At 35.6% G+C, this 64,756-nt stretch overlaps 2 protein-coding genes across 2 annotated transcripts; both read left to right on the forward strand.

The window, feature by feature from the left end:
* The first annotated feature begins 19,079 nt into the window (after positions 1-19,079).
* On the forward strand, positions 19,080-58,126 carry LOC127880217 (uncharacterized). The gene is made up of 5 exons (XM_052427498.1): positions 19,080-19,146; positions 19,779-19,865; positions 20,076-20,162; positions 56,061-56,102; positions 56,376-58,126. The coding sequence occupies exons 2-5, from the start codon at positions 19,808-19,810 to the stop codon at positions 58,115-58,117; spliced, it is 1,929 nt and encodes a 642-aa protein (XP_052283458.1). The 5' UTR covers positions 19,080-19,146; positions 19,779-19,807; the 3' UTR covers positions 58,118-58,126.
* Positions 32,029-38,492, forward strand: LOC127880207 (uncharacterized). The gene is made up of 5 exons (XM_052427489.1): positions 32,029-32,122; positions 33,354-33,435; positions 33,693-33,779; positions 35,700-35,744; positions 36,398-38,492. Exons 1-5 carry the CDS (start codon positions 32,096-32,098, stop codon positions 38,371-38,373), a joined length of 2,217 nt encoding a protein of 738 aa, XP_052283449.1. The 5' UTR covers positions 32,029-32,095; the 3' UTR covers positions 38,374-38,492.
* Positions 58,127-64,756: the final 6,630 nt, after the last annotated feature.

Below are 64,756 nucleotides of genomic sequence, written 5' to 3' on the forward strand. Positions count from 1 at the left end.
TCCCGCGCCGCTCCTCTCAAATCCCTTACCCTACCACGCTTGGAACTGATGGCTGGCCTCATTTGGGCGCGACTAACCAAACACGTACACAAATAATTGGAGATTGAGAATGTGCAACTATGGTCTGATAGTCAAATAGTATTGCATTGGTTAGCTTCTACACGTGCTCTACCAAGATTTGTGGAAAAACCGTGTTGCTGAAATAAGTTCTCTTCTACCAAATCATGAGTGGCGATATTGTCCTACACAAGATAATCCCGCCGACCTGTTAACCCGCGGAATCTCAGCAGAGCAGTTCATACAAAGCGATCTTTGGGTCAAAGGACCGCGTTGGGTAACGAATCCCGGAAGTTGGCCGGCATGGGAATCCAAGAATACAGCTGTCTGCGTCGCAGAAACATGTTGCCATCCATCAATGCAAGCGGTTAATGAACCAGATCAACAGAAAGTTCATGGAGTTCAAGCGATGATCTGCATGGCGAAATACGGTAACTTACAGCAGTTACTGCGCGTGACAGCATATGCATTACAATTTATAAAGAAATGCAAGAACAAAAGCCTATCACCGTCTAGATCATTGACCGCATCTAAGCTACTTGATGCAGATAAAGTATGGATATCGAGTGTTCAACTCTCTTCATATAAAGAAGAAATTCAATGTCTTCGAGATGGCCATTCACGAGCGACACTGGTGAAACAACTGAAATTGTTTATTGCTGATAGGGGCTTACTGCGATGTAGAGGACGTATACATAATGCCCCGTTTTCAGAGATTGTGAAGTTTCCGTATATATTACCACAGAGACATAGATTCACTCGACTAGTGGTGCTGGGCGCTCATGAAAGAGTTCTACATTCTTGTACAAACTCGACATTGACTTTCATACGTCAGAAATGCTGGATTCCTGCAATTAGACGATGTGTACAGCATGTGCTTAAGAAATGCGTGCCATGTAGAAGAGTTGTAGGCAAGCCATACTCTGCACCGGATCCACAACCGTTACCCGCCATGAGAGTAGAAGAAGCGGACCCATTCACTGTGACTGGTGTTGACTTTTCCGGAGCGTTACATGTTCGTGGTACAGACGGTCAGGACACGAACGCATACATTTGCCTGTTTACATGTGCTTCCACCCTTGCAGTACATCTGGAGCTGGTACCCGATTTGTCCACAGACACGTTCTTACAAGCCTATCGCAGATTTTTTGTCGACGCTCAGTACCGCGGATGATGATTTCAGACATTGGAACAACATTTGTAGGTGCAGCGAACCAAATTAAGCTTCTTTTCGCGTCCGAGAGAATCCATACGGACCTTAGCAGAAGAGGAACAGAGTGGCGCTTCGTCATCAAACGTGGGAGCGTTTGATTGGGGTAACGAAAACGTCTATCAAGAAAGTGCTAGGACGCTCTTACGTTGACTACAATACGTCATCGACTGTGATCACGGAAATAGAAGCTGTTATAAATGATCGACCTCTGACCTACATCAGCACCGCGCAGAGTGACTTGCAGCCGCTGACTCCTTCTCATCTTATGTCTGGTCGCCGAATCACAGTGCTACCCTACAGCCGTGACGTGGATTTTGATTCTCAAAATATCATCACCAGAGAGAACATTTCCAAACGAGCGCGAATGCAGCAAACACTCATCGACTATTTCCGCTGCAGATAGAGAAGAGAATACCTCACAGCTTTACGTGAAAACCAGCGGATTTCAGGGCGTAATGCGCAGACGATTAAAGTCGGCGACATCGTCATGGTACACGATGAAGGTCTTCGGTCACGATGGAAATTGGCAAGGGTCGCTCATCCAAGGTAACGACGGACGAGTACGAGCCGCAAACATTGGGACTGACGGGGGAGGTCGGAGACATTGGAGGTCGGAGACGAAACAGTGTCATAAATTGACTGATAAATGAAGTAGCGAAAGACAATAATATTGCTAAGAACGTTTTTATTTAAATGCATATTCGTCATTGATTTAATATTAATGTTGAATTTATAAAATTATTGGTTTAATGCTTCGATATTTTAAGTGCATATTGTTGTATTTCTATGTGTTTATTCACATTTTGCGGCCTCGAGTAACGGCACGGAACGGTCACGGCACCAAAATGTCTTGTGATCGCATAAAAGGAAGAAAGCGTTGTGTCTAGTTCTGAATATATTTCAAATCTCAATGTATCAAAACAACGTACTCACAGATATGACGTTAACGTCACGTGACGTTCCGCGTAATGGCGCAAAAGCGTCGTAACATGCACAAATTCCCAACATTGACATTTAAGTTAATCTTGAACTTTGAGGTGGTGAGAACATATGTGCCAAGTTACTAAACAATCCATCAATATATTGCTCAGTTATGGCTGAGACAGACATTCAGCAAAGACGGACATCAAGACATCCACAAAGACACAAGCACTGATTCCCATAAGTCCCATAATTGTGACATTTTAGGTAAGGCAGCTAGACGCGCACTTGGTGGAATTATTTTAAAAAGTGCATCATCTTAAGGACTTGGATTTCAAAACGTTTGAAAAAATATACAGCTCTTGTGTCATACCGATTTTTGGCCTGGGGCGGAGCCCTAAGGCCATAGTAATGATACAAATTTCTGAGACAGTCAGAATTGGCTGGCTTCCAAAACAACTACGAATGAATGAATTCCTAAAAGTTCGATTTACCAATTGGCGGTCATTCATGCGCAATCAAAGAAGAGTGACCTATACAAACAAATAGGTCCCTGCAAAGAAGTTCTCAATAACCCGCATTGTAACTACAGAACATCACTATATAACATGACAGTGTCATTAAACGTGTAAAGAATATTATTAAAGCAAAATTGGTAAGCATTGGGTACGACATAGTTTTTATTATTGTTTGCATATTAATGCGAGAATAAGTTTCTCACTTGACGGTCTGGGCCGAAAATAACTGAGTGTAAACGGAGACAGTAAAAATAATTTTTTCTGATACATTTTTTAAGGTATTAGCACTCTAATGAACTTCGTGCAATATCGCCTTCTTTCGTACATATCCGTCACTCCGATCGTTATCCGGGAATGTGCGGAAAACTACGAATATTCTATAAATACGCTATGAAATACTAAATGAAGGACCCACTAAATACAATGACAACAAATATGGCCGACATTGTACCTGACAGATTGGGTCGTTTAAAGAAAAAGCAATTCGCTATATTAAAAGAGAAAGTTTGATAAAAGTGTTATTATTGTTCATATTAATGTGACTGGGGTTTATAATTAACGTAAACTAATGCATGGCAGTGTTGATATTTATGAAGAAAACGATTCCTGGAAATACGAATGTCAAACGCTAGCTAAAGAAACTTCAGCGTACAGTTTAGATAGTATTGACAGACCTGTACGCTGAAGCGAACCCCGTATCGAAAGTCAACCAGAGTAGTAACATATTTATGTCACGCTATAAATCAAAGAAAGCTCATTTTCTTGGATACATTTCTACATATATAAGTGAATGAATATAAATTACTGCATCTGGGAATATTTTAAGGTTCAACTATTTCAAATGCATCTTACAATAGATGAAAATAACTCTCATCAGTCTGAAATTCACAATTTTGACGCCACTGTCGCTTTGTCACGTGACGAGTTTTCATTTGGGTACTTTCGGATCGACCTTGACATTTTTTGCTGAAATTGTAAACATTACTTTCGTTTTCTGAAATCTATTAATTGTGATTAACAACTTACGTATGGTGGATTATAAGACTGTGTGAATCAGGTAGTTTTAAATAATATTTACTTTGAGTTTGTATGAACACTACAATTTGTTTACAAAACATGCCAGAATAATCTAAAATACCGGGAAATGTCATTCTGAATTTGAAAACACTTGAGCACATGGTATGTTACTAAAAATAGAAATAACGTCATATGAGCGTGAAATCTCGGGAGATTTGCATTTCAAGAAAGTCTGTCACATCGCTGTTTTTCTCGATACGTAAGAGTAGACTAGATAAATTTTATATATTTAAGATAGTATTTTGTGAAAGAATATATCAGTTAAATGTGAAAAATGGTATTCTTTCCGATCAAGTGATTGATTTGGGTTAATAACTGCATATCAAAGCTGTTTTGGACCGGTCTTTTTTAACTGTCAACTTTTCGGGAATTTCTGGTTGACTTTCCTAATGGGATTGGTCCATAACTATAAAGTCGCGCCAGTCAAAAATCATAACAAGCGACATTTAAAGTTATGGTAGCCAGAACTAGCTAGTCAAACGCTTGAAAATTTTGACCACTGTGAAGAATAACGTTTAGAACCCGTGTCACAAAATTTAATATTGTTGGTGAGCAGTAAAAGGGGATAAAGTGAATTTATGCTTGTGTGATGACTGTAGCCATGTGAACGGGTTATCGTACGGCAAAACCCATCACGTAAAGAAGAGTCTTCAACGGGTACCAGTGCCTACCAGTCTTCAACTTTTCAAGAAAGGAATGCCTTGTTTTGCTATCAACACAAAGCTCGGACCAGAATGGTACATGGATTATGCAATATTTTTTTTTTCAAGTATAACAGTTTCATTATTCATAATTGGAGTAAAGTAGATTTTGTAGGAAAAGTGCACTCTGTCAGTGATTTTTACCACATAATCAGTCTCATATTTGCTTTCATTTTGAAAAAGAAAATATGCCATGTAAGGAAAAAGTTGTGTTGTAAATGCATGAAATCAAGGACAGCATATTTGAATTTTATGACCAAGCAATGATGTTTTCCTCAAACAAACAACATTTATGTCCCAAATACTAAAATTACTATTCTGAAAATGATATGCCAATGACTGCTACTTGTGTGATCACCTAAATTATGTATTATGGTTATTCAAACTAAAATGCTGCATATTTATTATCTTTTCAGCAATGACCAACAGCATTGGTGGTCCAGGAACGGTTAATTACTTTTTGTCAACGGTTAATTACTTTTTGTGAACAATGTATGTTCCAATGATCAATTGAACTTAAAGAAAATGGAAATCCATGCGGGAAGGACGTACATTCATCAAATTTCAACTATCTCCTTTATAGCAGACAGGCTTATAAGATAGAAACGAAGTAGGTATTTCACTGATTTATGTGATTGTTAATGTTTTTCAGTAATAAATAAAATGTTACGTTAATAGCCAGTTTCATATCCAGTAGGCCAGGGATAATACATGTATTTGGTATTAACATTTGGATGAAGAATGTATATATGTGGTGTTTATACTTACTTATTAATCCAGTTTAAAAGGGTGTATTTTATAAAATACTAGTAATGACATGCTATGTCGTGAATGTCTGAATGAATAAAAACGATGACGCATATCATAATGGATTATGTCACACTTCTCATGAAACACTAATGTCAGTTCTTACTCCTATACAAGTGCTTGTGTATTTAACATCTGTATATGATTGTTTTGTTAAATAACATGAAGAAAATGTTGTCAATTTATAGAAACAACTTTGAGAAGGCTTATTGAAGCAAAATAAATAAGAAAAGACCAAATATTTTTATTTTAATCAATGAAAATGGTTAAAATTATTCATACACAATTTGCAATTTATGCATAATTTTGTTCGACTGAAAACTTATTGAAGTACTTATGAATCTGCCTGAATATAACTACATGTACTAGTCAAATATCAACTTCAAAGGAACAATGGTGTTATCTTTTCAGTGATACATTGTATGCTGATTACCTGTGCAGGAGGAAAATGAAACCAGACAGATTATGGACTCAAATTCAACCCGTAAAAAAGCTAGGAATCTGCAGTCACTGAGTGTTCTTGTTTACAGTCATGTGTTTAATGCTACAACAACATAAATATAATAGCTGGCTCTGAACTCAACCGTATGCATATTATAATGATCTGGTCAGCCCAGTGTCACCAATGCCAAGCGTCTTTTGGAGACACTTATTCCAACCTGTCGAAGTTCTTCAAAGAACTACCATGACAATCATGTATTTGTTTTGTTTGTCTTAATAAGTTTAATGTCACTAGTATCACTAGTCATTGATAAATTGATAAATCTATTTTCCTTCAACGTGTTTGATTGAATGATTAAATGTGCCTTGTTACTTAATAATTAATGTTCTTATTTCCCTGTAACATTTTCAAGTCTTATTTATAGAAGAACGCAATTCACGTGCAGTTTCAAACTACCGGTAGGTAAGCAAATCTTACTGCACTGAGTAGGTTCCATCTCACACATGATATATGAGATATATGTATGTTTATATGTTTATGAGTTTATTATAGGCCTTTCCTCTTTTTTTTTATCTTTTTATAATAATTTTTGAACATTTAGCTTATCTTTATGCTCACAAATAAAAATCTCAAATTCAGTATGGCGTTTCTGGATAAGGGGGTAATAAACCTTGATTGTAAAGCGGGAACTTTTCGTTTTCACTGGTGACCCCCATTTTAGCTTATTATTATAAAGCCTTTTATATATGTGAAATATATCTAGTGGAACTATCCTACTCGCCCCGGGGTCGGTTTAAGTTTGCGTGCCACCCCCATTATTAACTATGTGCCTTGCTTAAATATTTTGCATACTTCTTTACAAACATTACCCCAACTTATAAACAAGAGCAGACAACTGTATCAAACATTTTGTAAGAAGTATGGCCCTTTGTCTACTTAGAATATGCATATTATTAATGTTAAAGTTTGCGTACCACCCCAAATATTTCCTATGTCCCTTGACATATTGCTTTAATGTTTTGCATACTTCTTTACCAACATGACCCCAACCTTTAAACAAAAGCAGACAACTGTATCAAGCATTAGTATTGAATTATGGCCCTTCTTTCACTTAGAATATGCATATTATTAATGTTAAAGTTTGCGTATCACCACAAATATTCCCTATGTCCCTTGACATATTGCTTTAATATTTTGCATACTTCTTTACCAACATGACCCCAACCTTTAAACAAGAGCAGACAACTGTATCAAGCATTTTGTAAGAATTATGGCCCTTTTTTCACTTAGAATATGCATATTATTGATAAATCTATATTAAAGTTTGCGTACCACCTAAAATATTTTCAATATCCCTTGACATATTGCTTTAATATTTTGCAAACTTTTTTACCAACATGACCTCAATCTATTGGGAAGAGCAGACAACTGTATCAAGCATTTTGTAAGAATTATGGCCCTTTTTTGTCTTAGTAACTGAATATCTTCTTAAATTTTGTGTTCAGATCCACTTTACTTCTAAAGTATCAAAGCTATTGCTTTCAAACTTCAAATATTTTCTTACTACCATGAGGGTTCTGTACCTGGCAAGTTAAATTGTACTTTGACCTTTGAATGACCTTTACTCTCAATGTCACAATAATAAATTTTAGTTAAATTGCCATAACTTCTTTATGTATGATAAGATTTTATTCATAATTTGTCAAAACAGCACTTACCTGAATACCACAATGGACTCCACCCAAACAAAACAATACCCTACGCCCCAAACCAGAATCCCTGCACCCCCCCCCCCCCCCAATTTTTTTAAATATATTTTTTTCCTTTTATATTTTTGAAAGATTGTCTAGTAAATGACCACACCCAACATTATACCCCCGCTAAACCCCCCTACCCAACCCCATTTTTTTCTTTGAAACATGGTTAAAAAAAACAACGACAAATATTAATTTACTTTATTTTTTAAGGTCCATCCAAACATCCCACCCAAGCTATTGCTATCAAACTTGAAAAAAATCTTATTAGTTTGTTTTATGTGTTTGCAGATTTTCAATAGATTGTTGAAAATATACCTGAACTATTTATTACCTTGACCTTATTGGATAATTTGAACAATTTCCCCATGATGGCTTATATGTTATACTGTCAAGCACTCGAATATTTGAGCTCGCTGTCCTCTGACAGCTCTTGTTTTCTTTATATTTCATTCAAGCATACATTGTAGATGATTTCTATGTTCGAAGATTGTAATTTCCTTTTGCCATGTTTGTATGCCCCCTTTCGAAGAAAAGGGGGAATATAGTGATCGGACAGTCCGTCTGTCCGTCTTTCCGTAACACTTTGCGTTTAGGTTTTGAAAAAATGCTCATAACTTCCATGTCCCTTGAGATAAAGCCTTCATATTTGGTATGCATGTGTATATGGACAAGGCCTTTCCATACGCACACAAAATTTGACCCCTGTGACCTTGGCCTTGAACTAAGGGTCTGCGTTTAGGTTTCAAAATCTGCGTTTAGGTTTCGAAAAATGCTCATAACGTCTATGTTCCTTGAGATATAACCTTCATATTTGGTATGCATGTTCTTATTGACGAGGCCTTATCCTACGCACAAACATTTCGACCCCTGTGAACTTCACCTTGAACTATGGGTCCGCGTTTAGGTTTCGAAATCTGCGTTTAGGTTTCAAAAAATGCTATAACTTGTATCAAAGCGTTTATAGGGGCATATGCTATCCTATGGTGACAGCTCTTGTTTGACAATTTATTTAAAAAAAAAGACTCGTGACAAGAGATTGCAATTTTTCTCGTATTCGAAGGATGATGACACCACTTGTTTGTTAATTTTTATGCCCCCCCCCCTTCGAAGAAGAGGGGGTATATTGTTTTGCACATGTCTGTCGGTCCGACGGTCGGTCTGTCCACCAGATGGTTTCCGGATGATAACTCAAGAACGCTTAGGCCTAGGATCATGAAACTTCATAGCTACATTGATCATGACTGGCAGATGACCCATATTGATTCTCAGGTCACTAGGGCAAAGGTCAAAGTCACAGTGACTCGAAATAGTAAAATGGTTTCCGGATGATTACTCAAGAATGCTTGGCCTAGGATCATGAAACTTTATAGGAACATTGATCATGACTGGCAGATGATCCCTATTGATTTTCAGGTCACTAAGTCAAAGGTCAAGGTCACAGTGACTCGAAACAGTAAAATGTTTCAGGATGATAACTCAATAATGCTTACGCTTAGGATCATGAAACTTCATAGGCACATTGATCATGACTGGCAGATGACCCCTATTGATTTTCAGGTCACTAGGTCGAAGGTCAAGGTCACAGTGACTCGAAACAGTAAAATGGTTTCCGAATGATAACTCAAGAATGCTTACGCCTAGGGCCATGAAACTTCATAGGAACATTGATCATGACTGGCAGATGATCCCTATTGATTTTGTGGTCACTAGGTCAAAGGTCAAGGTCACAGCGACTCAAAACAGTAAAATGGTTTCCAGATGATAACTCAAGAATGCTTAGACCTAGAATCATGAAACTTCATAGTTACATCGGTAATGACTGGCAGATGACCCCATTTGATTTTCAGGATACTAGGTCAAAGGTCAAGGTCACAGTGACTCGAAATAGTAAAATAGTTTCCGGATGATAACTCAAGAATGCTTACGCCTATGATAATGAAACTTCATTGGTACATTGATCATGACTGGCAGATGACCCCTATTAATGTTCAGGTCACTAGGTTAAAGGACAAGGTCACAGTGACAAAAAACGTATTCACACAATGGCTGCTACTACAACTGACAGCCCATATGGGGGGCATGCATGTTTTACAAACAGCCCTTGTTTCTTAATTCCTTTTGTCACATGTTATAAACTATCATATTTATAAATAGTATGCATTTATCTATTAATACATACTAAAAATGTGTTGGTTGTTCAACATTTGGATGAATGAGAGTGAATTTTGTAAATAAATGGTTCACAAAAAATGAAGGAAAATTTTTTGGAGGGTTCAATGCTGAAAATGTCGACAAAAAAATATTGTACGGTGAATTGTATTGAAATTCTGACAAAACATCCTAAATGCATTTTACGCCACACTAAACCTAGCCCCAGGTCTTCAGCGCCTACAGCGCTTTGATTAATTACTGCTCTTCAGTTATAGGTTATAAACAGTGTCAACCAATTGACAACGACCAACACAGAGCCATGCGATATTTTCTCGGCGTTAACCGTTTCACGCCAGTTCTCGGAATGATCGGAGACACCAGATGGATTCCAAGTGTATACCGACGTTGGCTTTCAATGCTACGGTACTGGAACACGCTCGAGCAAATAGACGATCACAGAATCACCAAGAAAATGTGTATTGCTGATTATAATAGTCACTTGGAAAACATAACTGAACCAAAGATTTGAAAGAGATACTCAGTACGATTGGTCTCTCAAACAATTTCGATAATAAAACAGTGGTAAATCTTTCACACTCAAAATATCAGATTCATCTTATTCAATAGATGGAGCCAGGATATCCAGCATGTTTCCAAATTAAGGACTTACAGACTTTTTAAGTACATTCAAGACAGAGGAATACATTGAACTTAACTTAAAAAGATTGAACGATCAATGTTGTGTCAATTAAGAATGAGTATATTGTCATTAAGGGTTGACACTGGACGATTTGTAGGAGATCCTTTAGAGGACTTGTAGATTGTAGATTGTGCCACGGTGATCGTATAAATGATGAAGTACACTTTTTGTTTGAATATGATACACTGATTTATGGCGAATGCACTTGGCAGATATATCATCTTAGCTGACAAACAACAATTCTATTAGTAAACTAAATATACTAATGTCTTTATGGCCACGAATACTGGCTAAATTTATTGTTAACTCATATTTAAAACGACGAACCGTTATCTTTGCATAGTTCTGAATTACTTTTTTCATATTCATATTCGTTATATATTATTCACATGTATCAGTGTATGTGGTACCAGGGGCGTAGCGAGCCCTCCAAGGATGTACAGGCACATTTAAGGGGGTCCGGATACACCCACCGGGAAGAATAGGCCAGACGCAGACGTGATTTTTCTCATTTTTATGGGTTTTAAAAATAAACTATTCGTTTCGTTGAAAACATTTTTAACATATATACAGTTTAGCAACATATGGCATTTCACTTGCACAGCTGACGTTTGTTTAGAGGAACTGCATGTTTCGACTCTTGGCAGAGGCAAAAGTGTTGTATTTTTTTAATGTCCACTACACTTTCCCGGTGGATGTGGAGCCCTGCAAGCGCTTTAAAGCGACCCTTGCCCATGGCAGAGCGAATTTATGTTTTAATACGCTTCGTAAAGCTAAAGACCGCTTGCAGGATGCTGATGTTGCAGGAATGGTGAGCAATTATGTGCGTTCAGCTGAATAAGTAGGTAACCGCTTCCACAAGCGTTCAATGCATAAAGCAGGGCTTTTGGCCGTTTGTCTGCATCCATAAGACTCTATCGGACCTTCCATCGATTGACGTCTCGATCCAACTGTTGACGTCCACACTGTAGGTCCGCTGCATAGTATTTTCTACACGGCTGATATGTCTTTATTTATGACAGACTGTACCCTCGATGGAAAAGGATACGACGCCGGTCATCATCTGACAACGTTTCAACCGAACAACATGGATCTGGATATGACGGTGGAATATTACAGGAATTCATTGGTTGAAATACTCGCGCTACAGTTTACAGCTATGTGCATGCACATGAAACTCTCAGTCACTCGATCAGACGGTCTTAACAATATCATGATTTTTAACCATATACGCTCGAGAGGTTAAATAATACTATTTTATTTTATGCTTTGCGGTGGTTTATAGAGAAATATCAGTGAATTAAAACTGATCATTTCACTGTTCAAACAGTGAAAATAATCAGTGAAAATTATCGATAATTTTCACTGTTTTACCGGAACTATTTTTTTTACCCCATTGTGACCCCCACGCAGTCTTTCACCAAGAAAGAGAACTCTTTAATTTATATTTATATAAACTTACGGAGTAACATCCCTTGAACATACATGTACACACTGTCGTCTGCTTCTTAAGCCTTTACTCTGAAACTTAACAATGAATGAAATGGAAAACGAAGAAATTAATTTTATGTTCTCGGATATTTTTGATTTTGAAAATTATTTTAATGAAAATACAGAAAATCTTAATGAGACATCAAGTTTAGCAGAAGAAACAACAGCAACAGTATCAGCAGCAACAAAAGTATCAGCAACACTGTTATCCATAACAGAAACAAACCAAACTTATGGAAGGGCTTCAGAAACAATTTCTGCTGGGATACAGTCATCAACAGCCACTGCAGCAAAAACGGCCACAGCAACAACAATGAAACGGCAGTTTCGAGAAGTCAATATTGACAATTTCCTAAATGAAAATGAAAATATGAACACCAAAAGAAAACAGTTAGTGACATGAAACTCTTCAACCAATTTCTTCTTCACAAACAAGACTCAAGAAATGTTGAAAATATTCCTGCGCATGATTTGAACAATCTGATTTGTGAATTATTGTTGGGTGTCACCAAAAAAGATGGAAGTGAGTACGAGCCCACAACACTGCGAGGCATCATCGGCTCAATTGACCGCTATTTAAAACACAAAAACAGTAACATATCACTCATGAATGACAAAGAATTTGCCAAAGTCTGGGAAGTGATGAAAATCAAACAAAAGGCATTGAAAAAACAAGGCTATGGGAATAAACCCAGAGAGGCTGTGGCACTAACAAAAGAGCACATCGAGGCAATGTATTCAGCCCAGACACTAGGAGATTCTAGTCCCAGAGCCTTGATTCATTCGTTGTGGATGATCTGCACAACCCATTTCGGCATGAGGACGGGAAATGAAATACATAAACTCTGCTGGGGGGACGTTACACTTGGTGTCAAATCATGAATTGCCTTTTAATTCAAGTATTTAATTTAATAGTCATAATTATAAGTGGCTTATAAAATTGACATGGCAAAATTAATGTAAATGTAACATGCTTATATTTATAAATTATTTTAAATCAACAAAATGGTTAACTTATTAATGATATAATAATTTTTTATGTATTTAAAAAATTATGGCCGACTCATTAGTAACAGAAGATCAATAAATTAATGATTAATAAATGAACTTAATGATTAATTGCCAAACAAAAGCCATTGACATCATGTTTTATATGGTTTAAAGCAACTTCGTGGAAACTTTTGAATTCAGTATTGCTATTTTATACACAAATAAAGTTTAATTTTGTTAGGTCAGTCAAACCAAGGGCTTATGCAGTCCCCGAAGGGCCCAACAGAGACCCAGTTCATCTGTATAAGCTGTATGCAGACAAACGGCCGGTGGAAATGAGAGGAGATGACAGTCCGTTCTTCCTTACACCATGCAACAGCACACAGCTTGGCTGGTTCAGGAAGTCAGCAATTGGTATAAACAAGCTGTACGGCATCATGGCAGAGATAAAGGCGGACGCTGGGATAACAGAGCCCAGAATCACCCCATACAGGTAGAATTAATTAACATTTAACTCATTTGCATATGTATGGTGGCACTAAGCCAGGTGACATCAAAGCTAAAATCAAAGTACTGGCAGTACTGGTGTGACGATGCTTTTGAAGAGGATGGATATAAAACATCAATTTAAGTTTATCTATATCACCACAATTGTGTATGTTGATACGAACATTTAGGTACGATACAAAAATTGCGTACGAAAATTTTGGGTACGAAAATGAATTTAGGGGTACGGGGAAGTAGTACCCGTGGGTAACTTGACCCATTCAGCGAAACTGGGATGGCGGGTCACATTCTTGTTCATTAAGTATGGCAATACATTCATGATGATTCTCGAAAGTAGGTATGAGCACATAGCCGGACCATGTGAGCTCAATCGTATGAGCACTTGACTATCCGAGTTCGCCCACGAACATATGGATAAGTTAACTAATAGCGAAATGACCTTATACATGTATATGCTGAAATCTAACAATCGAACGAAATATCAAAGATGGTATGTTCACTTAGGTGGTTGTGTAATTTCTGTTAGAATATCGTATTCAATATGTAAATCTTAAATGATTGTGCCCGCACTTGAGTTTGCTGCCTTGTTTGAGTCTATACGCGCCTAGGCTGCACCCAGTGTGTGTATTTGTGTTTTTCCCAGGTAATGAGTTACATCCGCGCTGAGGCTGCATAATGTTGGGACCCGGAGTGTGTCCAGCACTCCTACCTAATAAGATTAGATTGACGACAGTTGGGACGAATTTTGAATGATAGCTGCAATTTCCAGCTATTTGTTTTGTACTAAAATACTTTTTAATTTTTTATATGGTCAAATGCTGCGCTATAAATAGACTCCGCATATTAATACACCAACATGTCATAATAAACAAATTGTGTCATCATATGATTATTTATTTTTTAAATGATGTTATCGGTGTTTTTTATCTTTTCACTTGATATGTGTTGCATTGTAAATACAAAAAAGTTATTGTTTAACGTTGGTTTTTTTGTGAACTATTTGCAACGCTTATTGTAAAAGCGGTAATGATATTTTGGGGCGCCCAATGGGAAATTGGTTGAACGGATTGGCAAATGTATAAAAATATTAATTTGTGAGCATAAAATAAAAAGAAAATTTGTTGGATTGGGTGGAATATCGATTTTAATTCACTCGTGATCATGATCACTGGTGAATTAAAATCGATATTCCACCCAATCCAACATAAAATCGATATTCCACCCAATCCAACAAATATCCTCTATAAAATGCGCAATATATTCTTAATTTGGGTGCATTTGAGAAAAAGGCTTCGCTCGCTTTCTTTGTTTTGAATATGAACTCGTCGAACACGGTTAAAGGCGCCTTTTCACAGATTTTGGCACGTATTGAAGTTTATAATTAAATGCTTTATATTGACAATTGTAAACTTTGGATCCAAAAAACTTCAGTAAAAAAACAAGAATAAAATTTTAAAAAAGTAACCGTCAACAGGCTCGGACCACTGACCCCTGAAGTCCTGGAGTAAAAGTCTACCGCTTATATCACTCGGCCATCCGTGCTCATATAATTAGCGATGCATTTTATACTTTATATAAGCAATCGTCGTAGTTTCACAAAATATAACGACAACAACAAAACTCTCCGAATTATTCAACCGTTTCGCGTTGCAACGCTTTATAATTTTCAAGTTTTTTAAATTGTCAAAAGATGCATACGCGCCTGGGAGCTATTGTATATAATTTGAAATATTCTGTTTTGGTGACTTATAGGCCCACTGGGTCGGTGCAAAATAATGTGTTCATGTATTAATTTGATGTTTTGTTATATTGTACATGTCACGATAATAATTAATTTACTTACTTACTTACTTGCTAGCACTGGCGCTCAATGCGCCTTCTCCGTAGGTAGGTGGGAACAAACAAAAACAAGCCTTTACCAAGAAATCAGCGAAATCAATTTAGCTCCAAGCGGCTTTTCATCAGGCTTGGCATATATCATCCACATACTCAAGTTGAGTGCTGTGACTCATTACAAATATTTTTCGTGATGAAAGGATATCTTATATGAGCATGCTTTTACAGGCTCAACCAAGCTGAACAGTTATTTGCCACTAGCTAGTTATCAGAGAATGTCGCAAATATTTACATGACTTGACGTAAACAATAACAACACTGGTTAATGGTTTCTAAATAAATGTTTTTGTTTTTGTTTTAATTGGTTAAAATATTATCAAGTGTGTTCGAAAAAATGGGCCTTCATCTACAGACCATTCAGTATTTAATATTATAATTTTGTGTTTAATTAGGAGCTTGATTTAAAACTTGCAAACAAATGACAATCATCTGTGAATACCCAAAAGAACCATACATCTAGAAATGCATAGCATTACACGGAACATTACCAATATCAGGACTATACATTTAGGAATGAACTGATCTACAATAAGGGCATTATTCTGCTAAATTGCAGGTCAAACTATGGGCCAACATCTGTGACCTCGAATGATGACCCAGACGGCATGTGTAGCAGTTTTGACTTTTTTATGAAGTAAACGAGTCACGTAATTTGCGCCATACGATGTCTTTTTGTATTACGTATTTTAAAGTACTTGCTGCCCATTTAATAAAACCGTGTTATTAAAATATCCATGTGCTTTCAAAAACTAAAAAGCATACTTTTTTAAAGTCATAGCATCATGTCCATTAAATCCATATCTTCGCAATGCAATTTCTGTAATGATTAAACAGACGGAAATTTCTATCAAGTGACTATTAAGTATATTGACATTTTTTAATTAAATATATCCTTAATTAGATTTAAATACACGAACCAAACATGCAGTTTAGATCGTATTTGCAATATTTAATTTGCTATATACGTTCGGAGAAACCAACAAAGTGTTTACATCAAACCTTTGAAGCAGAACTAAAACACTCAATTAAATCCTGTTTACTGATCCATATCGATGTCCTCAGCAGTCAATTACATTATATTTATACTTGATGTTAACGAATAAATTGACAACAACATCCTCTGGTTGACTATACGTACAATCATCCTCCAAGGTGTGATATTCATACATTATTACATTTCACATTACCAAAAATATATGATATGAACATACAATGTGGTGGATTAAAATAAATTCCAACACATAACTAAATATTGGACTCCTAAGATGACCCGAGGCATAACACGGAATTTAAAAAAAGAACGTTACATTAATGCCTTTTTGCAAATTAAATATCGTAGCTGGGTGTTAATGTTGTATCCGTTGTATATGATGCTGTACATGTCTATGAAAGTATAATTGATTTTCTATGTTAAAACTAGGTACGTGTTGACATTAAAGTCACTGGCCTCGTTTGTCGTCAACAAAAGTTGTTATCTGGATCTCCAAACATTTGGTACAAACAAAACTGATCCACTTCATGAACCAATAGTATTCAATCAATAATAAAGTTGATTGAATAAATATAATACAATAAAGAAGGATGCATGCTTGTGAAATGATTTTCACATTGGGATGCTATCGATGTACTAAATCTCGAACATCATCATTTACGTATTAACACATTTTGACTTGTAATGGATGGATTTTGAAAGAAACTCAAACACTTACGGACCGATAAAACATCACCCGTGATTATCCTTGATGTCATTTGCTTACATTGATAAAGAAAGGCTGAAATTAACAGGCTGGCTGGCTGGTTGGCTAGCTTGCTGGCTGGCTGGCCAGACAGACAGACAGACAGACAGACAGACAGACAGACAGACAGACAGACAGACAGACAGACAGACAGACAGACAGACAGACAGACAGACAGACAGACAGACAGACAGACAGACAGACAGGCAGGCAGACAGGCTGGCAGACAGACAGACAGACAGACAGACAGACAGACAGACAGACAGACAGGATGGACGGACGGAGGTGCGGGCGGGCGGGCGGGCGGACACTCTGATGGACGGGCGGGCGGACTGGCAAACGGACAGACGAATGGACATGCGGAGGGGACGGAGGGGGTGCGGACGGGCGGAAGGGTAAGGCGGGCGGGACGAGCAGACGAACGGAAAAACAGACAGACACACAGACAGAAACACGTTCACACAGACGGGTGGGCGGGCGGACAGCTAGGCGGACGGGCGAACGTACGACAGACTGACGAACGGACAGACAGACAGTTTTTCCCACTTATTTGACATATTATTCCTAAATGAGAGCTTCACAGTGACCGAAGACATGGAAACGAATTAAAAATTGAACGGTGCATTTTTACATTGTGATATTTCTAACGCCCCCAGTTGATCTTCCTCAACTGTTAACGTGGTAAAAGTTTGTACATCACAAGTTATAAAGCAAAACAGCACACACACTTAAACACCTCAAACAAAGGTATGATTAAGACAGTTGAACATAACATATTGAACTTAAAACAATTATATCAATAGCTTGCGGGTTTTTTTATGAATATATTTAACCGCAAAATGTTTACTTATATGAGATTAGTTTTCTGTTTTGTTTCGTTACCATACCATACATTTGAGTCATTCATATCTTTTAAATGTGTTTTTTTTCTAAATACGATTTGGAAATATATTTTTAAAAATTAGTTATTGGCAGCATTACACAATCTTTTGGTCATTTATTTGGTTTAGTAAAGTAACATCCTTAATAATAATAGTGTTCGCATGCCGATGGATAAAGCATGTAGTTGGTTTAAACATATGATGATTGTAGTGGACAACATGAGCTTAACAAATGTGCATACAACGTCGTTTAGGTCACGTAAATCTAATACTGCATTGAAAATTGAAGTAATAATTATCCAGATACGTTTAGAAATAATAAAAAAACTTTAAACTTCCAATCGACAGATTCCAATCGACGTTAGAACGACTTGAGAACCTATCAAGAGGCAATGCTCATCGAACATAGTACTTCAATTAGAGTTTTCTGTGTGAATTTATGTACAGTTTTATTTTTTGTCAATTTTAAATAATTACAAAACCATTCAGTTAAATTACTATAAAGCCGTGTACATAAATATATTATACGCAAGATGTAATCAAATTGACGGATGACACATTTTAATCGCTTGTTTCTTTTTTTAAGCTGAGCGTGTTTTCAATTAAAAAATCCATTTACATATTTTTGGGGGTAATGGTAGGTAATGTCGTATCAAACGTTCCATCTAGGTAGACACCCTATCGGCCTGATTTTGATTGGCTGACTGTGTTGATTGGTTTATTGCGATGATCAAAGATACAGTGAACTGAAGGGTCGTGAACTGAAGGATGTAGTTCATTGCTTTTCTACGCGTAAACATCCGGGATGGAAACGTATAAAAAGATGTACACAATTCATAAACAATATTGGTTAAACAAGAAGCAGAAATTTTTGAAGGAATACTATGAAGGTAGATTTTTTTCCACTAATATTTACGGCTACTTATTTTGTATTGATTTGTAAAGGGTTTGCAATAAATGAGTATCTTGAAACTATTAGGCTTTAATGGGATTTGTTCAACATATAATTTGTTTGCGATTAGTTGATTATGCAATGATATGAAGGTAACCCGATATAAATACAGTTCTGCATTTTTATATTAAAAAAATCGAATGCATATACGTTCTTGAATATTTTCCAATAATTTAATGTCGAAGCATTATTGTCGAAATGATTTATCACACATAAACTAACGTATCATGTAAATAGGAACGAGTACAAGCGTCGTATTATTTACAGACTGGAACATGTGTATTGGTGGTGTTGGTGACGCTGGCTTTGGTGACCTTGACTGAAGGGCACGGTAAACCACCGAAAAAAGGTATGGGAAACGTAACGAATCGGTATGTGATACCGGCATGGCAATTTAATGTTGTTTTGGTGGTTCATAATTGTGTATTGTATGTTTGTTAATTTGATGTCATGTTAAACAGAATGTCAGTCAAATCACGGCGGTCTATTATCCTACGCTAACTCTTCCTTGGTTAACTGGTTTACCAGAACTAATTGCAAAAAATATGTCTGTAACTGCTAACTGCACTAAGTGAATGGCTATAGAACTGTGCGGTCGGTGTGGTGCATTTTTAATTTCCACAAATATGATATAAATTATAACACATACTACTCCTTAATTTAATGTTTGTGAGCTTCTTTTTCTACCTACCAACGATAAGCATGTTGAACTGTTATTATTATTATTATTATTATTATTATTATTATTATTATTATTATTATTATTATTATTATTATTATAATTATTATTATTATTATTATTATTATTATTATTGTTGTTATTATTATTGCTGCTGTTGTCATCGTTCGTGCTGTTTTAATTTTCGCGGCTACAGCTTTTAATGCTTGTCAATGCTTTCCGTTCATTTTATTCGGCTTATTAAACGAGTAAATTCGAAATTCACATAAAGATGCCCTAAGTTTTTTCCTACCCGGTTGTAGGTAAATGTCGGAAAGTCTCATGCAAGCCGATGAGATGCAGAGGTGCATATGTGCCAAAAGGACAATGTTGCCCCGTGTGTCCATCAGGTATACTGTATATACGAATAACATACGTGGAATTAATCATTAGTCCCCGCATTTTTCTCTAAATAATGCAATTAACAGACTGATGAACAGATTAAAATCAATGTACCTTTTCATCAATTAAGTACTCATATAATATGTTTAAATGAAAGTTTTATTTCAACTGCACCGACATTGAAGGCAAATGTATTGAATATGTGCCTTTACTTGCAGATAAATGTAGATTTGTACGCTGTAAGCAAGTTCAGTGCAAAAATGCGTACATTCCACCTGGCCAATGCTGTCCAGTCTGCCCTAAAGGTAATACATTTAATGTTCGTTTTGTTGCTAAAAATGTTATAATGATAATCTCTCTAGATAATATATCGGGAAAATGCGTGTCTTTTTTACCCGTTCGAATTTGTGTACATTCGTCATTACTATTATCCACTCTCCAATAATGTCCCCCATATCGTTTAAACCATATCGCAGTCAGAATTGCTGTGATTCATTCACTGTAATAATCAAACATCAGTAGTATGGAGTAGTTTACATGGGGCATAATCTATACACTCCACCATATTTTTATAACATTTTTTAAAATCGTAAATCTTTATACTATTTGCCATTTTGCATTAATAATTATCATTTTGCTGTGTTACTACAGCTTTTCAGTATATTCAAACGAATCCCATAGATAATCAACTATTATAGACTTTTTTTATCTGGAAAAAATACACTCGGACCTAAAATGTTCCCACCTCAGTAATATCGAACTTTAACCCTTGACCTTTACTTTTCTCCTACATCAAAATTTTTTCTCCCTTGACATTTATTTTTCTCCTATATCCGAAACTGTTCTTCCTTGACGTCAACTGTTCTACACTCTCCGTAACACTAATCCGCAGGAGATTATGTACATTATCTCCCCTGCTGGAAGAGCTTGAAACTTCACTTTGTTTGTATTATTATCCCCTTTATTGTTTCCTCTTGACTCTAACTATTCGTCAGTTTCCGGAATAATTTCCCACTGAAATTAACTATTCCACTATACACTGAACAATTCTCAATTAGATTATTCCCAATTGTCTATACCACATACGAATGAACTACGGTCTTCGAAATGTCTACATTGTTCAGTTTCTATTTTTCAAAATCACCCAAATAACTTTATCAAATTCTTCACATCAATTCGGTTTAACAATAGAGCCAGAAATGTTCATCCAAATGTTGTTAATATTCTAGTATTCTAGAAAAGGTATATCGTACATTTCCTACGTTAAGTATATTTATTTAGTTTTTAATAAAGTGTATGCAACCATGCAAAATAATAATTATGTCATTGCTTATTACTTTCGATTATTTTTACTTATTTTGAAAGTATTGCTCAATAGTTTGTATTAAATTCAGAAAGAAATGACACATTATTGAAAACCATGTTAATATTTATTAAAGGTCTTTAAAACAGTTGTATTATATTAAGACTTGTATTTCGGCCTGATACAGGGCTGCCTGATATAAATTATGGTCTTAAGCCAATTTTATTTACATTCATTATTTCATTAATTTTCATTTGGAAAGGTTTTTATAAATTCTATTTCATTTTAGACCCGCTGTGTGATAACAGTTTCAAAAGACCGTGGTCAGAAGGTAAATATATGAATGTATTACTTCTTCTAGTGATATGTGTGCATGCACATTTTAATAGTACACATTAATTTCATTTCCGTACATTACATGTCTTTCTTAGTAAGATTATATGCATTAACACTCATAACATATTTTTTGTTGTATTGTGAAAATATGAATGCAATACTTATCACTTGAATTTGCTTGATTCAAAATAAGAATGTGCCATAATATTTGGATGATTTTACAAAACTCGATCGTGAATCATATACATGAATTATATTCTGCGTTTCAGAGTACAAATCATCTAGAATCCCTGCGAACCGAACGCTGGTCGGCGACTGTACCTATGACGTAGGAACCTGCCCCGCCGGGACATGTCGATACAACATATACCGCCATAAAACCTGCCCCGATGATGGAATCATATGTCCCGTCGAGGAAATTCGCAATGTTGACTGCGGGTTGTTTGGGAATAAAGAGGTATCCTACGTCACCAGCTGTGCATGCTGCAAAGATAACGGTATAACAGTTGTCGGAACTGTGAAGGACAGCTTGACTCTGGCACTACTTTCTGGCATGTCCGTTAGTATCGATATGAATGGGAAAGGTGTCTCCGACGGCACGGGGTTGTTTAAGGCCTCAATACCAGCCGCAACACAGGTCGTGATACAAGTGACGGATCCATTGGGAAAGTACATAGCGGCTGTTAAAGTGATTGATCTTCCTGCGACATACAGAGGTACACTATACGTAGAAATCAAAATGATCAAAGCGGCTAACCCAGTAACTGTTAACCCCAATGTGGACAACACACTTTCAATTTCGGATGACCCTCAAAATTTAGATCAGGGAGTGGCTCAGCTTTTCATCTCAGCCAACTCTATCACGGATATGGCGGGAAATCCCTACAGCCAGTCAGTACAAATTAGCATTACTGCACCTAGTGTCAATGACTCGTTGACTGATGAAATCGGCCAGTTTCTTACCTTTGATGGGCAACCTCTACTCTCGGATGGCATTCTCAACGTCAATCTAAGAACAGAATCAGGTGATCCATTGACCGGTCAAGTCGTGTTCAGGGTACGTCAGGGAATGGCTCTTTGGCTACTAGATGAAGCTACCGGACGATGGATATTAGCTCCAACAATCAACGCTAATCGTCGAAAACGACAGATAAGTCTTACCGATGATTTGCTTACACAGATAAATACCGGAAACTGGTATAACATTGACAAGATACCGGGAGTACCCAGGTGCTACTTTAAAGCGAGAGTCTTTTACGCGAACCCAGCTGATGCTTCCAATCCAGCCACATTCACTCCAGGGGTCGTTGCCTATACACCAAACAACGAAAGGCTGAGACTCTACTTCCCGTATACAATCGATCTTGATAACACGTGCTTCGAGGTTCGATGCATTGACTTTAATCCAGCTAATCCAACCAATGTTCTTGTCGGATTCATTAATCTTAAATCAACGGAAACAGTTTCGATTGGTGGGATCCCTATTCCAGTAACAACGAACTTAAAACCAAAACAACTGCCGAATTACTCCCCAGTGATTGAAGCGGCGCACACTGCTATAAATTATGAAGTCTTACCTAACGAAAAAGATATCTTCATCAATTTTATTTCCAATTCGAATGGTGGATTCTACAAAGACTTATCAACCTGCCAGAACTCGAATATCAACCAGCCAGCGTTCCATTTCATCAAACCCAGCCTCCCTGCATATGAACCCATACCAGACGGTACAAAACTGTGTACTGCACGAATAAATTTCACTGACGGGTACAATTTTTCGTCCACAATCGATGACCTTCCGAACATGCCTGCCATCACAGCAACAAGTGCATGGTCCTCGGCGGGGTCTAATTACTACTTCACCTACTCCACTACGATCCAGAAGGCCAATGACGGTGTGCAGGATTTCTACTACGCTTGTATTCAGTACCGATGTAGCGAAGAGCCGAACAACACGGACGTCTATTTGAACATCGATATTCCAACGGTTGAATATTTTAACAACTACACAAACAACGTGACGGAAATACCGGCGTTCTCTTGCTATGGACCCTGCAGCGGAAAGCTGTGCAACGATTATTGGTTGCTTTACCAGTCAAGCATCGAAGGCGCTTTCACTGCTCCGGAACTGATGGGTGGACAAAACGGCCCTGACTATTATGACGCAACTATCCTGACGGATTGTTCCACAAGGAACTCAACTGAAGCGTTTGCCTACTCGTTCTACTGCTATGGTGCCTATCGCGGAGGTGGGGAGCAGTTTAAGACATAACAATTCATTGCATCGAAAAATACTAACAGCAGACCGCGTTCACCATTTGTGATAATGGTTTGAGGAAACGGGACCACAAACACAAAATGTTGGTTGTCTTTATTATAATGTTATACTATATATATTAAGGTAAAAGGAAGGGATACAGTATATCCGATCGTTGCATTATATTTTTTATGAAACGTTGCTGAAACTTTCGAAAAACATTATCTTCAATTATTTTAACAAATGTCGAAGTAATAAAGATTTTTATTTCATTTTATCTAACTTATTTTATTTATTTTAGTCTATTTTTTATATTCTATAGTCATTTTAAACAAATATACAATACATAAAGTAAATAATAACACGTTTAGGAGACATTCTTGTACTTAAGTTTACTAAATAAACCAAATATAGATAATTTTAACTCGGGCTAGTCCCATTTCGTAAAATGAGACACGCGTTCACTAAAAATTATCTACCGGTATCTATCTATATGTTTGAAACAAAGAAAACTAGCGTTAATATTTATATACCGATTGTATATCTAAAATAAATATATAAAAACGCGACAATCAGTTACTTGATTTGTCGGACCCATTACAATATACACACCAGGTGTTATTAGTACGCAAATAGCGTATTTATAATCCACATTGGAGGAAATATAGTTTGTTAATTTGTCAATAATTGAATTTAAGTTACATTTGTCAGCTAATAATGGATCGGCCTAATGTTTACAAGTTCCGGTAATTTGAATTGTTGGCTATATACGAGATTATAAACTTTGATCGGTGTATTCTTTGTTGTTAAGTTTGGCGTCTAATTTTAGGAAATTAGGTCCTAAATGTCAATATTATGTTAGAACCAATTCTGGGCTCACATAATAACGTAAGGCTTTTCACAGAACCATAGGGACATATGTCAGCCTGTGTCAAGATAAGCTTACGAACTTTATTATATTTTTGCAAGATATGTCTTCCGTAGTTCTTGGTGCCTATAATTATTGCAAGAACCGAGGTCACAACACATCTTAGACAGCTTTGCCAAAATAAACAAATGCGCACCCTAAGAAAACACTCAAATCTCATAGGTTAGACAAGTTGATTTGAAACTGTTGTACATTATAAATAAACTTCTTTCCATAAAACTGTACCACTAAAGAAATAGTTATCAAGACTGACTGCCTTCCGGCCTTTTAGTTACCGGCCTGTCAACCCTAACATATGTAGCGGGCCGAAGCCGAGGACTGGAGTCAGTTATTTGTATGAAAGTCACTGGGAAATCAGGAAAGAAATAGTAAACAAGACTGTGGCCTTAAGTGATCGACCATTCAAGCCTAAAGCATGTAGCGGACCAGAGCCGAGGAATAAGGTATCTTATTTGTTTGAGGGATTACTGGGGATTCCCTAAAGAAATAGGACTGGACTCAACTTAAAGTGACCGACCACTCAACCCTTAAACATGTAGCGGACCGACGAAGATGACTAGGATTTGTTATATGTTTGAAGCGTGACCAGGAAGTCACTGATAGGACAGAAGGCTCGGAGTGATGTTAGCTATGTGTACTTAAATACGAAGCATTATTAAGCAATTGAAAATGCATAATTTCAAAAGCTTTATAAAACAACAAACCCAAATAAATAAAAAGTATTGAAGCTCACATGAAGGAAAATTAGTGGTGCGAAGGCTTCCGCTGCATTTTTCACATCATGAATTTAAAGAAATTGAACCGAAAAGAACTAAATAAATTTATCGTAGCATGTTACATTCTTGAATAATCTTCATTTTTACGATACATTTCTTCTGTTCGTCTGTGATTGACGAAAAACCGTGTCCAACGCGACGTAGTCATCAGTGACAGTTGTCTGAATATTGACGAGAGCATGGGGTGGTGCCTCCATTATAGATATGTATTCAACTTAGTGTTGCTTATTTAGATTATCATTACTAAGCGAAGGTACAATCACTATGCATTTTCCAGTTTTAATTGTTTTGATGTATTTTTTTTATTTCCAACAAATCAACCAAATATATTGATGCGTATGGACAAACTATAGCAGTACGGAAACCCGTTAGTGCCATCGTGGTTACAAATTAAAATCCAGAGGGCTAGAATGCGAGAACGCGATTGTACGATGGCGACAATACCATTACGTCAGTGCGACAATACGATGGCGACAATGCGATAATACGATGGCGACAGTGCGATAATACAATTGCGAAAATGCGATAGTCATTTCGTACTGTCGCCATCGTATCATCGCATTGTCGCCATCGTAATATCGCATTGTCGCAATCGTATTGTCGTAATGTCGTCATCGTATTGTCGCATTGTTGCCATCGTACTATCGCGTTCTCGCATTCTCGCATTGTCGCCATTGTACTATCGCATTGTCGCCATCGTATTTTCGCACTGTCGTCATCGTATTGTCGCACTGTCGTCATCGTATTACCGCGTTCTCGCATTGTCGCCAACGTACTATCGCACTGTCGCCATCGTATTTTCGCACTGTCGTAATCGCACTGTCTCATTGTCGTCATCGTACTATCGCGTTCTCACATTCTCGCCATCTTACTATCGCATTGTTGCCATCGTATTGTCGCATTGTCGTCATCGTATTGTCGCATTGTCGCCATCGTACTATCGCGTTATCGCATTATCGCCTATGGATTTTAATGTGTAACCACGATGGTCCTAACGGTATTCCGTAATTACAAACAAGAATTGCATATCATGATACAGGAAATACGATCCAAGCTTTTATGCTTTTGTTCATTCCGGAGTCGCACGCGAATAAAATACATTAAGAAAGAGAATGTTATTTTCAAGGTTTAGGAAACACGGAGTATCCTGTGTAAAAAATTACTTCTGTTAGGGGTTGTCAATATGGTTTAACATTTAAACCTGTGATTAACTTCATTTAATATCGTCTTATTTGGTTCATGTTCGTCAACCCGTGCAGTCGACGAGTTATAGCGTAAAACTACAATGATGAGGTCAAAATAAAAACAAGATAGCAATTATTATACGTAGCTCAGATCGTCAAAGGATTGTGTGGTATTTTAGTAAAACTCCATTACATCTAGAGGTCCCGGATTCAATGCCCGTTGCTGGTATATTTTATCAACGTTTCTTTTAAAGTATTGAAATAAGTTAAGAATATTCAAACCCGGTTTTTTTAATAACAAAAATTAAGAAGCATAAACAATAAACAGTTCAATACATTTCCCAAGTCAAAATGTTCTCTTTCTTACACATGATTTAAAACGTATTTTTGTATTTCATGGTTAAGGCCGAAATCCCCCTGATCTGTGTAAGCACCATGTTAACCTATTGTTTGGTATGATTCGAGTTGATAAGGAATCCATATTTTTTACACATTAAAACATGTCAAGAAATGTCTATGAAATCAATGTAATTATGAATATATATTTTTTGGTGAGCAATGTGAACTGAGAAATATGAACTATTACGGGCTTGATTGGATGTAGCAAAACGTGTGAGCCTTTAGTTGCTTTATTTGTCTTGTTTAATGCCATTCTAAATGCATATATAATGCATGTACGTATATATATATATATATATATATATATATATATATATATATATATATATATATATATATATATATATATTTATATATATATAGTCTCTATTAGCCATGCATTATTTAAACGAAAAACTCAGCGGGTCGGACGAGTACCGCAAAACCATGGAGCAATTGTGGAAGTCAAAACTAAGGACATACCGACCATATGGCATCGACGTGCAAGAATAAACATTAATAAACGGGCGCGTATACAACGTTGACGCCGGAAATGTACGACGTCATTTCCGTTCATAATAAAACATCTGAAAATAAAAAATGCCCGCTGATGAAGACCGTGAGGTCGAAAGCTTCGGCAAAAAATAAATACAGCGTTTGCTTTCTTAAATGTCTGAGAATCCTTAGTTGATTAGTAGTTGTGTTTTGTAATTTGATTTTGAATGCACAATACCGTGACACAAAGGTATGTACGCACAAAGAACAGAGGGTGACGTATTACAGTTCTAACACCTAAAGTTCCAAATGCCATCGCAGGCTAATCATTTTAAATATGTTGTGTTCAAATAATCGATACACATTATTCTCTGACAATTTAAATTGAACGTACATATAGTACATCATTAGGTTACATAAATTGCAAATGAACACTAGCTATAGCCAATCAAATTTACGTTCGGTTGAATTTTTCAACTTATAGAAACTACGCCCAACGAATGTGATTTCCTGATACAATCTGCAGTTTAGAACTGCTTATTGGGCTTGGCACCACAGACAGTTGCAATGTGAGAGACATGTATGGTATATTATTATTGCAACACCCGACTCCAATCGCGATCCAATAATGCCGTTCGAAATCAAAAAATACCTCAAAGCGTGCAAAAACTGTGTGTGTGTAAAACCGATATATATATATATATATATATATATATATATATATATATATATATATATATATATATATATATATTGTTTTTTGCTTTATAAATTGTTTACCTTAAAAGAAGATAGACATACAATTTTAAAGTTTTTTTTCCTTATCGCATTATAATGTAATATGAAATGAGTCATTATCTTTGCCGATGGAATTTACATGTTTATGTATATATTTAAATCTTACTAATCCATAACAAACATACCAACAACGAAAGATGGGAATGTATTGATTGTTTTACAAGAGCATACAGAGAAAGAGGGCTTTTATTTTAAGTTTTTACATTCGAAATGCAAATTGTGAAGTATAAATTCGTTTCTATTAATGAAGTCATTTAGTTTGTATTCTCAATCTAAAATTTGTCATGTATTTGGCGTATTACATATATAATATGTTGGATAATGGAGTAAATCGTAAGTGCGCCAGTTAAGATGCAATTGGGTAGTGTATTTATATATTCCCTTGTTAGATATATGCTAATTGCATGTTTAAGATTCGTATCAACTGCCAATTATACTATGGTTTTTCGTTTGTATTGTGCTAACGTGTCTCGTATATGTTTAAAATGTAAAAACGCATGAATTTATTTACCCACTTTTTACTTATCCATCTTGAGAAAAAAACATGACTGACAAAAATATTAATATTTGTAATATTATATTTTAATTGCATTATAGGTTTTGAACTAGTCGAGTTTCTTTTCTTGGCTTGATAATGAATTAGACCTTGATACATGGTTTCAAGAACGATTGCGAAACTAGCAATACTCTTGTAATGGATGATATCGTTGTACTGCAATGCAAACAAGCATACTCCACAATTGACGTTTAAGGTTTCACTCTAATATTTCAAAGTATTAATGTATGCTGCAAATACGGTAGGTGTTGAATACTTTATTTATCTTCTCTGCAGCTTTAATGATTTTTGGATGACTTCGTGTATCGGGAAGAAATTACAACTTGCAAATAATTATATTTGCGCAGTGTTTTTATTACAACCAATACATCCCCATGCATCATAATTTAAGTCGAATAGTCTAGCTGCCCATGATGATCACAAACACATCTACAAACACAGCATTTAAACCTTTTTTAACTGAGCACTTCTTTTTGTGGTCGTTTTTTATTATCTTTATACCAATTTTATGTCTAACGTTTACTGTAGTGTATGTAAAGTCACATGGCTTAAACCGTGAGCGAGCGTGATACCTCGCGAATGGTACATGTATATGCAAAGGATTATCAACCAATGGTGGCTGCGTTTAAAATTAGTCACGCTGGATTGTTGATCAAGTGAAACTATATTCATGTATTGGCAAATCAGATGTTTTTTTATTAACCAATCAAATTTAGATATGTTTCAAGTTATAAAGATTGTGGTGCAACGAAGAATGTTAAACCTTGACTTTCAAATACACGTGATGATATTTATTAGACAAAACGATCCAATTTTAGTCACGCATTAGTGCTATGGATGATTTTATGTTAGACTATCCCCTAATTAGCGATGCATTCAACTTTGATTTTATATCACGTTTCGCTTACTATGACTATATGTTTAAGTCACCATGAATAGGTTAAACAAGTGAACACTTCCACTCCGTATACTTAATAAATTTTAAATGATTATATTGCTATAAGAGCGAAATAAATAAAGGATTCTTTTTTAAAAGTTTCTCAAATAATCTCTAGTATTTGTGCGCGTGTTTTCAAAACGCTTAGATGTAAATCCATTTATTATATATGTAAAATTCAAAACACGAGCCAAAAAATGAGCGAAACAGTGTTAAAATAATATGCCGTTTTCTTGAAATAATATGCTTCTATTTGCATTCAATTTAAGTAAAGCACTGAATGCATTCAGTACAACAACACGTCGTTTTGCGATAATATTTAATTAATAGCCTCATAACACAGTGCGCGCTCATCATTGTTTATCCAGGGGGGGGGGGGGGGGGGGGGGAATATATATAAGGGTCGATGCCCTGTTTATACAAGGTCATCTATACGCTCGTGTAAGTCAAACCTGTGACTACCGTTGTTTCCTCAAATTACGAGGGTAAATGAGACCTTTTACAACGGGCAGAAACTTTGAAAACCTAGTGGTCTGGTTTGATGGGGAATCACGTTTAGAACATGCTGAAATCATTTCCATGTACATCAAGAGCGTCCAATAAATTAAAGCACGTCCTAATAATTACGTCATGTCAATAACCTGGATGGCTTTGAAAACAGATATTCACCCGTTTTATGGTATTTACTTACACTACAAAATATAGAAACTATAATTACGCAATATAACTAACTTGTGTGATGGTGTTTATATGTGTCACTATAAATTACAATTGATACTCAATAATTTAACCATATGGGTGTGATGCAGCGCAAGATAACTAATATACAAATATATGCATAGTATCAAACATTTCATATAGGGCATACTTTTGTATCGTTTGAGATTTGGCATGACATTTGTTTTCGATTCAAATCCGTGAACATCTATTTTTGGTTGTTACCTGATGTAGGATCATGATACATCAAACATTAAATACGTAACTAGATATCCGCTCAAACGAATTTGTATTGGTTAATCGGATTGATCAATGATATTGCGCACGGAAGGATGGTATTCATCAGCATCCCGACGATTATACGAATATAATACTTACATATCCAAATATCCGGGATAGATATGTATAAAAGGGAGTCATCAGTTTTAAAGTTTCATAGCTTAAACAAGAAGCAAATACGTTGGAAAGTAATAAAATGAAGGTAAATTAAGTGGGCTGTTTCTATTACTTTTACACGGACGGGTTCTTATATTATATTGACTTTTTAAAATTATTAATTTGTTAAATGCGACTTTATTTATTTGTTCAACATACTATTTGAAAGAAATAACAAATTCTGGTTAAGCCACATTTTATTTAATGTAATTATATTGATGACTTTTATATTTATAAAGATCTAGGTCATTATAAAATAATTTATGAGTAAACCCCATTTAAATATGGGGAGGGGTGCATGTGTAGCCTGGAGGTTACTGGGTTTAAGTGAGGTTAGTTTGAACTTACTTCCAAGATGGCGTCGTTTTCGTGTTTTTTGCGAAGGAATGACGGATATGTTCACCAGGTAAGCCACTTTATATTTTTATGTCTTTTTAATGAATTTGCCCTTTCGGCACTACGGTGTTTGTGCTCCACACGGTTTTTGTTTCAAAACCGTAGGCGTCGGAACAAAAGTTATTAAAGCAAACCCTTCCACACATTTGTTGTTAAATTTATTGACCTTCGAGATTTTTTATGGTCGAATATCATGTTCGTGTACAATAAACAGTATTTGTGCATGTTTACAGTATAATATAACATAAACCAAGATCATTTTATTATCTCGACGCGTGATTTGGTCTATTGATTTATTTAATGCGGAATTATAATGGTTTAACCCCCTTTTTAACTGACTTTCTTTTAATCATATGCCTACTTTTACAAAATCTCAGGTTTGTGAATATATCATGATTGCGAAAATGTTACTTGTAGTGGATATAAATGTTTGTGAAAATGAAATAAACGATATGATATCAGTACAAGTGATCAATATGTACATGTATTTTATTTATATTGTATAATTATTTGAATTCATATTATTATAGACTGTTGAATTTAGGAAATAAAGTATTGGTTCACCTGGAAAGGTTATTACGTTTGTTCCTAACATGGCCTGCTTATCTTAAGTGCTGTTCATGTGTCCAATGCATAACGAATGCATTACGACCCAAATTATGTTTTATCATTCATGTAAGTGCTGTGTAAACTTGTAAATGTATGAAGCGATATCGTGGGAAGAAATGACGTAATAAAGATAATGGTTTATTTTAATATACAAAATCACGTAAGTATCTAGCATCATGACATATACGGAAAGAAAAGTGTAATTTAGTAGATCTTATAGAAATTATATGTCAGACTTGTCTAAGAAGACTTTATAAAAAAACTTTACAAACATCAGCTGTACATGTTTTTGTTTGGTTCATGTGTCTTGATCTGCTGCTCAAATCAGGCTCTGTTGAAAAATTATTTCTGGCATATTCTACATTTAAACTATTTAGTCCATGGAATGGGAATGGTATCATAGTCCTCTTCGATTTTTAATTTCCTAAATGCATATACTGTAACTAAAGATGCACTTATTATCTCCCGCTGAGACCTGTATAATCTGTAAGGACGTTAAAAATAATGGTTAAACAAACGTTTATATCAGAATAAGGTCGACACGTTATAAAATATACTAAAATATTTCTGAAAGTGGCTTATAAACGGTCTATTATCTCGTATATCAGGAACCCCACAACCCATCCTCTTTAAAAAGGTTGGATTGATTGGTCGGCAGGTTTTTCGTACAACATTATAATAATTCATTAAGTTTGGTCATTAAGACGCGCACGCTTATATTTCACCACAGAACATGCCATAAAACTATGGTATTGAAGTACATGTATAACCTTTATTACAGAAAGGTTAGTATTTCGTGTCAAACAATTTAACATAGGAAAAAGCTGTTAGTCATTTTTAAGTCAGCTATCGAAATGAGCTTAAAAGGAAGTCAGTTCCAAAAAGGGGGGTTAGAACACTATATTTCGGCATTAAATGAATCAATAAACATAAACACGCGTCGAGATAATGTAATAATTGTCATTTGTGTCCTATTTTACTGTAAACAGGTACATACACTGTCTATTATACGATAACATGATATTCGAACATCCAAAATCTCGAAGGTCAAGAAATTAAACAACACATGTGTATACGGTTTTGCTTCAATAACTATTTTATTCCGACGTCTTCGGTATTGAAACAAACAACCGAGACGAGCTCAAACACCGTACAGCCGAAAGGGCGTATTCATAAAAAAAGAGATATAAATATAAAGGGGCTTTAAGAATCTTGGAAGTAAGCTCCAATAACCTCCCTTAAACCCAGTAAACTCCGTGCTACGCATGCCCCCACCCCCGTTCTGTGAAATCGTATGCAACAGATTAATAGCAAAATTAATGTTAGTCTCAAAATGTGTACCATACATTAACTAACCTATGTAGTAATCATATACATCGTACTTTGTGCAGACCACTTATGGTGTTTTAATGGTGTTGGTGACCCTGGCGTTGGTGACCAATATTGAAGGACAGGATAGACCATCGAAGAAAGGTAAAATTATCCAAACCATATAAATCGGCACGTGATGCTACGTAATGGAAAGTGTATATATTATATCGGTACAGATACCATACATTTAAAGGGTATATATTATATCGGACGTTTTTAAGCATTTTCATTTCAAAATCAACAATCAATAGTACTTCATCAAAATAACGCCACTATAAATGTATAAATGAATAATGTTTTTAACGAAATCTACACTAAATGCATATGTAGTTCATATACATGGATGTGTTTTATTACAGATAAATGTAGTTTGGTACTGTGTAAGCCTGTTATGTGTAAGAACGCATACGTTCCAGCTGGACAATGCTGCAAAGTCTGTCCTAAAGGTAAGCCTTTCAATATCGTTTTATAGCTACATATATTTTAGAAGCAAACACTTTCTTTACGATACGTAATGCTCGCTGTCCGTTTGCAGCAATTGTTATTCATAGCTACTCCCAATTACTGCTCCTGCAAAAATGGTTGGTGTAATTCTATTATTGTAATTATCATACCATTTTAGTTATTGTTTGCTTAACTTATATAAGTGATAAGGCGGTAAAACACATATTTGCAATTATTGTTCATTTAGTCTTCAATCTTCGAAAATAATTTTCTTCGTCCATACTATTCAATAATTCTTTAAAATATCCATTTTGTCTGTAACTGCCTTTTATCAAAATCTTCAAACTTTTTTACCACATGTATTTACAATTTGCCAATCTTGAATACAATGCCCACTTGCCACAATCATTCCCAACAATCCGTTACGTATCTACACTGTTACTATTCCTAACTCGAATTAACACTTCTACACGATTTTAGAGTATTTTACAAGGCCCCTATCTCAGTAACTATTTCCTTTACTGCCGCAATTACCAACTCCCTAAAATGCATTGCACTCCTTAAAATTATATCGGCTTTTCTAGTTTAAACTATATAGACATTTTTTGTTAATTCATACACATTTTAATTAAATTTTATATTAGATAAATTATATTTTATTAATGTTTAAATGAGCTGAACTAAAACTCAACTTTAAGCGCCAGTAGACGTCTTCAACAAACCTATATAATTTAATTACTGATTTTGTAAATAGTGTTTAAATTCTGATCCATAATTCATTGCAGTTCAATTGTTCAAACCCACTTACTTTATTATACACAACTATTCTTGTCTCAACGAGGAAGAATAGGTAGAGTTTCGTAAACATAATTAATGAAAACGACCTATTAGTTGTACAAATTGCCAATTCTGCAAGTACATTGAACAAATAAAAAGGCACAGTTACACGGGTTTTACATAATCTTATATAACATTTTATGTTCACGTTTATTTTATCCCATCATCAGACGTGCCATTGTCGAAATAAACCACTGTGGAATAAATTTTCCTCTATTTCGACAGTGCTGAAATATAGCTGTCACGCGCGGCGGAGAATGGTCATATTACTCGGAATCAACTATAAAGTATTCATTTTTAGTAAAATCGAATCAGATTCAACAAAACCAACAATTTGATACCAAGATGTAATATATTTTTAACACATAATGCATCTCAAAAAGCAAAAAAAAAAAACACAAAAATTTACAAATATTAAGTGCGCGTACTTGTGACGTCATTATTAACACGTCCTACGACACAATGCATGTTCTTTCACGCTGAAGCTGCAGTTGTTTAGTGTTTGTTTTTTTATTTTTCTTAAAAATCGGGGACGTAGAGGTATGATAAACAGAAAAACAGGCTAGTTACAGATCTTTTTGTAATATATTAGGCCCGGCCCGATTAAAATAATGAAACAATGTTTGCTTGAAATAACTTTGGGATTTTCCGTGTAGTTCGATTTTCCTATTCTATTTTTAAAGAAATAATTTACGACTAAGAAAATTGATGGGATAAATCGAACACTAGTCGGTGCCGAATAAAGCAAAGGTTATTTTTCTCGGCACGAAAATCTGAACCACTCGCCAAGGTTCGTGGTTCAGCTTTTCTAAGTCTCGAAAAATAAACTTTGCTTAATTTGGCACCGACCTGGTATTCTCTATATAATAATCATAATCCGATTACATGATAAATAACATGTTACATAGACCTTATTCCTGTGTTTAATTGTAGAAATTTACGATGCCAGAAAGTTGTGGCATGATAAAACACTTTGTATAAATATATATTTCAATCAACTCTAATTTAATGTATAGCTAAATAAATGTACTTATTTATATCCAACTTACTTGGTATACAACCAATGAACCATATTTTATTTTCAGATATTTTCAGATGTGATAAGAGTTTTGAAAAACCGTGGTCAAAAGGTAAGCAAATACAATATATACGTTATTTTATGTAACATAATTCGTTTATATACACACTCATAATCATTAATTATAATATAAATTATATGTGGGTACATTATATAGAGGATATTTGTTGGATTCGGTGGATTATCGATTTTAATTCACGAGTGATCATAGAAAATAATATTTTCTATGATCACGAGTGAATTAAAATCGATAATCCATCGATTCCAACAAATTTTCTTTTTATTTTATGCTTTATTTCACAGTTTATATACATTGTTAAAGAGTTTAACTAAAGAATTTCGTTGGGAACATGACGTCATTTCGTCAAAAAAATGACGTCATTTAACATAAACAGTGAAAATTATCGATAATTTTCACTGATAATTTTCATTGTTTGAAACAGTGAAATTATCAGTTTTAATTCACTGATATTTCTCTATAAACCACCGGAAAGCATAAAATAAATATCTTTATTTGTAATAAGTAATCTACTTAAATACTAATCACACTTTTGTTATACATGTATTTTAATCTGAGAATCTGACACAATTTAGCCCTAGAAACGTTACTTTTATAGTTTAACTCCACTACCACGGATATGACTGTGTCGCAAGCTAATGATCAAAAGGACGATTTATACATACGAAGGGTGTTCTGTATTTCAGAGTACAAATCGCCCCGAATCCCAGCGAACCGAACGCTGGTTGGCGACTGTACCTATGATGTAGGAACCTGTCCTACGGGGACATGTCGATACAACATCTACCGCCATAAAGGTTGCCCCGATGATGGAATAATATGTCCCGTGGGAGAATACCGAAAAGTCGACTGCGGTGTTTTTGGAACCAAAGAAGTGAAATATATTACTCATTGCGCCTGTTGCAAAGATAGCGGTATCACGGTAGTTGGAACAGTCACAGATTACGACACATCGGAGACACTTTCTGCAATGTCTGTCAGTATAAATACAAATGGCATAGTTCTCACTGATGAGAAGGGTTTCTTTAAAGAAACAATACCTGCCACAACACAGGTCGTTATACACGTGACCGATCCATCGGGTGTGTACATAGTGGCCGTTAAAGTCATCGATCTTCCTGCGACATACAGAGGTACACTGAATGTGGAAATCAGAATGATTAAAGCGGCTCCTCCGGTGTCAATTGACCCTACAAAGGACAACATGCTTTCAATTTCTGGTGACCCTACGAATTTAGGACAAGGAGTTGCTCAACTTATCATCAATGCAAATTCAATCACCGACATGGCAGGAAATCCGTACAGCCAGTCAGTACAAATTAGTATCACGGCACCCAGTGTGAACGATTCGTTCACAGATGAACTCGGACAGTTCATTACTGTTAACGGCGAAGCGCTTATGTCTGACGGTATTCTCCAGATCGATCTGAGAACAGACTCAGGCGATCCATTGACCGGTCAAGTCGTGTTCAGGGTACGACAGGGTATGGCTCTTTGGCTACTAGATGAAGCTAAAGGACGATGGGCATTGGCTCCAACAACGAATGTTAATCGTCGTAAACGACAGATTGATCTGACTGATGATTTGCTGACACAGATCAATACTGGAAACTGGTATAACATTGACAAGATCCCGGGAGTACCCAGGTGCTACTTTAAAGCGAGAGTCTTCTACGAGAACCCAGCGGACGCAGCTAACCCAGCCACATTCGCTCCAGGTGTCGTTGCATATACGCCAAACAACGAACGACTGAGACTATATTTCCCATACACCAGCGATCTTGATAGCAAGTGCTTTGAGGTTCGATGTCTGGACTTTAATCCAGCTAATCAAACAAACGTTCTGATCGGACTCATGAATCTTACCTCAGCGGAAACAGTTTCGATTGGTGGAAGCTTTATTCCAGTGATAACACAATTAAAACCAAAAAACCTGGCTGATTACTCCTCGGTGATAGAAGTTGCTCATACAGCTGTGCGATATAATGTCTTACCAAACCAAAAAGACGTATTCGTCAACTTTATTTCAAATTCAAATGGCGGGTTCTACCAAGATTTATCTACTTGCATGAACTCAACAATCGACCAACCAGCGTTCCATTTTATCAAACCCAGCCTGCCGGCCTATGAGCCCATACCAGACGGTACAAATCTGTGTACTGCACGAATTAATTTCACCGACGCGTTCAATTTCTCGGCTACAATAGACGACCTTCCGAGCATGCCTGGTTTCACAGCCACCAGCGTTTGGTCCTCGGCAGGGACTAATTACCACTACACCTACTCCACTAGCATCCAGAAGGACAACGATGGTGTTCGGGATTTCTACTATGCTTGTATTCAGTACCGATGCAGTGAAGGTCTCGAGAACACAACTGTCTATTTGAATATCGATATTCCAACGGTGCCGTATTTCAACAACTTCACGAACAACGTAACAGAACAAGCGGCGTTCTCTTGTTGGGGACCCTGTAGCGGTACTCTGTGTGGACAATCATTGTATCAGACAAGCATCGAAGGCGCGTTTATTGCACCGGAACTCGTTCCTGGACAAAATGGCCCAGACTTCTATGATGGAACGAATATTGCAGATTGTGCCAGCAGGAACTCAAATGAAGCATTCGCGTTCTCGTTCTACTGCTATCGTAAACAACGTTTTTAGTCGACCTGTTCAAGCAAAAGAACTCACCGATCAGTTTAAATGTTCTGAATGCGCAATGAGAAAGTTCTGTTTAAAAACGAAATATGTATTTCATTGAACGTAAACAATAATATTTTTGAGAGGCAATAAACATAAGTTGATAAAAAAGCATATATGTAATAATGCCATCGGTAAAGATTTACATTTTGCCCATGTGTTCCATGTACAGGAAAAATAAATCATAAATCATTGACATTGGTTTCTTTAAAAAATTAAAAGCCATTTGTGTTTCGATTTTGTTATGTTTAGAGAGATGGATATATAAAATTTCAAAGAAACTATTCTAGTATTATTTCAATAAAAATCGAATCCGAAATTTCCAGTGAGGAACCATACTGGAGTTGCCTCCATAGCTCAGTGGATAAGGCGCTTGCTGAAATCCAGAGGTCTCGGGTTCGATCCCGGGTCGGGGCACATACATGCCAGTCATGTTTCAGCGGAATGCTGACTGACAAATAAAGGCTTAGCTCGGCATTAAGACGTGTTTGTTTGTTTGTTTGTTTGTTAACTCGACTTTAACTGAAAATGCATGTAATTGAAATCTTCGGGCAACTTTAGTTTTGTCGAACAGATATATATGTACATGTACAGACGTGTATATGCATGTGTATTTTTAGTGTTTAAAATGACGAAGGGGAACAAACCAGAAATGTACATGGGTTATATTTTCGCAAATATCCTTGCTACAGTTATTATTCAAATGAACAAACATTTAACATGTTTTAAGGGAAATGACAAGATAATGAAAACTGACACAGATAGACGTGGAATAACACAACATTTAATGTAGCTATGGCCGTGACTCTTTTACACGGGTCGACTAATAACAATCTTTTCAGCAACATGCAAGTACGAAGTTTAACATTGATGTATTTGGGTATTTTAAAGGTATGTTATCAAACAATGGTACCATAAGGAGAATTGTATAACCGGAATAATGTACAGTATACAAGTAAATAATACCACATATGCTGAGTAATGATTTCTTTTCACTGTCGTTTTCATTTAAACAATGTATCCATAAATGAAGTTTAAAGTCAATCCTTCGATCATTGTTATGTAAGTGGTCTGACTCATAAAACCAAATATCATCATATGAAATTTAAAGTCTATTATATATCAGAATGAACACGTAATCCTTTGATAAAATATATAAAAGACGGAAAATATTTCGAAAAGACTGACACTTAAGCTAGACGAATCCATTTAACCTCTGACAACTTTATTACGAGGAAATTAAAAAAAAAATTGCGAGATATTAATACAATACTTTCCCTCTTTAAATAGACTAGGACGAGAATAAAAATTTGGAAAACACATTGTATAGGTTAAATAGAGACGTTGGAGGTTCATACGATAAATGTGTTTTATATAGTCGTATCCGGAAATAAGGCAAAACAACATGTTAATATTTCTAAACGAATTACAGTTATTTCAACAAAATTGTTACGGTGCAAGTAAGAGAATCGTTTATATAAAAGCATTGCAAAATTGGAGCAGTGTTTCATGACAAGAAGATTTAAAAAAAAAAACACACATCGCATTCTCCGTCAAACAAAAGAGCTCCCGCCCCGGTCGATTATTCTACAAATTAAAATGTTTTATTATTATTTTTGAATGATACAACGAACAAGCATAATAAGTTTGTTTAATATCCATTGAATCGATTTCTGCGCGAAAAATAGAAAAATAAGCGAACGACGGCTGTCCAGAGAGGCTCACCCTTATGGAGTTCGTGCTCCAATGAGCTAGACAGTACAATTGTAAAGTTTTACCCGTTCATATATAAATAAGGTGTATATGTAGTATATAACTTTGAAATATTATATAAATTCGTTTAAGCAAAGAGTAATCAACTGACTTAAATAAATTGTTCAAATAGTAATGTATGCATTGTACATGCATTTGAAACAACAGCCACTTATACCCGTTTTTAGAGACGCGGCGCAATATTGTTTGCGTGAAAAATTTATTAGAAATTTGATTGAAAAGGGGGCGGGGTTTAAGAAGACCCCCCGCTTGTTTTCGACGTATTAAATGTAAAACATCAAAAGATAACTATTTTGGCATGGATAATTTGCGCTTCGTAAGACTGGAGAATAATGTAGAAGATAGAACCGATAAAGAAAAATGCTCGAGAGCGTTACAAGACACAGCACATCAACTAAATGGGTCCGGAAAAAACTTTCCAGTACAGCAATTTTTGCTTTTTCAGTTGCTCAAAATGTACACATCCCAACATTGTTTACATTTGGGAAACGCGACATTGTGAAAAAAAACAATCCTGCTGGAAAGTATTACACGAAACAGGCTGATGAGGGCAGGTGTTAATGCTGTGGAAATTGAACGATGAACCAATGATGGTACATTAGATAATTTTGCCATTTTTAAAATGTCATACAAACTACAGAACAATCAAAAGATTTATAATACACACTAAAATGCGACATTTAAGCGCGAAAAACTCTCGCTGTTCATGAGAATCTAACGACTATTTGACAAAATAGATATGTGGTCCATGACAGCTTCATGATAAGTCATTTCAAAAGGTTTGCATAAATAATATAAGTGTGCATAACCAAGTCTGAGAATATTTCTTTAGTGCTGAGCGTTGTACTTTCCATATTCAAATATGGAACAGAGACTTAAAACCTTTGAAGATTGACCAATACAACACGACTTGTCAAATGAAGATCTTACTGGCCAAGAATTCATATACAAACATTTTTTTAAATACGTTCGATGCGTGTGTGCTTTGCCATATACACATTTGCATCATGGGCACATGAAATGTTAAACTCGTGCATCGACAGCTGTGCCGTGTTTGCCCTTTTGTGTTTAATGTTTCAAATAAATACAAAAAAATAAATATTATCCAGAGTGCATGTTGTTTGTTTTTGAAGTAAATTGAATAAACAAATAAAAAAACTTGAGAGATAGAACATACATTTTATTAATGTATAAGCGTTCATAATTTAAAGCAATATTTAACATGGTAATTATGGCTCATTGGGTTATTGTCGACCTGTAATTGCCCAAAAGTCACCCGAGGGTGACTAGAAGCCAATTCATTTCACCCTGGAGGTGACTTCAAGCCGACGCTAGTCGCCCCCGGGTGACTAGAATTTACTTTTAGGTGACTTTTGGGCCATTTCAGGTCGACAATGACCCAATTTGCGTAATTATGTGAGCATATTTGGTGAGTACTGTTCACACATGGAGATACAAAATGATAACCTGGCATTGTGATTATAATTCGAAAGCAAAAAACTATGGATGGCAACGGTTAATCGGTTAACCGGTTATCCGTTTTTTAGGAGGTTTACCGATTACAAAATTAATATTCGGTTACTCTTGCAGAAATGCATTTTTTGTTGAACGCGATAAATGCTCAAATCGTTAGCACCTTTTCCTTTTCAATCAGCACACACCAGTGATAGTTTTCATCTGTATGAGAAACATAAATAGACTACAACATATTTAATGTAGTGATTGACTTAAAGGTGATAGTAATCTTGAATAGTTATTTTCGGATATGTTCGTCCCACCGTTTATTTATGTTTATGTGAGCACTGGAACTCTTGATAGAAACTATTGAAGTTCATCAGTAACTATTTAAATGTTTTGTTATATTGTTATATCTGGTTATATAATTTTGTATATGTAGTAGGGATGTCATATTAAACACGGCGTTGCTAAGAAAATCAACTTGACGCAGCTAACCAAACCCCCTTACAACAAAATAATGACATCCTTCAATGCGATCGATGGAGTCTAAATCATAACCCACATATTTAAAACTAAGTCAATCAGAGCCATTTCAATACCTCGCGCAAGTAAACGAGTTCATTTAGTATCATTAACATTACCACGCTTTGTTTTATTATTCCCGAATCGTAAAAACGCTTCATTTATTATTACATGAACAAATATTTTGAGATAGCGAAAGTAATAAAATAGAGTTGTTTTTTTAACAAGCATCATATATTATCCCATTAAGATAAACACGCTTCATTTATTATTTTTTATCCCTTGATCAAAGTCACGTTTCATGTAGTATGTTATTTGCAGACGGACTAACGCTGAATTTCAAATACCACGCTTTTAAGAATGTTTACGCGTTTCCAAAACACGAAACCCTGTTGGGAAAACTTCAATGTTCGAGCCAGTGATTTTGTAATAAATAATGCGTATATTGAATGTAATGTGACTTGTCATAACGTGACTCATTCTCTTTTCATGTAAGGCAATACGTGCATTCAAAAGTAATCGTTCCCCTAACAATCCTAATTGAACGGCGTCATATGAAAATGGGCCCTATGGTATATGCGGCCAGCGTTGCTCCAGAGCAGCCTGCGCAGTCACTCAAGGTCTCGTGGTCGCATTGGCGTTAATTGGTCTGGAGCTACATATGTCGAATAAGACCCATTTTCGCATGACGCGGATCAAATAATACTCAGTACGTTTGTGTATTCGAATATAGCCAATGTCATAGTTAAGTATAGCACTGCACTTTGGTGTTATCGCAACTTCGAAAGTCAACTATTATAAATAAAAATAAGTTGCATTTATATATCATCATGATAGTTCTCCTTTTCATTTTCCTAATTATCATCAATTTCAGCAGTGTCATGATTATCAATATCATCATAATTAGCAGCAGTACCACAATCAGCAGCAGTACCAGCATCAGTGGCATGCCACTGCATTTCAGTATTACTATAACAACAATTGCATCATACCCATGTGATCAATATCATACTATTGTGTAATTTAAAAAGGGACGTGTTCGCAGATGTTCACATTATTTGAAGTGTGTCATTAAACGACTTTAATAGCTAGATTTGAACATCGGTGATACAGAGCTCCGGTAAAAAAACAAAGACACAATTTATAAACGAAAATCAAAGAAAAGTATCTGCTTAACGAAAATCCAGTGTATGTTGAAATTTCGTCCCTGATTGGCCTTGGCGGACTGCACAGGCTAATCTTGGACGACACTGTACGAACATGCCTGGATTTCTCACAACGCACAAGTAATTAGGCTGCAAGACAAGCAACAAAACAGAGTATATTTGCATATACATGTAATTGTTTATAAACGTCAAAGACCTATACAATACATATTTTATAGGTCTTTGTAAACGTATACGTTTTTCGAATGTTTTTTTATGTGGTACAAAGACAGTCGGTTAACCGGTTAACCGCTCAAATATCGAAACAGGTTAACCGGTGACGGATTTGCTTTGGTTTGCTATCTCTACAAAAAAACACATCAAATTCGATGTAATTACATTTTGAATTTTCAACGAATGAATACACAAGAGAAACAGAACAACAACTTCCCGAGGCATGATGAAAATAATAAGTTCATACAATAAGTTCATACAAATACCAACTAACTCCAATCTTATTCACAACATTTGTAAACGTAGCATCATGTAGTTATAGTAAATACTAACCAAAGATCATTGTTTCCATCTCAGGACGACCCCGTCATACAGGGTGTATAAAGTCCGTTTTGATTGATATACAAATACTAGTATACACACAAAATAACTCAAAATAAATGTATAATAAACATACTTGAAAATCGCTTATGTATCAAGGCTTTTACTTACAAACTGCCAGATATTTCTTGTAATTGAGGAATCCTTGTGCTCATTAAATAATGAATAACATATTTCGAGTTGTTTTCGTACTAAATATATGAATTTATCTTCTGTGTCTGTAAAAAAAAAGGATCCCGCCGACTTTTGTTGAGTATCTCTCGATTGCTGTTCATAATTGCTATAAAAACAAACTCGTCGAACACAAGCATACCAACTGAATATGTGGACGCACGCAATCATCTGTTCGCATATTATGTGGACGTGCACAGTTCAGTACCGTTTGCTTCAGGCTCATACGCAGGAAGGCATTTTATGACATGGCAAGATGGTTAAACTAGCGTGGAGTTCTGGCCTGTGGACAAAAATTAGTATCACGAATCTTTTGGATTTTCAACAAAATTAACAAAATACAGCGTTTAAATGCAGAAAAATAGTATTAAATAATAATAGTTACAATCAAACGACGCAAAGTACATCTATGTTTAACACTCTAAAGGCCAATGCGGACTGCTATACGCTGGCTTATAAATAAACTTTCAGTTTCAAATTCATTTTCAGCGAAATGCATATCGCTGACGATCGCGGAAAACTATGATGTCATGTCCACGTCGGTAATGCTGATACTCTCATAACGGATGTTACTTCGATAACAAAGAACAGCAAAAGACACGCGTGTTCATTGGGTTTTCAGACACGAACACTGTTTGGCCGATTAAGTGTATAGCACTTCGTATTGCGAAGAAAGAAATTTGCGGAAAAAACGGTTGATTATATGAGAAGAACGATACAATTCCATCGAAAGTTAGACTGAACTGGATGATGGGTACATATTTTAATTAATTAAAAGTACTTAGAAATGAATCAGAAACGTGTTAACTATTCAAATTATAAGATGAATATGTTTACTTATGTTCCAATATATTAAATGTCAAGTTTACTAACGTATTTCAGTAAATTCAAATGTTTAAAGAGCCGGATTCCACATTTTCATGGACACTTCTTCAGCCGATCATCTCAATCACAATGGCACTTCTGTTCCCGAATACCCGACTCTTTTTAACAGATATAACACACTATTTTAGTGAACCATAACTGCAAAATTCGCTGTTAAATACTGTTATAGTAAGCAGGAAATAATGAACAAAATTCGGTACTGACGTAAATTAAAAACGATGACGAAAATTAAAAACGAATCACCACAAATTTGTTTCATTGTTCTCATCCCGGGCTACAACATATCATAATGCCAAAAGCATATGTTAAAAGTCTCCGCTATCCAAAGACTCAGTTATCGGGAATCAAAGTGTCTACAGCATCATGCATATCACATATAATACACGCTCTATCTTCGTTCATATTTCGTTAAATACGATCAAAATTTCAGTATTTTAAGCACAGTAATTACTTTACATGCTGGAATAGCAAACACCTTGGTAAGATAAGTAACGCAATGAATAAATGCACTTCAAAAAGAGTATAAAACTCAGATATCAGAGTGCCCAATTTGTTGAGAGCCTTCGTTATCCGACGTGCCCTTTATCGGGAATCAAAGGGTCTACACCATTGTGAATACCACGTATTTAAACAAAAATCGATCTTCGTTCATATGTCATTAGAAGTAAATTTCAGTATTTAAAGCACAGTTTTCACTCTACATGTTGAAATAGAAAACACTGTATTTCAATATTTCTAAGTTTGTTTACTTCGTTGGAATGTGTTCTGATTATCCTGTCTATGCTGTCTTCGATAGAATATTCTTTTTTGTTTGGGCAAATATCTACCATTCTTGCATGAAATTCTTTCTTCACAATACAAAAGGATATAACAATTATCAACTACACTATGAACCGTGTCTTAAAAACTAATATTACGGATATAAATTTAAAAAAAAGATACTTATTAACTTATATTTCGTACGTGGCATTTGTTTTTCTGTGTTGTCGAAGTACCATCCGTAATCCAAGTATCCGCATTACAAGCGTGATTTCACTAATTCCGATTTAAAAAATAGTACGGTTATGAATATTTCCGTTTGAATTTGCATACGGGATGGATGCATCAAGAAATAAAAGGCAGGTCAAGTGATCTGATTATTCAATCAGAATACAGCGTGCAAGTGAAATGAAAGAGGTTGTTGGTATGATAACGATATGCTAAAAACACTATGAGAACGGACCCAGCATATGTCGCAAAAATGTGTACATTTTGATTTCTTGATCATCGTTAGCAATGCCAGAGTACTAAAGACACGTTTCAATAGAAACAAACTGCTACATAAGTGAAGCATCTGAAACTCGTGTGGAATAAGCTCACAGTTGTTTCCAAAAAATAAGGTGTAACACTGGCAGAAGAAATCACCTCGCCGACAGATATGTGGACACGTTTAGATTATAATATAGTCATTTTAAAATACGCACCAAAATATTCACTTGATATGCGATGCAATGAAGCTGTCAAGGTATGGGAATCATGAAGCCCATAAAACATAATCAGGATAGTCTTGTAACCGATCCGCAGGTTTTATAAAATAAACTACAATCGATTTATGAGTCGCTCTGAGGAGAATACGGTCTTAATGTATGTGCGTAAAGTATAGTCCAAGATCAGCCTGTGCTAATCAGGGGCAACACTTTCCGCTTTCATGGACATTTTCGTTGAAATACAGTTGTTTTTGACGATGCTGCTTCAGCAAAGCAGCTCGTCTAAGTTATCATACCATGAAACAAGAAATATCTTTAAAAAGATATACGGCGTTGATGCTGTAATGTTTGCGACCATTGAAAGGAGATGGAATGAAGCGACCATGTATTTTAATGAAAGTAGTGAGTGATAATATATTTTACTGTATTAACAAATAAGAAATGAAGAACAATAAGAGGATAAATTTTATGTTTTATTGTCAATAAGTATTGTAAAGACTAGGTTTTCATAATTAAACGAGTAATGCATTAGTTTCAATAGGAAAAGAAAACATTTTCGCCACTGAAATACTATGAACATAATGTTGGAATTAAATAAAAGATAATGTGTTATAATGTGTAAAGATGTTAGGAGAAGAAATGAAGAACAAGAAGATGTTAACTTATATGTTTTATTGTCAATAGGTATTGTAATGACTAGGTTTTCATAATTGAACGAGTAATACATTAGTTTCAATAGGGAAAAAAACCATTTTCGCCACTGAAATACCATGAACATAATCTTGGAATAAAATAAAAGATAATGTGTTATAATGTGTACAGATGTTAGTAGAATGTCAACATAAAAGACTCAATATTGCTAGTATCATACTGTAGTGATATGATTTGTTTGCAGAAAGACAGAAGTTTATATAAACAAAACAAAGTACAAAGAAACATATTTACACTAATGAACGCAAAAATGGATTAAAATAAATCAAAAACAGATATATTTCCAATACCTATATATTTCCTTAGTATCGGGGGCTACTGCCCCCAAACTCCCGCTTTGTCGATAGTGGTAAACAACTGCGTACCGGTAAAGTGCAATCTAGCCTGTTTTTGTAGTGTTTAGTGTGACTGCTACGGCATGTAAACAATAGCTTCTTTTATTTGTAGAGACATGTGATTCATGCTACACTGCTTCGTAAACTTAAGAGAAACGTTTCGATGTAATGTTTGGAGGATGTTTAGTATCATGGCAGTTTTTAATTTATTGTAATTTACATGTAATTTACAATATATATTCATATTTCAGTTCAAATGATACGCATCCAATGTTTACGGTGATTTTTGTATTATTAGCCAATGCACAATTCGGATTTATTCATTGGGGACCTATCATGAATGAAGGTCATCTAAGGTCAAAAGTGACGTTAAACAGCTGCGCCGAAAAATTCTTCACAATGGCGACCTATGTAAACGACCGAGCCAGCTAATTGATTGAGTAAGCTAAATTGTCTCAATCGGCATACCTCGCTGATTATCATTGATAAAGGTATTAGCAGCTTGGTTCCCGTCCTCTTTAAAATTTATCGAGAAGTTCGGGATAGGAACCAGACACGAAACTTCAAGGTGGCACTTAAAACGCTGTGACGCTTGGAAAACATCAAATGTAGTTATTTTTATATTTGATCGAGCATGTTACCCTCCTCCCAGTTCCGCTGAATGGGTCAAGTTCCCCACGGTCACTACTTCCCCGTTCCCCCAATTTTTTGTTCGTACCCCAAATTGTTCGTACCCAAAAAAATTTCGTACGAAAGCGCTATTTGGTTGTAAAAGAAGGATTAGAGCTTATCCATAGTTGTCGAAAGGGGCCAAGTGACATATGTATTGAGGGGGGGGGGGGACGTACCCTTCCGTCGTTTTAGTATTATTAGTCTTTATCTATTTATTTATTGGTGTAATTTTCCTATATATCTTAAAGCGCAGACGAGGAAACCGCGAACGTTCGTTATAGACAGCTCCCTCATCTTTGCCTTGTTTATAGTATTGTTTATTTATGTATTGACGTCAACAAGGTGTTATTGGACACTGCATTGTAATGTACTACCAATCCAAAGTACATTTGGACCCCAAATACAAATATAGGTTCTCGGCGTGCACATTACATGCAGTGTTTCTATATCTATTTATTTGTTGATGCAATTTTCCTCTTGTCATAAGTACATAAGATAGTCATTATTAATTGGAATCTTTAAAATTACATATATCATGAATTGTTTTACGGTACAGTTTTAGAACCAAATTAATTAATATTAGTATATTAGTTCGAGCCGGGCACAGACGAGTGGCCATATGGACAAAACCGGAGTGACCATCGTCCGAGACCCGCCCGTCATTAGTACATAAAGTTGCCATTATTGATCTGAGTTTATTTATTTATTTATTTATTTTTTGTTTTTTCCTATAGGGCCGGAATAATATGGTTAGGTTCAGTTCGGGCCCAGACGAGTGGCCATATGGTGAACACCGAAGTGACCATCGTCCGAGTCCCGCCCGTCATTAGTACATAAGATTGCTATTATTAATTTGAATAAATGGAGCAATATATTGCTGACGGTATGTGTTGTTATTTCTATCTACCGCTAATAGTCCAACGGAATATTATATTTTATCTAAGTAGCCCGTCTCGCGCAAAAATTTAAACAAGTACAGTCGCACAACAGGAGCGATTCCGCTTGGAGGCATCAACAGTGAGTCGCGATTAATGATAAGTGGGTTTTTGTAGGCCGCTATTACCCCTGCACTTAGTTATAGTCTCTGTTCAGCGTGTTTAGGGCATATAAAGAAAAGATGTTCAAACGTGTTATGAATGTTGCACTGGGGGCAGAGGACAGTTTTGTAATAGTCGCCGTGCAATCTAGTCACCCTTAGGCGCATGCGCGAGTAAGCCCTGTCCTCCCTTTTAATTGGACTATAGATGTTAATCTTGTGTCTAGGGTTGGTTAATAGCGGTAAATTAGGTAAATCCTGTTGCGAAGACATTGTTAGCGTTATTTGCGAAGACATTGTTAGCGTTATTTACGCTATAAATAGACTCCGCATATTAATACACCAACATGTCATAATAAACAAATTGTGTCATCATATGATTATTTATTTTTTAAATGATGTTATCGGTGTTTTTTATCTTTTCACTTGATATGTGTTGCATTGTAAATACAAAAAAGTTATTGTTAAACGTTGGTTTTCTTGTGAACTATTTGCAACGCTTATTGTAAAAGCGGTAATGATATTTTGGGGCGCCCAATGGGAAATTGGTTTGAACGGATTGGCAAATGTATAAAAATATTAATTTGTGAGCATAAAATAAAAAGAAAATTTGTTGGATTGGGTGGAATATCGATTTTAATTCACTCGTGATCATAGAAAAAATATATTTTCACTCGTGGCTGCGCCACTCGTGAAAATATAATTTTCTATGATCACTCGTGAATTAAAATCGATATTCCACCAAATCCAACATAAAATCGATATTCCACCCAATCCAACAAATATCCTCTATAAAATGCGCAATATGTTCTTAATTTGGGTGCATTTGAGAAAAAGGCTTCGCTCGCTTTCTTTGTTTTGAATATGAACTCGTCGAACACGGTTAAAGGCGCCTTTTCACAGATTTTGGCACGTATTGAAGTTTATAATTAAATGCTTTATATTGACAACTGTAAACTTTGGATCTAAAAAACTTCAGTAAAAAAACAAGAATAAAATTTTTAAAAAGTAACCGTCAACAGGGCTCGGACCACTGACCCCTGAAGTCCTGGAGTAAAAGTCTACCGCTTATACCACTCGGCCATCCGTGCTCATATAATTAGCGATGCATTTTATACTTTATATAAGCAATCGTCGTAGTTTCACAAAATATAACGACAACAACAAAACTCTCCGAATTATTCAACCGTTTTGCGTTGCAACGCTTTATAATTTTCAGGTTTTTAAATCGTCAAAAGATGCATACGCGCCTGGGAGCTATTGTATATAATTTGAAATATTCTGTTTTGGTGACTTATAGGCCCACCGGGTCGGTGCAAAATAATGTGTTCATGTATTAATTTGATGTTTTGTTATATTGTACATGTCACGATAATAATTAATTTACTTACTTACTTACTTACTTACTTACTTGCTAGCACTGGCGCTCAATGCGCCTTCTCCGTAGGTAGGTGGGAACAAACAAAAACAAGCCTTTACCAAGAAATCAGCGAAATCAATTTAGCTCCAAGCGGCTTGTCATCAGTCGTGGCATATATCATCCACATACTCAAGTTGAGTGCTGTGACTCATTACAAATATTTTTCGTGATGAAAGGATATCTTATATGAGCATGCTTTTACAGGCTCAACCAAGCTGAACAGTTATTTGCCACTAGCTAGTTATCAGAGAATGTCGCAAATATTTACATGACTTGACGTAAACAATAACAACACTGGTTAATGGTTTCTAAATAAATGTTTTTGTTTTAATTGGTTAAAATATTATCAAGTGTGTTTACCTAAGGGCTGTTCGGAAAAATGGGCCTTCATCTACAGACCATTCAGTATTTAATATTATAATTTTGTGTTTAATTAGGAGCTTGATTTAAAGCTTGCAAACAAATGACAATCATCTGTGAATACCCAAAAGAACCATACATCTAGAAATGCATAGCACATTACACGGAACATAACCAATATCAGGACAATACATTTAGGAATGAACTGATCTACAATAAGGGCATTATTCTGCTAAATTGCAGGTAAAACTGTGGGCCAATATCTGTGACCTCGAATGATGACCCAGACGGCATGTGTACAGTTTAGACTTTTTTATGAAGTAAACGAGTCACGTAATTTGCGCCATACGATGTCTTTTTGTATTACGTATTTTAAAGTACTTGCTGCCCATTTAATAAAAACGTGTTATTAAAATATCCATGTGCTTTCAAAAACTAAAAAGCATACTTTTTCATGCATCATGTCCATTAAATCCATATCTTCGCAATGCAATTTCTGCAATGATTAAACAGACGGAAATTTCTATCAAGTGACTATTAAGTATATTGACATTTTTTAATTAAATATATCCTTAATTAGATTTAAATACACGAACCAAACATGCAGTTTAGATCGTATTTGCAATATTTAATTTGCTATATACGTTCGGAGTAACCAACAAAGTGTTTACATCAAACCTTTGGAGCAGAACTAAAACACTCAATTAAATCCTGTTTACTGATCCATATCGATGTCCTCAGCAGTCAATTACATTATATTTATACTTGATGTTAACGAATAAATTGACAACAACATCCTCTGGTTGACTATACGTACAATCATCCTCCAAGGTGTTATATTCATACATTATAACATTTCACATTACCAAAAATATATGATATGAACATACAATGTGGTGGATTAAAATTAATTCCAACACATAACTTAATATTGGACTCCTAAGATGACCCGATGCATAAAACGGAATTTAAAAAAAGAACATTACATTAATGCTGTTTTTGCTAATTAAATATCGTATCTGGGTGTTAATGTTTTATTGGTTGTATATGATGCTGTACATGTCTATGAAAGTATAATTGATTTTCTATGTTAAAACTAGGTACGTGTGGACAATAAAGTCACTGGCCTCGTTTGTCGTCAGCAAAAGTTGTTATCTGGATCTCGGGCGGACAGCTAGGCGGACGGGCGAACGTACGACAGACTGACGAACGGACAGACAGACAGTTTTTCCCACTTATTTGACATATTATTCCTAAATGAGACCTTCACAGTGACCGAAGACATGGAAACGAATTAAAAATTGAACGGTGCATTTTTTACATTGTGATATTTCTAACGCCCCCAGTTGATCTTCCTAAACTGTTAACGTGGTAAAAGTTTGTACATCACAAGTTATAAAGCAAAACAGCACAAACACTTAAACACCTCAAACAAAGGTTTGATTAAGACAGTTGAACATAACATATTGAACTTAAAATAATTATATCAATAGCTTGCGGGTTTTTTTATAAATATATTTAACCGCAAAATGTTTACTTATATAAGATTAGTTTTCTGTTTTGTTTCGTTACCATACCATACATTTGAGTCATTCATATCTTTTAAATGTGTTTTCTAAATACGATTTGGAAATATATTTAAAAAAAATTATAGTTATTGGCAGCATTACACAATTTTTTGGTCATTTATTTGGTTTAGTAAAGTAACATCCTTAATAATAATTGTGTTCACATGCCGTTGGATAAAGCATATAGTTGGTTTAAACATATGATGCTTGTAGTGGACAACATGAGCTTAACAAATGTGCATACAACGTCGTTTAGGTCACGAAAATCCAATACTGCATTGAAAATTGAAGTAATAATTATCCAGGTACGTTTAGAAATTAAAAAAAACTTTAAACTTCCAATCGACAGATTCCAATCGACTTTAGAACAATGTGAGAACCTATCAAGAGGCAATGCTCATCGAACATAGTACTTCAATTAGTTTTCTGTGTGAATTTATGTACAGTTTTATTTTTTGTCAATTTTAAATAATTACAAAACCATTCAGTTAAATTACTATAAAGCCGTGTACATAAATATATTATACGCAAGATGTAATCAAATTGACGGATGACACATTTTAATCGCTTGTTTCTATTTTAAACTAAGCGTGTTTTCAATTAAAAAATCCATTTACATATTTTGGGGGTAATGGTAGGTAATGTCGTATCAAACGTTCCATCTAGGTAGAAACCCTCTCGGCCTGTTTTTGATTGGCTGACTGTGTTGATTGGTTTATTGCGATGATCAAAGATACAGTGAACTGAAGGGTCGTGAACTGAAGGATGTAGTTCATTGCTTTTCTACGCGTAAACATCCGGGATGGAAACGTATAAAAAGATGTTCACAATTCATAAACAATATTGGTTAAACAAGAAGCAGAAAATTTTGAAGGAATACTATGAAGGTAGATTATTAACATTTTTTTTCCACTTAAATTTAAGGCTATTTATTTTACATTGATTTGTAAAGGGTTTGCAATAGAAATAAGTCTCTTGAATCTATTAGGCTTTAATGGGATTTGTTCAACATATAATTTGTTTGCGATTAGTTGATAATGAAATGATATGAAGGTAACCCGATATAAATACAGTTCTGCGTTTTTATATTAAAAAAATCGAATGTATATACGTTCTTGAATATTTTCCAATAATTTAATGTCGAAGCATTATTGTCAAAATGATTTATCACACATAAACTAACGTATCATGTAAACAGGAACGAGAATAAGCGTCGTATTATTTACAGACTGGAACATGTGTATTGGTGGTGTTGGTGACGCTGGCTTTGGTGACCTTGACTGAAGGGCACGGTAAACCACCGAAAAAAGGTATGGAAAACGTAACGAATCGGTATGTGATATCGGCATGGAAATTTAATGTTGTTTTGGTGGTTCTTAATTGTGTATTGTATGTTTGTTAATTTGATGTCATGTTAAACAGAATGTCAGTCAAAGCACGGCGGTCTATTATCCTACACTAATTATTCCTTGGTTAACTGGTTTACCAGAACTAAATGCAAAAAATATGTCTGTAACTGCTAACTGCACTAAGTGAATGGCTATAGAACTGTGCGCTCGGTGTGGTGCATTATAAATTTCCACAAATATGATATAAATTATAACACATACTACTCCTTAATTTAATGTTTGTGAGCTTCTTTTTCTACCTACCAACGATAAGCATCTTGAACTGTTGTTATTATTTTTATTATTATTATTATTATTATTATTATTGTCATTATTATTGCTGCTGTTGTTATCGTTCGTGCTGTTTTGATTTTCGCGGCTACAGCTTTTAATGCTTGTCAATGCTTTCCGTTCATTTTATTCGGCTTATTAAACGAGTAAATTCGAAATTCACATAAAGATGCCCTAAGTTTTTTCCTACCCGGTTGTAGGTAAATGTCGGAAAGTCTCATGCAAGCCGATGAGATGCAGAGGTGCATATGTGCCAAAAGGACAATGTTGCCCCGTGTGTCCATCAGGTATATATACGAATAACATACGTGGAATTAATCATTAGTCCGCGCATTTTTCTCTAAATAATGCAATTAACAGACTGATGAACAGATTAAAATCAATGTACCTTTTCATCAATTAAGTACCCATATAATATGTTTAAATGAAAGTTTTATTTCAACTGCACCGACATTGAAGGCAAATGTATTGAATATGTGCCTTTACTTGCAGATAAATGTAGATTTGTACGCTGTAAGCAAGTTCAGTGCAAAAATGCGTACATTCCACCTGGCCAATGCTGTCCAGTCTGCCCTAAAGGTAATACATTTAATGTTCGTTTTGTTGCTAAAAATGTTATAATGATAATCTCTCTAGATAATATATCGCTCACCGGGAAAATGCGTGTCTTTTTTACCCGTTCGAATTTGTGTACATTCGTCATTACTATTATCCACTCTCCAATAATGTCCCCTATATCGTTAAACCATATCGCAGTCAGAATTGCTGTGATTCATTCACTGTAATAATCAAACATCAGTAGTATGGAGTAGTTTACATGGGGCATAATCTATACACTCCACATATTTTTAAAACATTTTTTAAAATCGTAAATCTTTATACTATTTGCCATTTTTCATTAATAATTATCATTTTGCTGTGTTACTACAGCTTTTCAGTATATTCAAACGAATCCCATAGAGAATTAACTATTATAGACTATTTTGATCTGAAAAAAAAAATACACTCGGACCTAAAATTTTCTCACCTCAGTAATATCGAACTTTTCCCTTGACCTTTACTTTTCTCCTACATCAAAAACTTTTCTCCCTTGACATTTATTTTTCTCCTATATCCGAAACTGTTCTTCCTTGACGTCAACTGTTCTACACTCTCCGTAACACTAATCCGCAAGAGATTATGTACATTATCTCCCCTGCTGGAAGAGCTTGAAACTTCACTTTGTTTGTATTATTATCCCCTTTATTGTTTCCTCTTGAACTTAACTATTCCACTATACACTGAACAATAAGATTATTCCCAATTGTCCAACCACATACTAATGAACTACGGTCTTCGAAAATGTCTACATTGTTCAGTTTCTATTTTTCAAAATCACCCAAATAACTTTATCAAATTCTTCACATCAATTCGGTTTAACAATAGAGCCAGAAATGTTCATCCAAATGTTGTTAATATTCTAGTATTCTAGAAAAGGTATATCGTACATTTCCTACGTTAAGTATATTTATTTAGTTTTTAATAAAGTGTATGCAACCATGCAAAATAATAATTATGCCATTGTTTATTACTTTCGATTATTTTTACTTATTTTGAAAGTATTGCTCAATAGTTCGTATTAAATTCAGAAAAAAATGACACATTATTGAAAACCATGTTAATATTTATTAAAGGTCTTTAAAACAGTTGTATTATATTAAGACTTGTATTTCGGCCTGATACAGGGCTGCCTGATATATATTATGGTCTTAAGCCAATTTTATTTACATTCATCAGTTCATCAATTTTCATTTTGAAAGGTTTTTCATAAATTCATAAATTCTATTTCATTTTAGACCCGCTGTGTGATAACAGTTTCATAAGACCGTGGTCAGAAGGTAAATATATTAATGTATTACTTCTTCTAGTGATATATGTGCATGTACATTTTAATATTACACATTAATTTCATTTCCGTACATAACATGTCTTTCTTAGTAAGGTCAGCTGCATTAACACTAATAACATTTTTTTTTTGTATTGTGAAAATATTAATGCAATACTTATCACTTGAATTTGCTTGATTCAAAATAAGAATGTGCCATAATATTTGGATGATTCTACAAAACTCGATCGTGAATCATAAACATGAACTATATTCTGTATTTCAGAGTACAAATCATCCAGAATCCCAGCGAACCGAACGCTGGTCGGCGACTGTACCTATGACGTAGGAACCTGCCCCGCCGGGACATGTCGATACAACATCTACCGCCATAAAACCTGCCCCGATGATGGAATCATATGTCCCGTCGAGGAAATTCGCAATGTTGACTGCGGGTTGTTTGGGAATAAAGAGGTATCCTACGTCACCAGCTGTGCATGCTGCAAAGATAACGGTATAACAGTTGTCGGAAATGTGAAGGACAGCTTGACTTTGGCACCACTTTCTGGCATGTCCGTTAGTATCGATATGAATGGGAAAGGTGTCTCCGACGGCACGGGGTTGTTTAAGGTCTCAATACCAGCCGCAACACAGGTCGTGATACAAGTGACGGATCCATCGGGAAAGTACATAGCGGCTGTTAAAGTGATTGATCTTCCTGCGACATACAGAGGTACACTATACGTAGAAATCAAAATGATCAAAGCGGCTAACCCAGTAACTGTTAACCCCAATGTGGACAACACACTTTCAATTTCGGATGACCCTCAAAATTTAGATCAGGGAGTGGCTCAGCTTTTCATCTCAGCCAACTCCATCACGGATATGGCGGGAAATCCCTACAGCCAGTCAGTACAAATTAGCATTACTGCACCTAGTGTCAATGACCCGTTAACTGATGAAATCGGTCAGTTTCTTACCTTTGATGGGGAACCTCTACTCTCGGATGGCATTCTCAACGTCAATCTAAGAACAGAATCAGGTGATCCATTGACCGGTCAAGTCGTCTTCAGGGTACGTCAGGGAATGGCTCTTTGGCTACTAGATGAAGCTACCGGACGATGGGTATTAGCTCCAACAACAAATGCTAATCGTCGAAAACGACAGATAAGTCTTACCGATGATTTGCTGACACAGATAAATACCGGAAACTGGTATAACATTGACAAGATACCGGGAGTACCCAGGTGCTACTTTAAAGCGAGAGTCTTTTACGCGAACCCAGCTGATGCTTCCAATCCAGCCACATTCACTCCAGGGGTCGTTGCCTATACACCAAACAACGAAAGGCTGAGACTCTACTTCCCGTATACAATCGATCTTGATAACACGTGCTTCGAGGTTCGATGCATTGACTTTAATCCAGATAATCCAACCAATGTTCTTGTCGGATTCATTAATCTTAAATCAACGGAAACAGTTTCGGTTGGTGGGATCCCTATTCCAGTAACAACGAACTTAAAACCAAAACAACTGCCGAATTACTCCCCAGTGATTGAAGCGGCGCACACTGCTATAAATTATGAAGTCTTACCTAACGAAAAAGATATCTTCATCAATTTTATTTCCAATTCAAATGGTGGATTCTACCAAGACTTATCAACATGCCAGAACTCGAATATCAACCAGCCAGCGTTCCATTTCATCAAGCCCAGCCTCCCAGCATATGAGCCCATACCAGACGGTACAAATCTGTGTACTGCACGAATAAAATTCACTGACGGGTATAATTTTTCGCCCACAATCGATGACCTTCCGAACATGCCTGCCATCACAGCAACAAGTGCATGGTCCACGGCGGGATCTAACTACTACTTCACCTTCTCCACTACAATTCAGAAGGCAAATGACGGTGTGCAGGATTTTTACTATGCTTGTATTCAGTACCGATGCAGTGAAGGTCTCGAGAACACAACTGTCTATTTGAATATCGATATTCCAACGGTGGATATTTCAACAACAACATGAACAACGTAACAGAAGAAGCGGCATTCTATTGCTATGGACCTTGTAGCGGGACGCTATGTGAACAATCATTGTATCAGTCAAGCATCGAAGGCGCGTTTATTGCACCGGAACTCGTACCTGGACAAAATGGTCCTGACTTCTATGATGGAACGGATATTGCAGATTGTGCAAACAGGAGTTCGATTGAAACATTCGCGTTCTCGTTCTACTGCTATGCCTATCGTAAACAACGGCCTGAGTCGACCATTTCAAGCACAAGACCTATCACCACCACCGTCGACGCCACCGCCACCGTCGACGCCACCGCCACCGCCGACGCCACCGCCACCATCGACACCACCGCCACCGTCGACGACACCGCCACCGCCACCGTCGACGCCACCGCCACCGTCGACGCCACCGCCACCATCGACACCACCGCCACCGTCACCGTCGACGACACCGCCACCGCTACCGTCGACGCAACCGCAACCGTCGACGCCACCGCCACTTCCACCGAGCCATTTTCAACAATCTTTTAAAAAAGTCTAAATTTGCAATGAGAAAGTTATGTTTAGAAAAAAAACACGAAATATATCTGACATTAAACGAAAATAATTTCATTTTTTGAGAGGCAATAAAATATACAAAAAACACAAATTGATTAATAAAACATTTATGTTATAATTTCATATGTTTGCACATTGCATGTTTGCCCCATGTATTAAATGTACATGAAAAACATAACAGACATTGACAGTTGTTTGTTTTCGTCTCGATTTTGTTTTATTTTAAGAGAGATGGATATATATAAGTTCAAAGTTACTTCTTTTTTTTTTAAACGAATCCGAAATGTTCAGTGAGGAACCGAACTGGAGCTAACATGACTTTACCGAGAATGCGTGTAATTGAAAGTTTCGGGCAGATGCAGTTTTGTCAAAAAGATATAAACATACATGTTTATATACAGGTGTATTTTTTGTGTTTAAAATCACGAACGAGAATAAACCAGATATCGACATAGGTTATATGTCCGAACATATCCTTGCTAGACTTATGATTTAACCGTTTAACATTTTTTTTAGGAAAATGACAAGAAAATGAAAACTGACACAAAACATAAGTGGAATAACACAACATTTAATGAAGAGAGAGCCATGAGTCTTTTACACGTGTCGACTAATAACAATCTCTTCTCATGCATGAACTTACGAAGTTTGAAATTGATATATTTAGGTATTTTGAAGGTATGTTACAAAACAAGTTTACCATATAAGGACAATAATCAAACAGGAATAATGAAAATATAAATAACACTACATACGTTGAATGAGTATTCCTTCTGAGTGCCGTCCTCCTTTAAACCATATATCAATTCATGAAGTCATTGTTACCTAAGTTGTCGCGGGAATCCAAACCAAATATCCTCATATCAAGTTTTAAGTTTATTAAAGTATTATATATCAGAGTAAAAACGTTATCCTCTGATAAAATATACAAAAGTCGGGCAATATGACGAAAAGACGGACAGTTAGGCAAGTCGAATCCATAATACCTCTAACATTTTTATTGCGAGTAAATTTAAAAAAAACACACGAGTAAAATATTGCATAGGTACACTAAAGATGTTGGAGGTTCATAGGATAAATTTGTTTTATATAATCGTATCCAGAAATAAGGCCAAACAATCTACTTATATTTCTGAACGAATTACAATTAGTTAAGCAAATATGTTAAAGTGCAAGTCAGTGAATTGTTTGTTTAAATTCATCGCAAAATTGAACCAGTGTTTCATGACAAGGAGATTTCTATAAACAAATACATTTTCCGCAGAACACAAAAGGTCATTCTCTGGTCGATTATTCTTCAAATCAAATTGTTTTTAAATATTATTTTCATCCTACAACCAACATGCATACTAATATTTTTTTAATATCCAACGAATTGATTCTCCGCGAAAAAAGAGAAAAATAATATGTTGTTTATGTGTTGCCAACGACGACTGATTACAGCGGATTTCTTTTATGGAGTATGGAGTTCGTGATCATGTGAGCTAGACATTACAGTCGTAAAGTTTTACCCAGTCATATATAAAAAATTTGTATTTGTATAATATAACTTTGAAATAATAATATATCAATTCGTTTTAGCGAAGACTTATCGACTTAATTCAATATCATGCAGGGTATATACAGTCCGCTTCGATTCATATACAAATATTAGTATACACACAACATTTCACAAAATAAATGTATAATAAACATACTTGAAAACCGCATCTATATCAATGCTTTTTCTTTCAAACTGCCAGATATTTACTGTAATTGAGGAATCATTGTGCCCATTAAATAATGAATAATATATTTCGAGTTGTTTTCGTACTGATTGCATGAATGAATCTTTTGTTCCTGTAAAAAAATAAAATAGGATCCCGCCGAATTTTGTTGAGTATCTCTCGATTGCTGTTCATAATTTTTATACAAAACAAACTCGTAGAAAACAAGCATACCAACTGAATATGTGGACTCACGAAATCATCTGTTCGCGTATTATGTGGACGTGCACAGTTCATTACCGTTTGATTCAGGCTCATACGCAGGTAGGCATTTTATGACATGGAAAGATAGTTAAACGATCGTGGAATTCTGGCCTGTGGGCACAAATTAGTATCAAGAATCGTTTGGATATTTAACACAATTAACAAGCTACTTGCATGAATAATGCGTAGTTTTTCCGGCGTTTCAAACAACGTTTAAAGGCAGAAAAATGGTATTAAATAATTATAATTATAACCTAAAATACCTCTAATCTTAACATTTAAAGGCCTCAGATAGACTTTTATGAAATGATTTCTTGATCAATCTAAACTTTCAGTTTCAAATTCATTTTCAGCGACATGCATATCGAGGAAAACTATGATGTCATTTCCACGTCGTTTATGCGGATACTTTCATAACGGATGGTACTTCGATTGCAAAGAACAATAAAAGCAACGCGCGAGAGCAGAGTTCTTCGGCTTTTTACATTAATGTTCTGTTGATTGTGTTTCAGACACGAACACTGTTTGGCCAATTAATGGTATAGCACTTCGTATTGCGAAGAAAGAAATTTGCGGAAAAACGGTTGATTATATGAGAACAACGATAAAATTCCATCGAAAGTTAGACTGAACTGGATGATGAGTGCATATTTTAACTAATTAAAAATACTTAAAAATGAATCTGGAACGTGTTAACTATTCGAATTAAAAGATCAATATGTTAATTTATGCTACACTATATTGGATGTGAAGTTTACTGACGTATTTGAGGACATTCAAATGTTTAAAGAGTCTGATGCCACATTTTCATGGACACTTCTTTAGCTGATCATCCCAATGGCAATTGCACGCATTCCCGACTACCTGACTCTTTTAACAGATAAAACCGACTCTTTTAGTAAACCAGAAATGCAAAATTCGCCTTTAAATACCGTTATAGAAAGAGGCAATAATTAACAAAATTCGGTACTGACGTAAAACAGTTCAAACATATTTATTTCTTTAGTAAAGTACAATATATCAAAAAACACAATACAATAGTTATCAGAAAAGGATTGAAACAAAAGAAATCATTCTTATATGGTTTCTCTTGGGATTATGTTTACACATTATTGGCAGTGTATTAGGAACAATATTACTTAATTGATGCTAGACACAGGAAATGTGAGTGATACATATACGTAGGTTTTGGAAAAAAAAAGAGAGAACTAAATAAGAGTAAGAAAATAAGGAAAACAATAAGCAACTAGGCAAGTACGGATGAAGGATTGTGAAAGCGAGGACAATGATAACAAAAGCAACAACTAATCGTAACTGGATTGTTAAGCGAATCGCCAGGATTCTTTTATAAATTGTTGGACATGTAGGACAATTTCAGAGTTTTCAGTTTCGTTAAGATTTGTATTACCGAAAAGTAGAATATCAAGCTTAACAACGCTGGTTATTCTGGTGATGCTATTTATTAATGTAATACGTATATTGTTGAAGTGAGGACATACGAGAAGGAAGTAGTTATTGGACTCAATATCTCCACAAGAGCACAATGGGTGAAGCGATGATGTTTTTTTTTGAGTGAAGGTGTTCATTAAGTGCACTCGATTTAGTCCTTAGCCGAGTATGAAGTATTTGGAGATAATGTTTTCCTACATGAAAGTACGATGGTGTTTTAATCAATTTTTTAAGGTTGGATTGAAATATATTCAACGAATCGCAATGTTTAATTTATTCTGGCAGTGTATTCCATTTTCGATTATAATACCTCACTTTTATTTACAATGCTTAACTCCCATAGGCCATCGTGACATAGAAATACTGTCAGACCCAGCGGGAATAAATTTACTGTCCAAAATATACTGTATCCCGCTGCCATAGCAATCACGTGCCACCAGCGGGAAAAAATTTACTGACAAAAAAATACTGTATCCCGCTGCCTTAGCAATCACGTGCGGAATGTTCGAAAATTATACTGTCCCAGTACGCAGTTTTGCGTGTCTGTTGTATTTGGATAATTAAAATATCGATTGCAGCTGAACCCTGTGAACTGTGCTGTAGAATACATTAATGCCATTATTTAAGCTTTGACAGGAGTCAAAAAGAAAATAAATTTAGTATAAACGACACGCTTACCTCAAAGGCAACTTAATTCCAATGCTAATAACAATAAAGTTACAACGATATAAACTTCCAGTGTCTTTCTTAAGGTGTTATGCATGACAAACACACAATCCGAAATACGTTTTGGATTCGTTCGATGCTTTAAACAAATATTTTACTGTTAAAAAAACCACCACGTCCATATTGTTGTCCCAAAATGTTTCGTCACCGAAATGACCTCACACAAGTACGTCATAAATTGCGTAATCAAGTGATGAAAATAAAATACGGAAAGCTGGTTCTGTAATATATTTTTAAAGAAATAATTGACGACTAAGAAAATTGATGGGATAAATTGATTACTAGGTCGGTGCCGAATAAAGCGAAGTTCATTTAGAACACTCAACATATTAATGGTTGTTCATTGCTGAAATTAGATTCAATTTTTGAATGTTAAAATTGTTAATGGTTCATATAAATTGTTCATGTTGGAATAGTTTATTCGGTATAATAAAATAAATATTACATGTCTGACAGGGTGACAGTAAATTTGTCAACTTTCGGAAAAATACTGTCAACTTGGCTTCGCCTCGGTTGACAGTATTTCCTCAAGTTGACAAATTTACTGTCACCCTGTCAGCCATGTAATATTTATATATTATTATACCTCACTTTTATTTACAATGCTAAACTCCCATAGGCCATCGTGACATAAAAATACTGTCAGACCCAGCGGGAATTAATTTACTGTCCAAAATATACTGTATCCCGCTGCCATAGCAATCACGTGCCACCAGCGGGAAAAAATTTACTGAAAAAAAATTACTGTATCCCGCTGCCTTAGCAATCACGTGCGGAATGTTCGAAAATTATACTGTCCCATTCGCGCATGCGCAGTACGCAGTTTTGCGTGTCCGTTGTATTTGGATAATTAAAATATCGATTGCAGCTGAAACTGTGCTGTAGAATAGATTAATGCCATTATTTAAGCTTTGACAGGAGTCAAAAAGAAAATCAATTTAGTATAAACGACACGCTTACCTCAAAGGCAACTTTAATCCAATGCTAATAACAATAAAGTTACAACGATATACACTTCCAGTGTCTGTAATTAAGGTGTTATGCATGACAAACACACAATCCGAAATACGTTTTGGATTCGTTTGATGCTTTTAAACCACCACGTCCATATTGTTGTCCAAAAATGTTTCGTCACCGAAATGACGTCACACAAGTACGTCATAAATTGCGTAATCAAGTGATGAAAATAAAATACGAAAAGCTGGTTCTGTAATATATTTTAAGAAATAATTGACGACTAAGAAAATTGATGGGATAAATTGATTACTAGGTCGGTGCCGAATAAAGCGAAGTTCATTTTGCTCTGCCCGTAAATCTGAACCACTCCACATATTAATGGTTGTTCATTGCTGATATTAAATTCAATTATTGAATATTAAAATTGTTCATGGTTCATATAAATTTTTCGTTTTTGAATAGTTTATTCGGTATAATAGAATAAATATTACATGTCTGACAGGGTGACAGTAAATTTGTCAACTTTCGGGAAAATACTGTCAACCTTGGCTTCGCCTCGGTTGACAGTATTTCCTCAAGTTGACAAATTTACTGCTACCCTGTCAGCCATGTAATATTTATATAATGACTGCAAGTACAAAGTAATTATAGTAGAGCGTTGATCTTGATTCGGATGTGCGTAATTCATGTGCATTACGGAGATTATACCTAGTAGCAGCTCCGACATGTTGAGGTACAAGGTCGGTCAAGTACGGAGGGGTAAGTGAATTTCGCATTTTGTAAAAAAGTATTAGTTGATGTTTGTCGCGTCGATCTTGAAGCGTTTCCCAGTTAATTTCTTTTTGCAATTCATTTAATGATACTAATTTAGATGCTCCACATGCAATTCGCGCTGCTTCGGTTTGAATTTTGTCAAGTTCATGTTTTTCTGCTTGAGTGCAGTTATCCCTTATTACGTCTGAGTACTCTACCAACGGTCGTATAAATGA

Source organism: Dreissena polymorpha, chromosome 1 (genome assembly GCF_020536995.1).
Source record: "Dreissena polymorpha isolate Duluth1 chromosome 1, UMN_Dpol_1.0, whole genome shotgun sequence".
Classification (NCBI taxonomy): Eukaryota; Metazoa; Mollusca; class Bivalvia; order Myida; family Dreissenidae; genus Dreissena; species Dreissena polymorpha.

Excerpts from the sequence above, each read along its gene's own strand:
- LOC127880217 (XM_052427498.1), top strand. The coding sequence starts at position 19,808 with ATGAGATGCAGAGGTGCATATGTGCCAAAAGGACAATGTTGCCCCGTG. Across the intron at positions 19,866-20,075 it reads TTGCCCCGTGTGTCCATCAG|ATAAATGTAGATTTGTACGC; the intron begins GTATACTGTATA and ends CTTTACTTGCAG. Across the intron at positions 56,103-56,375 it reads CATAAGACCGTGGTCAGAAG|AGTACAAATCATCCAGAATC; the intron begins GTAAATATATTA and ends TCTGTATTTCAG.
- LOC127880207 (XM_052427489.1), top strand. The coding sequence starts at position 32,096 with ATGGTTTATTTTAATATACAAAATCAC. Across the intron at positions 32,123-33,353 it reads ATTTTAATATACAAAATCAC|ACCACTTATGGTGTTTTAAT; the intron begins GTAAGTATCTAG and ends TACTTTGTGCAG. Across the intron at positions 33,436-33,692 it reads GGATAGACCATCGAAGAAAG|ATAAATGTAGTTTGGTACTG; the intron begins GTAAAATTATCC and ends GTTTTATTACAG.